The sequence below is a fragment of the Parasteatoda tepidariorum genome, chromosome 6, assembly GCF_043381705.1.
Source record: "Parasteatoda tepidariorum isolate YZ-2023 chromosome 6, CAS_Ptep_4.0, whole genome shotgun sequence".
Lineage (NCBI taxonomy): Eukaryota > Metazoa > Arthropoda > Arachnida > Araneae > Theridiidae > Parasteatoda > Parasteatoda tepidariorum.
Genome location: NC_092209.1, coordinates 33,328,050 through 33,400,138, shown reverse-complemented (window position 1 = coordinate 33,400,138; position 72,089 = coordinate 33,328,050). Strand labels below are relative to the sequence as shown.

Sequence of the window (72,089 nt, the reverse complement as noted above, 5' to 3'; positions counted from 1 at the left end):
GTTCATTGCTTTATTATTTAAGTAGTAAAAAATTACTACAACTAATTCGCTAATTTTTTTTTCATAAGAAAAATGCCACAAAATTTTGCACTATTCGTTATCATCTGAAATAGTTCTTTTTATCGAACTGTTTTAAGTTTAATGAGATACATGTTTAATGTGACAATAGTATATGTTATAGTGCGTGTAATACGCGTTGAAAACCTCTTGTTTAAATTGATTTATAATTTAAAATAACATTTAATAATAAACAATAAAAAAATAATGAAAATAATGCTTACAAACTCAATACCAGCCATGTCTCCATCGTACAAGTCAGGATTTTGAAGAGCCAATCTAGCTTCTAAAAATATAAGATTTGTAAAGCTTGCGTAAATTTCCTTCTAACGCTACGTTGAAATATACTTTAAGTTTTATTAAACTTTTTAATTAAATTATGCTAATTTTGTACGTTTACAACAGATTTTAGAATTAAAAACAATTTTATCGCTTTGATTTTATTATAATTGTTATACAAATCGTATAACATTTGTGTAATCTGAAAAAATAAAAGTTCGTTAATAACTTGAGCGCTGCAAATTAAATAATCGATTTGTTGGGAAATTTCGCAAATGCTTCTTACGTAAGAGAATTAATGGCATGTTAGAATAAAAAAATTATAACATAAAAATGTTTAAAACACGATTCCGCACAAATAATACATATAATGTGACTCGTATAGACCACCCTTAAAATGTACTTTTATAATCCAAACAATGCAAACAAAAATGCATACATGGGGCCGCAAATAAATTTTTTAGCGAGGAAAAATCGAAACCGCTCTCGAAATTTATCAAACTACAGTACAAGAAATGTAATATACAACATGATAGATTTGATTGAGAGAGGAAATTAAGCCAGTTATTCGTAACACCTTCAAGTTTTAACCTCCAATTAAATCTGCTTTGACATTTATTACTTACGCTTTGTTCCACTGTAATTTGCCAGATTTCTCAAACATTTTTGTTTTTTCTTCACTTAAACTAATTTGTGCCCCATCATATAAATTTTTTTTGTTCTCATTTTTATAAGGATTCTAAACATTCACATAAGAGTGGTTTTTACTAGTATATTTAACGAAAAAGGAGATTTTTTTTCTTTCTTTTACATAAATTTTGTATCAGTTTTAGTTTAAAACACTATAAAAATCAAATTTGTAAGAAAGCTAAATCGAAAATTGAAAAACAAAGCAAAGTTGCTAAACTATTCTCTCCTAAATTTTAATTAATATTATTAAAAAATGAAGTTCTTTACAAAAGCATCCGTTTTCACAACATTGTAAATATTTGAGATAAAATTGCTTCACAAGTCTTATTATCAATAAGAAGCAAATTTTTTTTAACAAACATCAGACGTTGCGGTTTTTGTGTATAAGTAAGTAAAGAACAGAAATTGGAGTAAAATATACATAAGTAAACTAGTAATAATAACTTAAAATTTAAATTATCTTGACTGCTATTAACAAAAAAAAAAAAAAAGTAAAATTAAAACCTTCTGCTTGCTCTGGACTTAGCTGTATTTCTTCCGCTAAAGCCACGGCCAGTAGGCCAACAAGTGACAGTGTGACATTCATGCTTGCAAGCATGAAAAGTGTGAATTATTAGCTAAATAGAGCTTTCTTAAATGTCGCCTTATCAATATTATTTTTTAATATCTTATGGGAAAAACCTGCTGTTATTGATTAGAATATAGCGTATGATAAACTTAAATCAAAGCTGTTAACTTCGTAGGTCTAGCATAGTAAGCAAATCAAGTTTTTTTATGTGCTTTATTTCATCATGTTTTATTTTAAAATTATCAAAAAACCTACTCCATCAAGTATAAAGCGTTATTATACTGGTAAATTTTTCACATGCAGCAATTTTATGATGAATTTCGATTCTGTCATATATTTTTTTCACGCACAAAAAACACTCCATTATGGTTCTTTTCTGCAAATTTTTGTTACTCTGTTTAAAACATAGCACAATTTAAGTTGGCTAGTCTATCTGACCAAAGGTCTACTAGAGCCTGACACCAGATCACCACGGTTCATAAGAAATCAAACCAATATTTTTATTGAAATTTAATCTGTTTTATTTTCTTTTACTATGGACATTTTAATAATTAGGGGAAGCTATGCCTGCTCATAAAATATGAAAAACAGAACAAGAAAAACAGCATTTCTTGTTCTGTTTTTCATTCTTTTTCTCTCCCGGCTTTAGTGGTTTTTCTAGTTTTTGTTTCTCACCTACATTTTTCAATTTTTTGTTGGCAACTTTACGTTTCATATTCCATATCACTTTTGTTGTTCTTCATTCACGTCTGGTAAGTCATGAAAACATGCGCCTGTTTTTGAGCGCTTGAAACCTGTGAACTGTTCTTTCCAATTTGTATATTTTTGACGCGAATGAAGTTTTTAATCAAGTAATATCTTACAGCTGCTTTAGTTTTTTTGGGATTACATATTTAATTAATTTTGTATAAATAATTAAATAAATAATATATAAATAATATATAAATAATTAATATAATAATAATTAAATAAATTTTATATAAATAATTAAATAAGGATTATTTATTTAATTAATTATCTAACTGATGTTAATTTATCAAACAAAATTTCAATTTTGTTTTTAAATAAACAAACAATCATCAAATAATTATAAACACAAGACAAATTTTAGCAAAATTGCTGCCAGTCCAAGGGGCCAGTCCAGCAATCCTCTATACCTGTATGGTATAGAGGATTGCTCTATACCTATTTGATAACTTTTAGAATTCACATTGGTTAAACATCCATTATAGTGGGTCAAATTATGTTAAAGTAGAGAGTTTTGATTCACTTTTTACCTTCTTGAAAAATCATCAATTAACAAATGATTTGTAATTAAGGTAAAAAATAATAATATTAACAGATAGCAAATAGTATAAGCTATCAAATAATGCTAACGTGAATTGCACTTTTATGCATGAACAAGTTTATATATTTTAGGTATATATTTTCTTTATTCCTTGTCACGGTGTCTTAGGCGAAAAACAAAAATTTTTGTTGCATGTCTTATGTTTAAAATATATACACAAGTATGAATAATGTTTAAAATTATATTTCGTGATTCCACCTTACTTTCTTGTGTGTTTTCGAATTATCTGCGTTGCCCTTGCCACCCACCTTATTACGTGGTTAATTGGGGTTAAACTGTATGCTTAATAATAATAGAAAGTATTTTTACGTAAAATTAATCAAACTTCACATGTTTCACCTTTGTTCTTAACTTCTCAGATAATTTATTGCTCTCGTTTAATAATCTTATACTGACTGACTGGTGCACGTTAAATCGGGTCACAAAGTCCTCCATGTTCCCATAACAAATTATACCTCTGGGGGTACTGAATTGGAGATTGATTGGTTCTGGTCAAAATTACGATCTGTGGATGAATGAATTGATGTATGAATGGGTGGGTGCGCCCTATAAACGGGTGTGATGTACACCCTTGTGCAAATTAATTGAAACAAACTTTTTTTTCCGTGTTTTTTAAAGAAGATGTTTTGGGGTTGTTTCGGTTACAATGGGGTTGGACTTTTGCAGTCTATTGACGGTAGGATGCGTTCTGAGCAGTACATTACTATTCTGGGTAAAAAAGTTGTTCCAGAGTTGAAGAAACGATACCCTGATGGAACAGGGATTTTTCAACAGGATTTAGCTCCTTGCCATACGTCCAAAATTGTCAAGAAATTCATGTCTGAGAATCAAATTGAGACACTGGAATGGCCAGGGAACTCTCCGGATATCAACCCAATTGAGAATCTCTGGACCATATGCAAGAATGGCCTATTAAATATGGACTGTACAACTATGGAGAAGCTAATCACGGCGTTAATTCATGTGTGGTACAAGGACACAAATATTATAAATGACTGTAAAAAATTAGTGGAATCCATGCCGAATCGTGTCCAAATGTTAATAAAGTGCTGTGGAGATCATATTATGTACTAAAAATTTTTGAGTTTGTATAAATTTAAATAAAATAGCATTTTCTCTTAGTTTTCTGAATTTATTGAGTTTGTTTCAATTAATTTGCACAAAGGTGTATGAGTGAGGCAGAAGCCAAATTCTTCGTCATAGATGACGCCACTAGAAAATAAAGAACAATCGCACTCCTTGCCTTAGTAGCCTACGACGACAACAACAACAGTTATCTTATATATATTTACGAACAATAAAAATTAAAATAACCGGAATTCCTTCATAAATACTTTTATAAAGCCATTTTTTAAGTAGAACGTGCGTTTGGATTCAGTTTTTATATTTTTGAAAAATCATTTATAAAAAATCATTAATAAAAAAGCAGTTTATAATTTATGCAAGAATTATTACTTAAACAAATGACAAATAATATAATATAAAAATGTTAACTCGTGTTAAATGTTATATTAATGCTATATAATGCTCTAAAAACGTTATATGAATGTTGTATAATGCTAATGAGAATATTTTATTCTGTTTAAAATTAGAGATAAGTATTTTTGCGTAGAACGGATCGATATTCACATGTTTCCCCTTTGAACTTCTCATACAACATATTCTTCTGGTCTAGTTATAATATGAATATTTTCTGACAATAATAAGATAGATAAAGATAACAATAACAGAAAATATACGGAATTCTTCATAAATACTTATATGAAACTGTTTTGTAACTCCAATAAAACAAACAAACCGGATGTAAAAGAACAGCGACCTATCCAATTCTTCTGAAATTTATGATATGGAAAAAGGTTTCATGCCCTAATATTCCCATTGTTCCGTTTGAGAAAAATTGGTTATGTATTCCCAGAACTCACGATTGTTTTGTAGTATGATTTGATGTATTTTACTAGAATGCCAGGAAATACTTGCCAAAATCTTGAGAATAATTTGCATCATTTGCAACAAAAACACACCAATAATTTATTGCATTTGTCTACAAAATAAAATTAAAAAAAATACAGAGTTTTTTCTACAATAAACATTTGAACACAAGTATAATATGTACAGAATAAATTATTTATGAACAATATGTTTTGTGTTTTGCAATATAGTTCTCAGAAAATGTTATTTGAAATCAGTTATATAATTTTAATCAATTTTGAGATCCAAATTATTTTATAAAAGATTCGTATCATTTATTAAAGATATTTTTCTTAAATTTTTATTTTTACTACGTAAATGTTTATTGAAAATATTGTTCAAAATATTTTTTCCACTAAAACAGCAGTGTTAAGAAAAAGCTTTAAAATTGTATTGGAAAATTGAACAAATAATTGTTGAAAACATGACAAAATTAAAATTAATTATGTTCTCGAAGTAAGAGATAATTATAAATAGTTTAACTCATTACTAGGTTTTAATTTAAACAAAATATAATTTTCGAATTTTCACTGTAAAAAATATTTTCCGATATTTTATTTTAAGTATACTTAGATGCTCAATAGGTTTCCAATGGATTAACCTTTAGGTCAATCCAATAAATGGACCTGTGTTTCCATTAGATTCTTAATAGATTTCGTTTGATTGGCAATATAGTTCCAATAGATAGTTTGGCGCTTAGATTACAGGATATATAACTGAAATGTACGTTTAACTCATTGGTAGATTTTAATAATAATTTTCAAATTTTCATTGTAAAAAACAGTTTTAGATATTTCATTTTCTTAGGTCAATCCGATGGATAGACCTTTATTTACAATAGATTTTTAATGTATTTAGATAGGTAGAGGGTTATAGATTTCCAATAGATTTGCTTGACCAATAGATAACAAGAGATGTAACTGAAATGCGTGTTTAACTCATTGGTAGGTTTAAATAATAATTTTAGAATTTTTATTGTTAAAAACAGTTTCAGATGTTCTATTTTTAGTATCCATAGATGCTCAATTCGTTTCCAATAGATTGACCTTTAGCATATTCCTTAGCTGGAATGTAAGCAGCATACTGGCTTACTGGATCCTTAGCTGCATCATAGCTTGGATCCTGGGATTGAATCTGAGAGTGGGCAGAATAGGCGTTGGTTTGAGGTCCATAGGCACCATAGGCAACTGAGGGAGCAGCTGGGTAGACAGATGGTGCACTGGCATATCCGTGTAAAGATCCATGATAGGATGGTTCAGCGCTGTAAGCTGGTGCTCTTATTGATGGTTCAGCTTTGTAGCTAGATCCATAGATGCTGGGTTTGGCAAAGTCACTTCCGTGAGCATAAGAACCTCGTCTGCTGTATGATGTTACTTGAGCGCCGCCATATTTGGGCGCTGGTGCAGCGTAAGCAATGGGTGATCCATAAGAAGCGCTGTAAGTAGGAACGTGACGTCCTTCAGATGCTTCCAAATCGTCAGATTTGGATTTGGCTGGTGCGGCTACAGCTAGAGCTGCAACAACAAGTAGGATGCACTGGAAAAGAATGAAAAATAATATCTTGTTATAATACATATGAGGTAAGTAATACAACATTTTCTTGATAAGTAAGAAGCATTTGAAATTTTTTCAATTTTAAGATTAGGGTGCATTAATAAGTTTTTAAGTTTACTGGGAAAAAAATGGCAATAGTTTATAAAGCTAAATATCGATTAGTAATAATTTTTAATTTCTTAAGAGAGCATTGGTTTGTTTAATGGAGGCTACATAAATTTATATAAATTATTATATATTTTTCTAAATTTACATTGAAATCAAACTGTATTGCATTGTACAGTTTATGTTACATTGTGCCAATGTACGGCGAGCAAGAAAAAGAACACCTCAAATGTTTTTGATTCAATGAACAGATTTTGATATATTAGAAATGAATCTTATTAATACAAGGGCCAACCCTTAAATATGCTTATTAACTAGTGCAAACCATGTTTAAGTTACAAAATCAGACACTAAAACGTACTTTCTCTGAATAAACATATAGTTTTTTTTGTTGTTAGATTTGACCGTCAATCTGGAAAAGATGGTTCCAATAGTTTGGTTAGGATAGCAGTCTGAAGTTTGGTTTCCTTAATGACAATTTTACATTCTGCGTACTTCACTATATCTCGAGAACTTTTTAAGCAAAACGAAATATTTTTGCATAGAATTATAAAGCTTGTTTATTCAATTCGTATATCTATTGTATAAATATTTTACAGAATTTCTGAGTTTTATAGTAGAACTAGTAACGCCTATCGAACTGTATAGCGGCCAGGGAGCTGACATCATCGCTGAAAGGTTCTGGGTTCAAATATCATACAAAGTATGGATGTTCTTTTTATCCATCTACTATATCTCCTCTTACTGTGAAGCAATATTGATCCACCTAATATGGTTCACCTGAAAGAGTGGCCAACAAATCTGCTTTACTGGATACCTGAATTACGAGTGTCAATCAAGTGGGCATTAGAAGTAAAAAAAAAGAGTAGAAGTAGTAGTACTTTATTCCCACCGCACTAGAGCAGCGAAATAGACAATTGGTGACGGTCTGAGTAACATCCCTGAAGGGGATCCGAAGACAAGTCATCTCAATTTTGATTCTCTGCAGGCCCCTGATTGGTAGCTTGATGACTTGCACGCGAAGGCGAACTCTTTACGGTAGAACAGTTTAACGAGAGACGATATCGCACATCCTCGGTCTCTTCACAGGCTGATCAAAATGGCCAAGCACACGCTCACTTACTGCTGTCAATGATGCTTGACTTCGGCGTTCTACTGGAAACCGTGTCTTTACTATCAGTCCACTGTTGGATTTCATAATTTGCTGGTAATATACTGCGTGCACAGTTTGGACCAGGAGATAAAATGAAAAGTCTTAGTCACCTGCTTAAATTTAACTTCGTCTGGTTGCGAAAATTGCTTTTCCGAATGTTAATATTTTTTTTATTCGGAAATTAGGAAAACAGTGGATCAATTTAAAACAAGTTTAGTGGATCAATTCAAAATTTCTTTTTGTTGCATTCGTACCTTTTCTCGTGGAAACGTTTAAGGAGAACCACAAAAATGTATTTCAGATTCAAAATTCTATGATACAAATTTGTTAGATCATACAAAATTAAGTCATGCAGATATCTTTTTTATTCGGAGATTCAGAAAACTATCACGAAGTGAATCGATAACCACGAAGTGAATCGATTCAAAACTTCTTTTTGTTGGTACTGTGCTATTTATTATGGAAATATTTAACGTGGACCATAACCACATAGTCCAGATTCAAAGTTCTATAATAAAAATTTTAGTGATAATTAAAAACTTTTAAGACCTTGAAATTTCCCTTTTTTTTCTTTCTTTAGTTTTGTACTTTTTATCTGAAAACGAATGAGCACTATAAAGCAGTATTTCAGATTCTAAATTGTACAAATATGAAAGATAATCCTTTAAAACATTCCGGACAATAAACGATTTAATTTTTATTTATATGAAGTTATTACGATGAAAATATTCATTTAATTTCTAATGCAATATTTTGATAATTATGAATAGGGAAAACGATTAAACTATGAATTTTAAGAATTCTAATTTTTTTATCTTCCATTTCAGTTGATTCAATTCTGCTTACCATCATTTAATAATAATTAATAAGATAGAATCTCAATATTTAATTTTTTTTAAATAATAAAAAGTAAAAAAAATTCTATAAAAAAAATCTCTTCTAAGGATGCCATACTATACCGAAGCAACTATTCCCCTTTTTAAAATTAATCATAAAATTTATACATAAAAGGACATTTTACTTTCGATTAAATAAAATTTCTCTTTTTATTTTCAAATGTAAATATAGTTGAAGATTTGAAATCGGTCAAAAGCTCCCTAACAACTCCTTTCCATAGAGGCAGCCAAAATCAAAACAATTATATACTTAAAATTATCACGATTTGAATTAGTCACGGAACTAATCCATAAAAGTAGATTTTCGTTTAATTATTAATTCTTTTTCATTTCAAGTGTAAAAGTGTTTGTATAAAGTAATTGAAATTTAAAAATAACTATTAATGCTATATAAAGTGCAATAGTTCATTCACACCCAGCATAAATTATGATTTAATTATTTCTCAGCACGTATTCGATGATTATCACAGCTGACAATTATTTTCAGTAAATGAATGAACTTTCAATATACAGAATTTTTTTTAAAGTGGCCGAGTCTTTGCTGTATTTAGTTTTATTATGGTTAAAGCATTGTTCGATTTTTCTTCAACATCGTGTTAATGGTCACAATTGCTGTTATTGTTTACTTCCTATCGTTATGTAACAATTTAGAACTAAAAATAAATTTGAGACAGTTTTTTCTCACCGTATTTCATTGTTTTATCACTTGTTATAGTTTTTTTTATATATATTTATATAGTATATATATTATTTCTCTTATGTGGCTCCATAATCTCGGGTATATCTATTGGCAACATTATCGTTGTGCTGTGCATTGAGCTTGGTTACCATTTAAACTTTTTTATTGTATAAGGTAATTTTGAAAAATGATTAAGCTGGTCGCCAAAAGCGGCTAGTCCATAATAAATCTTTTTACGCAGGCAGTTTATGAGTGTAGCAGAATTTTAAATCTAATAATAACAGTACCTAAAACACGAGATCAAGTTTGATCAATTGTGTATGTTAAATATTATTTTTCAGAAACTACTCAACCAATCAATTTCAAGTTTCGAATTTCAGTCGAAATATTACGTCATTTAACGTCATGTCAGAAATTTTATGTTTGAAAATTCAAAATGTTTGCATCGTTTGTAATATTAAATAATAGAATTAATCAAAATGTTATTATTTGTGTGAATTCTTGCGTAAACAAATATAATATGCTGCAAAACGTTTGGATATTCAACCCAAAGGTTATTTCAGACGTTTATATATATCGAACTTTATATAATATCGAAGTTTTCTCAAGACGTTAATACGTTTATATTAGACGTTATAATTTGTTTATATTTTTCTAACTGTACAAATATTTACAAAATATAGAAGAAAGCATTGAATCTGGACGAAAACTTTTGGCGAAATTTCTAATCAACTCAACTGATAAACTTAACTGCCTAATTCTATTTATTTGATATTAATATGTTAAATAGATAATTGTAGTATAAATTAAAAAAGAAATCGACGAAAGAACTCCGAAAATAGATCATGAATGACAATTAGAAACGTTTAGATAATCTGAATGTTAAAAACCTTCATCCATGTTTTGTTTACTTTTACCAACCCAAATGAAAAAATACAAAGAAAACAACCAAGTAAATAGACCAAGTATCCAAATGAAAATAAAATAATTTTTTTCTTTAAATTTCCGCTTAATTAATACAAATTTATTGCAATGAAAAATTCTAGTAAAATTTCCGTTCTACATAACATAAAACATTTTTGGCAAAAAAAAAAAAGCAAACAAACATAATTTTTGCAACGAAAAACTGAACTATATGGTAATTAAACCATTAATTTGGTAATTTTTTTTAAATTTAATTTGGTAAGTTCAGTGTTCAGTTTTAAAAATTATACTTCTTATAATTACCCATTTAATAATAATAAAAAATAAAAAAAAACCTGAAAAGTAAGCAAATTTAATTGAATAAACCATTTTTATGCCATGCTCTAAGGCAGAGGTTCCCAATTATTATCATAATTTATTTCTTTTTTGCGGGCTATGGAATCCTAAATAATCAATCTTCTTTCGGTTGAACCCCAATTTTCTAAGTAAACTATATTAAGGCAATTGTAAACAACCTATAAAAGACTACTTTATTTTTAAAATATTTAAATAGAGGAATGAAGATTTTTATCATTTTATCATAAATAATTTTATATTGGGTTTTATGTCCGACAACTAATTTTGTAATTTTTGTGCTACATCTAACCTAGCTGTGAATTTGTTTTTTGTCCGTATATACATGAAAACTGAATAAAAAAGCCAATAAGCCTGATGCTGAAAATGAATAAAATAAGCCGACTTATGCTTTACTTCGAACTGAAACCTAAAAAGAACTGCTGTAAACGCTGAAAATGGTTATAAGGGAAATATATTTCTTAGTTAAGGTTTGGTTATTTTATTTTTATATGAAAAACTCGCAACGAAATATCAATGCAATATTTTAGTAATGCATGTTCTTTTCATAATTTGTTCAATTTGTCATAAGAAATATATTTTCTTTTTCAAAAATGCTATTTCTATTCATGTGCATTTTACTTGCAATAATTTAAGTCAAAAAATTGTGAAAGTTTAAATAAATTAAGAATTATTCGTTGGATCTAAGTAAATCATCACTATTTGGGAACCGCTGTTCTAAGGTATCATGATAAAATTACTAAATTTTATCACACATTATAAAATTATATTTTAATATTAATTTTACTAAAATCATTACAGCCAGAAGCAAGCTAAATTTTATCATATTCTACTAGTTTTGATCACACTTGTTTTTGCTTAGTGCACTACAAGACTTGTTAGATGAATTTTTACGAGAAAAAAACTTTTTTATTATTTAAATTTAATGCGATAAGACATTTTTTATATCCCGAATACTTTATAAATAAACAAAAAAAAAAAAAAGATTTTCCTAATTACAAATTTTAAAATGTATAAATAAATAACAATAAATTGATCAATAATAAATAAATAATTAAGATGGAATCTCTATTATTTATAATATATTTTAAGTATGCGTTTCGAGGGAAAAAAAGCCACACTGGTGGATAATCGAATACGCTCACAGTATTGTTGTCACGACGCTAGTATTCAAATTATTTCTAAATTAACAAAAAATTAAAAAAGAATGCAAAATAATTTTTTCAGTGATACAATATACAACGATGAATTCGTTAACAGGAAAATATTTTCACACTGGTATTTTCAATTAACATATTAAAAAAATATTTTTTCCTTTATACTAAAAGCAAAAGTCTGTTAAAAAATAGTTACACGCTTATAATTGCAATTAAAAAATCTGTGATGTTAATAATGATTTTCTCAAAAGAGGAGAAATGGCTTCATAAGTATATTCATTATTTTTCTTATTTATTATCTGCAACACATGCAAAAAAAATTTGAAGCATAGTAAATTTTACAATATTTCAATCTGTAATACAAAGTAATCATTATCTATCATTAAATAAAATCTCTTTTATAATTGCACTGTTAAATTTCGTAAAATATTATTTTTTAATTTTTAATTAAAAACGTTTTGTAAATTTTCTTGTTTCCATCAGTTTTTAGTTTTTAAAGATATCGAAAATAAATCATGCTGCCTTCCAGAACTTTATTAATTGAATTACACTAATTAAAATATAAAACTTAGCTTTTAAACTATCAAAATTCTTGAAATCCAATGAATCGACTGAAAACAGGAGTTATCTTTGACAAAATATAAACTCTGCCTTTACGAAATAAAACTTCATTAAAAAAATGTAAACACTGCTTTTGCAAACCGAATCTTTCTTAAAAATATATAAACACTGCTTTTATGAAACAAATCTTTCTTTAAAATAAATGTAAACACTGCTTTTACGAAACAAATCCTTCTTTAAAAATTTAAACACTGCTTTTACAAAGCAAATCTTTCTTAAACAAACGTAAACACTGCTTTTACAGAACAAATCTTTCGAAAAAAAATATTGAATTTAAGTATCTTGTTAATGGGATATAAATCTCCATACATAAAACTATACAAATAGGAAAATGTACAGAATATCTTAGATATAAATTGTACACATGAACTACTTATATTTAAAGGATGAAGGTTATTTTTATATATAAAGTAATCCCTAAATAATTTACAATAAAATTATTATGAATGGAAGCATTTTTCCCAACCATCATAACTAATTAGTTTTTTCGAAATCAATAGAAAAAATACTTTCTTTTTTTTGTCAGGTAAGAGTGCAAAAAATACACTTTTAAAAATAACTTACTACAATAATAATTTCAAATTGTTGTGTGGAGTAAAAAGTCTTGGTGAAATTACAGCACGGTAAAAAAAACATTCCTGGTAAAAAAAACAGCAAAATTTTGGTAATGAAGCCAAAATATATAAGTTATTTAAAAATTTCTTTTGGTAATTTTTCTTTTCGTATGGTAGCGGTTCATCGGAAATCCTGGTTTTCAAAGTTATAGCTCTTATAACTACACGTTTGGTATATAAAAACTCAACCGAATATTTATTTGGCAATTTTTTTCCTTCACATGGTAACGGTTTACCAGAAATTCAGGTTTTAAAATTATAGTTCTTACTATCACACATTGAGTAAAAAATAAAACTGATCAGTAAATTTCACCGAGTAAATGGTTTTGTGTCATGCTTTAAGGCCAAATTATATCACATTTCATCAAACTATATTTTATCGTTAATTTTGCCAAAATTATCACCCAAAGTGCATCGTTAAAAATTGCCGAGCTTTTTAATGTTCCCATAGAACCAGAAATGCGGTAAATTTTACCAGATTCAGGTAGTTTTAGCCATATTTTTTTTCTCGGTGTAAAAACACTTATTCTGTTCATTTTCATTTATCAATTTATTCAGCAGTGGCTATTCACTAAGCCGAGGGTTACCAACCGTTTTTTAACCGAGAACCAAAATCAATGACTCTCAAATCAGCTCAGCAACCTAAACCATGGATTTGTTTTGAAATTTACATCTTTTTTTAAAATTTATTGATACGCAAAATAGAATAAAATTTCAGTATTCCAAAAGAGTAAAAGCAGTTTTTAAATTAAGAAAGATGAAGGTGCGCGAAGGTGGTCCATAATAACTTATAATATATGTTTTTATACATATAATAATATATGTATAAATAATATATCTGTAAATAATATATGTATAAATAATATATCTATAAATAATATATCTATAAATAATATATCTATAAATAATATATGTATAAATAATATATGTATAAATATGTAACTCTAAATATATATTTTGTGATTCTATATCAAAAATGAAGCTAAGAAAGTTTACACATTAGAGGTAGCAAATTAATATTTAGGAGCGAAAAAACCTTACCGAAACTTTTGGATCTTTCTTAAATTAAGATGTATGAAACCAGTTTGATTACCTGGTGAAATTTAGAGACATTTCTAATAACTCCCTTTCAACTGCTCTCTGTTTCCTTCAGAACTTATTATTCTTACTATTATTACTAGTTATTATTCCGTCTTCCTCTGTCATGATATGCTAGACATCAATAGGAGTTTTGTTTTCGCTTTCTTAAATATTAATTATCTTAATATCTTGATATATCTTAATCTTAAGATAATGCTTATCTTAAATATTATGTGCACTCTTTTTACCTTAATTTTTCAGAAGTTTATAATTCATTTGTATACACACTTCCTCATTCTCATATTAACTTAACACAAACAATAATTCCTATCTTAATTTTTTTTATCACGTCATTTTTTTTTCTTTTGAATTCATGCGTCTACATTGCATACTCTTTTGATTAAGTTTATAAATTTTATCGATATTAATTTTTTTTCGAGCATATTGATACATAATACTGATAAAATAATAATCTAATGTGAATAAATTCGTGTAATTCGCTTGAGCTATGTTATAAAGTTATTAATTTGAATACTAATATATAAAAAGTTATCTTATAAATTTTTATGTTATTCTTTTTTTGTTCATTTTAACGTATCTATGTATTATTGTGTTGGCTTTTTGTGTAAAGTGATTAATGGTATTAATGAATTAGTTATCTACAGTGCAAGGAGAAAAAAGAATTCTGCCAAAATGACCGTTTTGTATGGTAATGACATATCTGTTAAAAAAAACAACAACATAATTCTAGTTATTAAAACTAAAATATATGGTATTTAAACACTTCATTTGGTAATTTTTCCGTTCGTATCATAACGGTTTACCGGAAGTTTTGAATTTAAAAACTATAGTTCTTACTACCACACATTTGGCAAAAATTACAAAACTGAAAAGTAAATTTAACTGAATAAATGGTTTTTATGCCATGTTCTAAAGTATCATGATAAAAATCACCGAATTTTACAACATTTACAAAAATTTGTCATATTTCATAAAACGATATTTTACTATCAATTTTTCAAAAATCATTACCAAAGCGCATTGGTAAAATTACCGAGCTTTTTAGTGTTCCTACATAGCCAGAAACATGGTAAATTTAATCTTATTATGGTATTTTCGACCATATTTTTTTTTCGGTGTGAATAATACGTTTTCATATATTTCCTTAGACAAATATAAACAATGTTGTTGTTTTTCCACTTTTTTTTTAAATAGCAATGTTTATAGCTATATAATTTGTTTATATTAATTTAATAATATTTATGAGAATACTATAAATTGAAAATGATTTTCCACTACATTCTTGTACTATTTATTAAGACTTTCAAAGCTAGTGACTTACCGCTTTGAGCATCATGCTTCGTCTGCAAGTGTCCAAAGGCTTATAAAAAACTGGGTTACCGGTATCGCCTCTAGTTTATATATCATCCTCCTTTTCGAGGGCAAAGGTGTCGCAATCATCTAAGCCTACACCTTTGCCTACAGGCATTCGAAGTAGCCCTGTCTGACCCCCATTTTGAGAAACCCCAGTTTTGCCACCCGAGTTGGTTGGCTTCCCGCCCATCGACTCTTGATGAAAACTCGTGTTCAGAGCGACGTCTGAGCGATTGAATTGGTTGCCCCAGTTCTACTTCGATGGTTGGCTTTCGGACACATCTTAGGTAAATGAACTGATCTCTTAGAAAGTGGACTTTCACTTTCAAAGTCGATGGCTGGTCATTCATTATTCAGAAGGAAAATTAAATTGAAAGTTTGCGTGTGCTTTACTGACAGCAAGCATGAGACTTTGATTGCGAACGAGTTAAAATGCATCGTACCGTTTTCAGATCTACTGTCAGCTCTGATTAACTTGCTATCCCAATTTTCTTAAAATAATTTTTTTTTTCTAGTGTTTTCATATTGTTTTGCGAATGGCTCAATATTTTATTTCATATCCGTAGTTGAACACCTGACCAAATTTTAGGTTTACGACTACTAATGTTCAACTCCGTAGCCTTGTAGTTTTGAGCCCAATCCAGAAGACAAGGGAGATCCTGGATCTTTTTTTTTTATAACCGTCGTTGAACAGCCGACCCAATTTTATGGGTTTACGATTACTAATGTTCAATTCCATAACCTCGTAATTTTAAATCCAATCCTGAAGACAAGGGAACTCCTGGATCGAGTATTGGGAGAAATTTGCCTTCGTGGAGGACTTTTTGATGGAGCTAACATGCATTTGCGTTATATGGAGACGAGAACCTCCCACGGTTGGCCTGACGGCAAGGGAACTCTAATCCATGATCCGTCTACCACTGAGGATATTTCACGTCACCACTGTGGTCGGTGCAAGCCGGATGCGGAATTCGTATCGACTGGGATTTGAACCCGGTTTGCCGCATCGGAAGCGAACGCTTTATCCCCTGAGCCATCGCGGCTCTGAATCAAGTATTAGGAGAAATTTGCCTTCGTGGAGGACTTTTTGATGGAATTGTGGTCGGTGCAATCCGGATGCGGTATTCGTATCGACCAATAATTGCTGGGATTCGAACCCGGTTACACGATCTTTGACGCAGAGGAAACATCGCAGTTCCTTTTATATATATTTTTTTTCTGACGCTTTAATTGCAAGCAACAATACATTTGGGTATTTCTTAATTATAAAATATAGTTACTAATGATCATCTGTTAAAATTAAATTAGGGCTAAATACACTCTTAAAGAGACAAATATAGGATTTGAAGACCGCATGCCTCAGTCAAAATGCTTCTTTCAATGATATGGAAAGATGCACGGCCATCCAGCATGGAGACTGCTCAGAGCATGGAACCTCTGCTGCTATTATGGCCGATTTTTAGGATATTAGTGGTAATGTAGCGGGTCTCTGGTTCTTATTTTAATATGAATGATTGAAACTTACTTATCTACGGAGTTACAGTAGAATTTTGAGTTCTATCTGGTGCGGAAAAAAAAGTAACATTTTATTTTATTTTATAACCGTCCTTGAACAATAGACCCAATTTTGAGTTTACGGCTACCAATGTTCATTTCCGTAGGCTCGTAGTTTTGAACCTAATCTAGAAGATAAGGGAACATCTGGATGAAGTATTGAAAGAAATTTGCCTTCATGGAGAGCTTTGATGTAACTAAGCCGTATTTACGCTTCATGAAGTTAAAAATCCCACGAAAACCTCCCACGGCTACCCTGACCGTAAGAGAACTCTAACCAATGATCCGTTTACCAAAGAGGATATTTTAAGTTAGTGCTGTGGTCGGTGCGAGCCAGGTGCAAGATTCGTATTGACCAGCCATTGCTGGGATTCGAACCTGGGTCACATCATCGGGAGGTAAATGCTCTATTTCCTGAGCCACTGTGACTCTTGAAATTAAGATGGCAAGATTCTATCCACACAACCAATTAAGACATTCAAAACTGAAAACACAATACTAGAACACAGTTTTTTCGTCTAACATTTTTTTCGATTATGCAACATTTTTTCGATAAAGCTGGCATAATGCTGGAATCCTTATTAGTTGTTACGAAAAGAAAAAGTAAGAAATAAGATTAATCTTAGAACTGACCTTGTCATATATTTTGAACTCTTTCTCATTTACATGGAAAATTATCTTAAGACATGTAAAGTAGAACAATGTAAAATTGAACAATGAATCATTAAAAAAGTATACAGTTTACACAGTTTTGCAAAATAAAGAAAATAAGTTATTTTCTACCTGTCAAGATTTGAGAAATATTTCCATTTCATTTTAATTTTTTATCAAAAAAAAGGTCATTAAGTCAAAACTAATGAAATACATTTTATTCAAATGGTATTGTCTACAACCCTTTTTATTTTAAACTAATTCAGATAAAGCTGTCAGAATCAAGCTCAAGAAATAAAATTTTTTTGTCAATTTACATTTATATAACATAAGAATACATTTAACTTTCTAGATTGCTTCATTATTTAACGGTGAAAAAAGATTTTTGTTTGATGTTATAAACAATCAGTTTATGACACTAATTGATTTTGAAATCTTAATAGTGGGTTGATTTTTAAATATTAGTATAAAAAAGAAGAATAAATTATTTTGAAATGAATCTTATATATCTGATTAAATATATTCAATTTGTGACTCACATCCATAAAACTAAAACTATCCTCAGAATTATAAGATATATTTGATATATTTTGATAATTTTAAACATATTTGTTAAGATATACTATATTGTTAAGATACATTTGATTGAAATATCAATAGCTCTTAATCACAATTTTGTCGTCAACCATGGTTAATTTCAATGCACCTAAGTTAGCTCCAAGAGTTTAAAATAACATAATAATGATTAAAAAGAACAAACTAATTTATTATTTGATGCCAACTCGCCACGATATAAAAGTAATTAAATCAATCCATGCTAATGAGTTAATAATCTAATTGATTCACGGAATGCAATTAGTTGTATTTAATAAGATATTAGGAATAAGATATCAAGCAGAACCATTTGAAATCTAGATTAACTTTTTGTAAATGCAGAATTGATCGCGTGCATAGAGAATTCATGTCAAAATGTTAAATATATATTTTTTTTATATAAGCTAATTTTCTCAAGCGTTGGAAAATAAGTAATACATGAAAAATAATGAGAAGTATCAGGTTAATTAGATGAAAAAATGATGAAGAAAACTAATATTGGGTTGAAAGAAGAAAGTAAATAATATTTTTAAAAAATTCATTAATAAAGATAAATGACAGTAAATTAAGTACAACTGTTATGACTTTTAAAGTCAGTTTCCGTGGGATTTTATCTACTTTTTATGCTTTTCATTCATTCACTAATAATTTACTTTAATTTTGATTCCTTTGTAATGAATTAAAAACAGTAATATAAAATGTATTTTTAAAAAAACTAAAAAAAAAAAAATATGAAAACTATGAAAAAACTAAAAAAAAAAAAANAAAAAAAAAAAAAAAAAAAAAAAAAAAAAAAAAAAAAAAAAAAAAAAAAAAAAAAAACTATAAAAACTATGAAAAAACTAAAAAAAAAAGGAGAGAGTGATTTTTTGTCGCAGAGAAATAAATTTAAGTTTCTCTGTTAAGTCCTCTGCAACAAAATCTCTTTCACTTTCTCTCTTTTTATTTATTAATTTATTTATTTTTTGCTTTTGTATGCAAACTGGAATCATAATATAAAATTTTTATAAACATTCTTAATTAGGAAAGTTTCAAAAAAAGTTTCTCATGAAATAATGTTCCTTTTGAAGCATTCTTAATTAGGAATGTTTTAAAAACTTTTCGTCAAAAATTCTCTAGCTCTAGAACAGTTATCATGATTCCAGTTTACAAACTATAAGATTTAAAAGAATAAATAAAAGTGGGGCAAAAAGCAAAAAAGGGAAAATAAAGAGAAAAGAAGGAAAAGTACCCATTGAAAAAACATACGTATTTAAATATATAGTGAAAAAGAAAAAAACACAATCGAACAAATGAGAAAAGTAAAAAAGATACATAATACACTTTGCTACATTGATATTAAAATTTAAAATAAATATCGCATAAAATGTTTCAATCTTTTATAATATGCTTTTATCATATCTACAATCTTAAGTAATTGTCGAAACAAATAAAAGTAGCATATGGAATCAAAATAATTTTTGTTACGAAATGAACCTGTCATATTGTGATAAACTTATAGATACATTCTATATGGAGCAAAAAATTTTGGAAAAAAAATTAGCGTTGTATGGTAATGATATTTATGGTAAGGAAAACATAATCCCGGTAAATAAAAGAATATACAGTATTTAAACCATTTATTTGATAGTTTTATCATTCATATGGCAACAGTTTACCAGGAATTCTGGTTTTAAAAATTATAGTTTTCATTATCACGCATTGAGTTAAAAATAAAATTGAAAAGTAAATTTCACCGAGTAAATGGTTTTAATGCCATGTCCTAAGATATTCTTATAAAATTACCAAAATTTATCTACTAGATAACCATATTCCATTGTTAATTTTACCAAATTCATTACCAAAACTTTTCGGTAAAAAATACCCAACCTTTTTGTCGTTTCTATCGAGTCACAAACTCGTTAAATTTTACCATATTCTGATAGTTTTGACCATACTCTTTTCTCAATGCAATATCGCATACATATTAAGTAATAAAAACTTACTGTAATAATAAACTCAAAATTTATCTTACAATTTTTATCTCACAACTTAAAATATTGAGTAATGTTATCAAACAAAATTAGGAAATAAGCAAAGAAAATATATTTAAATAGCAAATATTCTTAGAAAAAAAATTGATCCCTGAATGAATTTCGTAACTTTTATTCTGCAAATGTTGCAACCCCTATCCCCTACCAATTTCGTTAGCGTTTTTTTTAATCTAATTGGAAGTCTTGAATTATTTATAAGGATTTCTTCACTCTAAGGTAAAATCGATGTGGTGGTCTAAATAATTGAACTCGTCGAGAAAAAACAACCAGTTTTTTACGTTAATTTAATCTGTAATTGAATAAAAACAGGATTGTTCTGTAGAGAAGCTTGGGATTTCATTACTCGCGTGTAGTTTTAATTACGAATTCAGTAATTTTGTTTTGATTCATATTTCAAATCGATTCCTTGCAGTGGAAATTTTTTCCTACTCATTCAAGCTAAGCATTTTAGCAACAATGCATTTGAGTTATGTCTTGGTATCCACTGGATTGGTGTAAACTCACGTAATGTAGCTATTAGATAATGATATACTGTTTTATTTGATTTTTTTTTTTACTTGTGAGCAAATGGCATGCTGCATTGTTCATTGTTATTTATCATGTTCTACATACACAATTCAAGTTCAAAAAACCGATAGCTTGGTGTCAGTGTTTGATGAAATACTATTTATAATAAAATATTTTTAATGAATACTAGGAGTTTTCTCTTGTTCGCTCCGCTCACCAACCCCCTTGTTGCTTCTTATTCATTATTGATTTTTTTTTTAAAAGTCGATAAAAAATATAATTTTGCTTATAAAATGTATTTGTTTATAAAATGTCTAATTATAATTTTATGTCATACGTAATGAAGCGAAAAGGTACCGAGATTAGAAATATTATTAACTGTCGAAAAAAAAGTAATAAATGAGAAATAATTTATAAAAAGTAATAAATGAGAAATAATTTATAAAAAATAATGAATGTGAGAAATAATTTATAAAAAGTAATAAATGAGAAATAATTTATAAGAAGTAATAAATGAGAAATAATGTAACAAAAGCTCAATATTATACAACAGTTCGAAAAGGAAACAGTTTTCATCGCTCTTAATATCTTTAAAAGTTTTGATATAAATGATAAGATAAATATTGGGCAATATCTTATCTCTCTCTTTCTTATTTTCTATTTATTCTTTTTTGTTGTTGTTATTTTTGTCATCGAATCAATAGTGAGGTTATACAATGAAAATTGCGAGATTGAAAATTTTTTTTTCTTGAACAATGGGAGAATAATTAATTATTAAAGAAAAAAATGTCGAAAATCACTTAAAATTGCAATAATTTTCCAACCAATTGAAATGCAAGAAAAAAAAAACTCTCGTGATGTGAATAATTGAAAATGTTCACTTTTGTGATAGGCTGATATAGTATATCAGCATGTCAAGTTCCAGCTCTGTAGGTGCATTTCAACGGACTGTAGATGGGTCAACATATACATATTTTTTTTTTTGCTACAATTTTAACAGCTAATAATTCCCGAATTAATCAATTCGTTAAGTTGCTTTTTATTCCATCATGCTTTTTGAAAAATTTTTTGCATACCTGCGTAATTTCAAGTTTATATGTATAATAGATTTTGCGCGGAGAAATAAAATGTAGCGTAATGTAAAAAAAGTTAGAAAAAATTCGCCAAACAAAAAGTACTTAAAATTGAAATAAATTTTAAACAAATTAGAATTTCGAAAAAAAAAAACTCTGAGTTATGTACATAAATAAATATGGCTAAATATGGCCTGTCAAATTTCGACTATTGCATTTCTGCAGCTGCAGATCGGCCCGAATAGTATTTTTTCCTCAAAATTTAACAGTTAATAATTCTCGAACTAATCATCAAATGCTAGTTTTTTCGATCGTAATTTTTGTACATTTTTCTACACCATTTCAAATTTCTAAGTTTTATTTATTTATTTATTTTGGCAGCAAACTGAAGCGTAACGTTAAGTTAAACACCTAAAACTGCGGCGGCATCAGCGGCTCTTAGGATTTTTTTATTAGAAAGCGAATTAAATTATTTATACTTAAATGAATGATTTTTGTGAACAGTAGACTTGTCAGAAATTTTCATTGTTTTGATTTTTAACGAAAGGATATAGCCTTCCATGAGATTTTAACTCTACTAGATTCAAAGATCTAGACTCTCTGAGATTTGAACGTTACTACCATTAAACAAAAAGAAACAGACGTATATAAATTGATTTTAAATTTTCAAAAGATTTTTTTACTGGAAAATGGCTGGCCTATATCTTTTTATATATTTATGTACGCTGCTAATGCACCAGGTCTCCTGCTACAGTGATTTTTCCCAGACATTTGACCCCACCCTTCCTAAGATGAACATAAATATCCTATAAAAGTATAAATATCCTAAGATGAACATAAATATCCTATAAAAGCATAAATATCCTAAGATGAACATAAATATCCTTATTGGATATGTTTCATATTCACCTTTACTACTTATGCTCATTTCAAAATTGGATCGTACTAATTTTTTAAGATACAATTTCGGCTAAATATATTTGATTGGGACGCCCTATATTATTCAATAAGTAATCTCTAGTTGTAAAATTATGGGAATAGTGCCTTTACAATTAGAAATTTCATATTTATTAAATGTCATATATAAATATATAAGTGTTTCATGCTGTTTTCTCTATTTTGAAGAATTTCAAAATTTCGGTAAACACATATTAAAATTATATTTCTTATAAAATATAATAATATCCGTAATTAATATTCTTTAGTTATAAACTGGTGATTCAAAATTATTTATTCTGCAACAAAAAAAAAGTGTAAATAAAATTTTTTTACATATTTTTCAGAGTGTTTTTTTAAAATTTTTTTTCAGAAAATAAGAGTTGTTAATAGGTGTTTCAGGGGGATAAAACATTAGCCTCCCAATCAGGTGAACCAAATATCTTATTCTGCCAACAAAAAAAAAGCTTGAATAAAAAAAATTTCTATATTTTTCAGTGTTCTTTTTTTAAAAAAAATTTCAGAAAATAAGAGCCGTAGTACGTGCTTCAGGGGATAGAACGTTAGCCTCCCAATCAGGTGAATCAGGTCCGAATCCCATCTGTGGCTGGTTGGAATGAATACTCTTCCTAGCCACAGTGCGGACGTAAAAATATTTTTAGTAGAAGACAGATCATGGGTTATAATCCCCTTGTCGTCGAACTAATCGTGGGTTTTCCTCTCTGTGTTAACACAAATGGGGGTAAGTTTCATCAAAAAGTTCTCCACGAATACTCATTTGTCCCAATGCTTGATGCAAGAATTTCTTTATCTTCTAGAATGGGTACTAAATTGCAAGGCTACAGAGTTGAACACTGATCGTCGTAAACTCAGAATTGGGACGACTGTTCAACGCCGGTATTAAAATAAAAGTTAAAAAAATAAAACATGACGCTTTTTTTTTAAGTTTATGCATATCTGTATCATTATATGCATAAACGTATTTGGAATAGAAGTTGGATAATTAATTTTTTTTCTAAAAATATAATGTACAAAACAACCCTTTCATGTGTAACAAAAATTGTTATTCATAAGCACAGATAAGGTTCATTCGATAAGAATAACTGATGGAACTTCTGATTTATCTACCTATATCACTTGAAGTTTGTTGACATTGATAATCTCGACTAATCTTTAAGTAGGCAATCTTTTACAGGATAAGTTTCTTGACACATATACATCCAGCATTATTTGCACAGTCATTGACAAAATATCGGCTTGATTATTAAAATTATTTACTTTGAATTACGAATAACGAGTTTTTCTGCTGATGATTGCAAATTGAATAATTTTCGTCATGTAGTCGGATATGTTCTAATTTATGATAAAAATGTTTAACGCGTTACTATTTCTAACGATATCCCTCACTGCATTCAGGGGGATATTATTATTTCAGGAATAAAAATTTATTTATTTATTTATTTATTATTTTTTTATTTTAAATTACGCCCGCCATCGTCTTTTCAGACGTAAGGCGTCTTGCAGTCCAATACAACACTGAAGTAGCTCCAGAAGGTGAGAGGGCACAAAAGTCATCACAGGAACGAATGTCAAGAAGAAAGGGGCAATCAAATAAATGCTCCCAAGTCATAGGCGAAGTGTTACAGAGCAATAATAAAAATTTATAGAATACAATATTGTTCTACTTTTATAGGCTCATTTTTAATTGAATTGTATAAACTAAATTAACGAATGTTTCGAAGTTAGTAAGTCAGTCAAAGTTACATCATTTTCAACCGCTGATTGCTTAAATACTCACCACAAAACGAATTGGCATCTGCACGGAATGAAAGAGTTGAATAATTAAAGTAACACATGATAGGCTTCTGAATTAAAATACGCATATGCTTGCAGCATATAACTATACATAATTTGAACTATTATTATACATAACCGATTAGTTATGAATAATAATGTACTATATTATAGATATATGTAAATATGTATTGTACATTTGATTTAAAAGTAATTTTTACACAATTATGCATAACTTAATTAAAAAAATATTCTAAAGAGAAGTGTACACTGCTCAAAGTAAAAAAAAAATTTTAAAAAATAAATGAATAAAAAGATTTAAAAAAAAAAACCAAAACCCCTTAATTAACCTAGGTTTTATTGATAGCATTTTCGCTTACTAAAATACAATCTTAATTCGGCATGGCAATTAATCAGTTAAAATTATCTTTGAAGTTACTATTATAAATGCGTACTTTCTTCGATTAATTATATTTCCTTATTTATTTTTCGACGGAATTGAATTTTTGACCACATGAAATGAGGTAAAAAGTCAAAAAAGAAATATGGCAAGACATTATAGTTCCAATTGTTAAGTCCATAGTTATATGGTTCCAAGATAATAGTCAAAAATCATTAATATTGCAAAAAATTCCAGATCAAATTACGGTACAAGATACTGGTACTTTGAGTGTATCATCTGTAAAACCGTAATTTTTACCGTCAAATATTAGACCCTAATTTTTACAGTGATATTAATTTAATTAGAGTGATTCAGTGATTTTGCAAAAATTATTACTGTAAAAATTGAGGTATATCAGATTCTTTTTGTTCCGTAACATGTTCCATTGAAAATGGATTTTGCAGTTAAAATCATCAGCCACCTGAGTGCCGATAATTTTCGCCGTATATTCGATCCGGAATTTTTTTACAGTGAAGCAGTATGGGTAGTGCATGCTTATTAGGCAAATAAGGCACATTATGGGATTTTTAATTAACAAGACAGATACGGAAATATTCGATTGTCATCAACATAAAACTAATCAAAGCTACAACAATCACCAGCAAATCATTTGTCTTTTATAAAACTAAATTTTTATATTGGAGATATTCAATATACATTTACTGAAGTGATTTTCAATTATTTTTAACTATTATACAATACATATACACTGAAGAGCCAAAAAAACTGGTATACCTGCCTAATATCGTGTAGGGCCCCCGCGAGCACGCAGAAGTGCCGCAACACGACGTGGCATGGATTCGATCAATGTGTGAAGTAGTGCTGGAGATAATTAACACCATGAATCCTGCAGGGCTGTCCATAAGCCAGTGGGAGTAAGAGGGGGTGGGGATATCTTCTGAACATCACGTTGCAAGGCATCCCAAATATGTTCATGTCTGGGTATTTTGGTGGATTTCCGATACTCACGGTATACTCGTGAAATGCTCGTACGCGAAAATCCAAATTTCATTGCTATCTCGGAGATGCTATGCCCCATCTCCCGTGCGCCGACTATAACACCACGTTCAAACTCACTTAAATCTGTAGACACTCGTTGTCTTATAAACGCGTTGCCGATCGCAGCGCTGTACTTTGATTGGCTCCTTACCCCTATTATTTGCATACTCATGCCTGTACCAGTTTTTTTGGCTCTTCAGTGTATAACTTTTTCCGTTACATTTTTATTAAAAGGTAAATTAACAATCTAAACAATCTTACTCAAAGTTACTAATTTAAAATTAAAGGCTCAGAAACTAAAAGTGGCATTTCTTTAGTGTATTATAATTTTATATATGATACTGCCTTATACACAATATGGAAGTTAACATATTGAAATACCGTTTACTAATCATTGACCGTTATGTGAGTTAAATTCTGTTGGAATTTAAGGCAGAAGGTGAGACCAAGGATCTATGGCCAGGAATACGAATTCAGTCACACACACGTCACAGCCTGTTTCACAGGGTGGACCCATTCATTTGTCCACAGATCGTAATTTTGACCCGAACCGAAGGACAATCAGTCTCCAATTCAATACCCCCAAAGATATTGATTTTATGGGAACTTGGAGGACTTTGTGATCCCGAGAGATTTAATATTCACCAGTCACCATTTAATGCACAGGGATTCTTCGACGGGTGGGATTCAAATTCACGTTCTCACGAACACGAGCCCAGCGTCTTACCAACCAGCCTATCCCGGTCACTTTATCAGCTTTATTTATTTTTATTATAAATTTTATGTAAAACTGAGAAATTAAAATAAGAGAGAGAATTGCCGAGAAATCTATGGAATTATCTTTTCGCACTATTGCTAAATAATCTCTTTGGCGAGAAATATTTCACGAGCATTTAAAAAAAAAAATAAGAAAAACAAATTTATGAAGTTGCCTTGATTATGTTTAAACTTTATCCCAAGAGTCGTGGGGTATTAGGGGACAGAGAGTTCTATTATGGGTTAGAGTCCCGTTGCCGTCAGGCTAACCGTGGGTGGTTTTCGTGGTTTTTATCTCCATGTAACGCAAATGTGGGTTAGTTCCATTAAAAAGTCCTCCACGAAGGCAAATTTTTTCTAATACTTGACCCAGGTGTTCCCTTGTCTTCTGGACTGGGTTCAAAATTACAAGGCTGAACATTAGTAGTCGTAAGCCTAAAATTGGGTCAGCAGTCAAAAAACTTTATCTCAGTAGAATCGGAAAATACATCAGTAAGACCAAATCTGTGTTAATAAAATAAAACAATTTGAGATGATTCAATTTAATTTTGAATTATAAATCTATAGTTAATCATCAAGATTAAAAAATGAATGTAATTTAACTATATGGGTTGACGGGTGACACCGAGTAGGGGACTGAATTCCCAATATTGATAATTATTTTTTTGAAATACTTCCCTAACTTTAAGTTGCATATTTTATGCAAACAGTAATTTTCGGAAATTGTAATTTAAGTTGATTACTTATGAAAATAAAATGTGTGTGTGTGTAGAAAACTAACATATGGTGTGAAGGTCTAAAAACCATAAGAGAAAGATTTCAAAAGGTACATTTTATTCATCACTTGTAAATGTAAGTAAATTAATTTTACTTTTACTTCCCAAATAAATCACCATTCATCGACGCAAAAGTAGATGTTTAGTAACACTTTCTCAACGTCATGTTACGTCCAAAGACGTATAATTAGTATTAAAAGTGTTAAAATACCATATCAATAAAGACATATTTTGAACGCTCTATTCTTTCCAATTTAGAACAAGGCTAAATCAAACGGCAATCGCAAAAGGTTTTCTTAGCAATTAAATTAAAAATAAATAAATAACAGTTTTCAATGTAAGCTTGAAGCAAGAAACAGCTGTGAACGTAAAAGCTAAAAATACTTCGCTGGTGCGATGAGACATCATAAAGATATTAATGTGTCATCAGATTAAGATCCACTTATAAATAAAACTACAACTCAACTCAAAGAAAACAGCACCCCTTAAAGTGGCCTCTCCCAAAGTGGGTATTAAAGGATATTAAATCAATAAAAAAAGTTTAATAAGGTCATAATGCATGACACAACAATCAAGGGCAGGCCAAGTTGGATTGGAAAAAAGTGCTTTTGAATGGAGTTTTATGCGTCCATTATCTGTCTCAGCAATATAGGGCAGTATACATTGGGAGGGGGATTAGAAGGAACCTTGAACTAAGAGAATGTTCTTTTATTATTATACTTTCCTTTATTTTTATGTTTAGGTCCTTATGCTTTTTTTTAATTCCTAGTCCTTTGTAATTACAGTTGTATAATAGATATAAATAACGTTGTTTTCATGTTGCACTAATTGCTTGTCGATATTTTAAAGCGTGTTTAAGGAAATAAAATCTGAATTTTTTGTTGGAACTAATATGTTTTCTAGATAAAAAAAAATGTTTTTTTTTCCGATTACCAAGAATAAGATATTTTATTTGAAAAAAGACTTGTCACTTACTCCATAGTTTAATTTAAAAATTAATAAAAATATGCTGCTCCGTACGCTTGGATATGTTGCCTTTTGTTAGAGAAGAAACACTTTTTGAAACATGCTTTTTCGAAAATATATGTATAAAAAAACTGAGAAAGAAAATTACGGTTGAAACTAAATATACTAAAATTTACCCAGTTTCTGACTCTATGGGAACAGCAAAAAGCTCGACAATTTTTACCAACACGCTTTGGTAATGATTTTAGTAAAATTAGGAATAAAGTGTGGTTTCATAGTATGTGATAAAATTTCGTAATTTTATCATAACTTAGGTTGGTAGGTACTTTATTTACGTCACACTAGATCTGCACAATGAACTATTGGCGACGGTCTGGGAAACATCCCTGAAGATAATCAGAAGACATGCCCTAGCAATTGTGATTCTCAACAGAAAGGATGGCTCCCACGCTTTGGTAGACCGACGAAAAAGTCGAGCACTTTACAGTAGAACAGTTTAGCGAGGACCAATACCGCGCACTCTCGGTCCCTTATCAGGCTAATCAAAGTGGTCACTCACCCGCTTACTGACCGCAGCCAGTGATGCTTGACTTCGGTGTTCTGGGAATCGTGTCTTTACGATCTCCACTGCTCGATTTATCATAACTTAGAGCATGGCTTAAAAATTATTTATTCAGGTAAATTTACTTTCCAGTTTTGTATTTTTTACTAAATGTGTGGTAATAAGAGCTATAATTTTGCAAAGCAGAATTTCCGATAAGCCATTAGCATGTGAAAGGAAAAATTACCTAAACAATGGTTTAAATACCGTATATTTTGATATTTATTACTTGAATAATGTTTTGTTAATTTATCAGGATTGTCAATACCATAGAGTATGGTAACTTTACCAGAGTTTATTCTCCGTGTACCTTAACAATATCATTTATATAACTTATAGGGCGCACGCAATATGAGTAAATAAAATTCTTTTTCATCAATAAAAATTAAGAAGCCTTGAGATACTTTCAATAATTACCATTGCCAATGCTATGTAAATAAAGAAAACTTCTTTGAATACCTTACAGTCATATAATACAGATAGTCCTCAGAACCAAAATGTCTCCATATTATACAGGGCAAAGAAAAGGAAATAAGATAATTTGTTGTCTAATGACAACCGTGCACATGGGCAATCCCGGGTGGGGGAATCAAGATCAGAATTTAAAATATTTCCTTAATATCTTTACTTTGTATTCAATATCTTTGCATCCTTATCTTTTATGCTAGTCGAAAATAGTTCGAACTGATATATATATATATATATATATATATATATATATATATATATATATATATATATATATATATATATATATATATATATATATATATATATATATATATATATATATATATATATATATATATATATATATATATATATATATATATATATATATATATATATATATATATATATATATATATATATATATATATATATATATATATATATATATATATATATATATATATATATATATATATATATATATATATATATATATATATATATATATATATATATATATATATATATATATATATATATATATATATATATATATATATATATATATATATATATATATATATATATATATATATATATATATATATATNTTTGATATATTAATGAGTTAGATCTTTCAAAATGCATAATTTGCTTATAAATATAATAACAGAAAATGGTGGAATGATAATAATTCAAACTGAATGAATGAAAAAAATATATAAATACACATTTTCTGATGGAAAAAGAATATATATATATATATATATATATATACATATTAATTATCACTTCTCTTGCAATATCTCTAAAATACATTTGTTTGTGGTAATAAGTTGAAATGTATTTCACAAAATTTGTTTTCGTTTTCTACTTTTAACGAATTAAACTTAATAAACTAGTTAATCGTTTTCGCATACTACTTTGCCAAGACGAAATGTATTATCTATTTACATAATAACCGCTTGATCTACAATTTAGATCTAAATTTTTTCTTTATAATTTCTATCGATTGCACAAGATGGGTATAAGAAGATAAATACCATGCACGAAATTCACTTTCAATCGACCTAATTGTTTTTATAACTTTTGAACTTTTTGCAATTTTATCGTATTTCTGGGTCGTTTAGGTAAAAAAAGCTAAGCAAGGGTTCTCAGATTACGTTCGAAAAGTTTATTAATGGTGTGGGATAACATCTCAACTCGATCCGCTTTTTTTTCCTTCCCTTCTCGAACTATTGTGCTCACCAGCAAAAACAACTCCAGGGGTTCAAAGGGCCTGACACGATCTCATCGATACGGTCAATGGTTATGTAAAACCTCAAGACTTGCGGAATAAGTTCTGGTATTGCAGTAATATCAGTTTCGAAGATGTTTTGAAGGATCTGATTGCATTTATAATCGTTCAAGTTTGCTTTCAGATTGAGTCATGGCATATAATCATAACCTTGAGTGATGTAATGGTGGGTAATGCATGCAAGTTCCTGTTTCTTTTACTTTTATTTCTATATATTCGGCTCAGTTATTTTATTGTCTTAATCTTGCCTAGTTATAATGATCATTGCCTAATATTAAGAATAAGTCGTGATTGCAATTTAACATGCGATGCGATTGCTAAATATATATCGGTAAATAGGACTATTCCTCTATGACTATATGGTTGGTTTCCGGCAATTTTTGGCTCATCGTTTGTTCACTTTGCAAAACAAAATTTCCTTCAAAATTTCTTTAACAAACGCTTATTTATCAATTTCTTTTTTAAAAAAACTTTTATTCTTTTATATTTTCGATATGGATATACTTATAAAAATACCATTAATATACTCAATATCCGCGATGTCTTAATGGTAAAGGCACTGAACTGTCATTGTGAAGAACTGGGTTCGAACTTCAGTGGTGGCTTGAAACACACCCAGCTTCAGATTGATGGGTGTTAGCTTGTCTGGGAAGTAAAGGCAGCATGTGCGCAGTGCTAACCCTCTAGCTACTATCATGCGGTTGGGGGAGAATTGTGGAGCTTTAACATTCAGGGACCCCCTGGCACACAATGGGAAGTAGCTGGGATGCTTTACTTTAATATAGTGAAAGTTTTTATTGTTGAGTGATTTTATTTGATATAAGGACAACCAAAAAAGTTTTCAGTGCCAGGCCAACAGGTACAAGAAAAAGAGGACAGCCAAACCTAAGATTTTTAGACTGCCTTGAAAAGGACCTACAAGTTTTAAAGATTATAAACTGGAGAACCTTGGCTAAGGGAAGAATGTCTTGGCATAGGCTTGTTAAGAAGACCAAGGCCCATCCTGGGCTGTCGTGCCAATGAGAAGAAGAAGAAGAAGAGAAGATTTTATATTTAGTGTATTTTATAAATTTTTTTACGAAAGTAAGGTCTCACATAAAAGTTATATAAGTTATAGCATGAAAATGAATTCAATGTATCAACTTAAGTTAAATAATCAATTCAGTATTATTAATATTAAAATTAAACTATATATTTCATATATAGGTATGGAAAAAAATGATGAACAAAATTTGCGTTAAACTGCAATATATCAATATTTACCGATACCAAAAATCTCGATGATTTTTACCGAATTGCTTTTTTAATGATTTTGATAAAACTAATAACAAAATATAGTTTCTTGATATGTGATAAAATTTGGTAATTGTACCTGTCAGGATTCTGATTCCACTCCCACGCATCTGAATGACCCCTGACCTGAGGGTCGTACCCCCATTCGTGGGAGAGGAAAGAGTGAGAAGAGAATGTCTCTCTCATGAGAAATGGGTTTCATTATGGAATCGCTCTTTAGTGAACGTGTCATTCTTATCTTTTTATCTTATGGGTCATTATTATTATCATTTTTTTAGTTTATGTATCATTATTATTATCATTTTTTCATTCGCGAGCAGGTCTTTGGACTACCGAAACGAGGGTGCTAAATCCTCTGCAGAGGATCGAAATTGTGATGACAAATCTTCGAATCATCGTCGGGAATGCTTCCCAGACGGTCGTCAATGGCCCATTGTGCAGCTCTAGTGCGACGTAAATAAATCACAACTACAATTATCATTTTTTTTTTTTTTGCAGTTTATGTGTCATTCATTATTATTCCTTAATGACATTTTAAATTTTTGAGCGTCTGTTAAGTTCAGATTAGAAAGAAGATATTATTCGAAGACTTATTCTAAGACTAAGTTCAGATTTAAGAAAAGAAAATGTACCAAATTATTAACTTTGTTTCACAAAATAATATTCCAATGAGTATTAACTATTATTTTTTATTAATTAAAATAATTGCAACTGGAAAAAATTCTGACCAGAAATATCATAAGTTTGTTACATCTTATTATAATATGTAATCTTAAATTTAAAAACCAAAAATTGAAAATTTTGAAGAAATCAGTAGAATAGTTTAGAAAACCAACTACTTTTAATGCTTAATATTTTTTTATTAACAAAATATGTTTAAGCTATTAGAAAAACCAAAAAAGAGAAATATTTTTACCATCTAAACCTGTTCTTTCTATTGTTCTCTTCTTGGAACATGTAATAAATGGATATTACTATTTCATTTAACCATCATACACGCATATCTTTAATCTGACATAAATTTATATAAATAAAAGGATTTTGCAACTTTAGTTTACGCAATAATCATCATATTTTTTGTCTGTGAGTTGGAATTAAAATGTAGTGAAAGGATTTTGGGCGAAGATGATTCTTATCAATTTCTTTTTGTAGAATCAGTAGAAAAATGTAGAATTACCTGAATTAGTCTAATAAAATAACTGAAGTTTTTTCGCAGAGGTTGGAAAAGGATAAATGTCCTCAAAATGAAACAACAAAATTGCGAAGGCATTAAGAAAAACCGGATTATTCAAAAGTAGTAAAAATACGAATTTCTTAAGAGAACTCATAAAATCTCTTTCACCTGTATGTAAGTAATTTAAAATTTAAGGAGTGGGAAAGGTAATTACAGGTAAACTTATAGTGTAAACCATGAAGTTTGAAAAGCTAAATTTTTTTTCCGAAATATCAAACTTGGAACAAATTAAGGTACGATAACACAGGATTAAGCAGCAAGGAAGCTTTCTTGCAATAATTTATTTGCATTTTGAAATAATGAGAGCATTTTGTCCTCATTTGAAACTTCATGGTTTATCCTATGGTTTACCTAAACTCATTTTTCTCTAAATGTTTAGCTTTAAAATACCAATGGAGGTGAAACAGAAATTTTAATGAAAATATTCACCGGTAGTCAAGAGTCCTCTTAAAAGATTAAAACACTTTCGTATAAACTTAATACTTTAGGCGTCTCGATATTACGTGATTTTCCAACTCTCCACTCTTTCCTCCTCTCCATTAACATAATTTCGTCAAATAATGCTTTTTTCCTTCACAAGTGTATTCTAACTTCTCCTTTTTTTTTTTTTTTTTTTTTTTTTTTTTTTTTTTTTTTTTTTTTNTTTTTTTTTTTTTTTTAATAACCGTCGTTGAACTGCTGATCCAATTTTTGGTTTTACGACTTCTAATGTTCAACTCCGTAGCCTTGTAATTTTGAACCCAATCCAGAAGTCAAGGGAACTCCTCGATTAAGTATTGGGAGAAATTTGCTTTCGTAGAGGACTTTTTGGTGGAACTAACCCTCATTTACGTTACATGGAGGGGAAAAACCATGAAACCCTTATGGTAAGCCTGACGGCAAGGAGACTCTAACACATAATCCGTTTACCACAGAGGATATTTTACATAAGCACTGTGGTCGGTGTGAGCCGGTTGCGGAATTCTTTTCGACCAGCCATCGCTGAAATTCGAACTCGTTGGAAGGCAAACGCTCTATCCCATGAGCCACCACGGCTTCCAACTTCTTATTAAAATGTACTGCCGTACCGTAAGGAGAAAAAAAAAGGAGCAAGATCCAACGAAACCATGGTAACGGAGTGGGGAAAAGTGTAGAGAATGGGGAAATCGCTTAACCTTTAGATACCTATTCCTTTTAGAAAGAGTATAACCGTCTTCATGCAAGCAGGCTGATAATTTTTGTGATCCTGCCTTCTCTTTTGCTTTTGCGTAAAACTTAGTTTATTTCACCATTTGGTTTCATCAACTTGAGAAGTAAAAGTTGTTTGGAGCGAAGCAGCTCATTACTGCTTTTGCGTCACTTAACTACGTCATTTTCATTAGAAAAGGAAATTGAAATGGTTAAACCTCACCACTCATGCACGCATGTAATTTCACAGAATTTATTTTTTGAATTATTTTTATTTCCGTAAGAGATTGAATAATTTAAGACATTAGAAATAGGTAAAGATGGACAGAGAGACCTCTTGAATTTTATCCTCTTTGTTGTGCTGTTACTACTCAGTTACCCGAGTGAAATAATTACCTAGCATGATATCAGTGTTATCTGCGCCGCTGTGAAATATTACTTGTTACTTCATACTATGATAGCGTAGTATGTCTAGTTGAGATAATTTTTCTAAAATTATTAACTGAAGTTTGAAAACAATGCATTTGTATTGACACGCAAGTAGAAAATCAGATTTATTTCCATATTATTCCATCCACCCATATTTTTTTTTTTAATTAATAATATCATAACACTGATTTTATTTCGCGAATTTGTGGAGCATATATATATACAAATCTTATCCGCCGCACGAACTAAATTAATAATATTAATTTTTTTTATTTTTTATCTTAAGGCAAAAATAAATAAATAAATTGAAAAATATATTAAACTTATCATCAGAAAATGTTTAATCAGAGCTAATTTTTAACTGTAATCGACCATATATACAAGCCTCTAGTTACTAACAAATTTTTTATTAACGATTTTAAATATTGTTCAAAACATATGTAGAAATATATAAAAACAAAAATTTGTAACCTATAAATTTAGAGGAAAAAAAATCATTTTCATGCTCCCTTTTAAAACAAAATGTAAGTTTTTCTCCTTAAAATGACTTAAATTGTAAATGCATACAGGGTGTTCTGTAATGTCTGCCCTTCCTACACATTTTTAGAAACCTTGTCAAAAATGAAGTCAAACATGTCTGACACTAGGAGTCGAAAGTATTTAATCAAAAAGGGAACAAACAAAATTTCTAATGAAATTTATTGAATTTCTACTGAAGATGAAGACAGCATAAAAACATCAAAATCTGTTTGAAAAAAAGACTTGAGACATTTCTAATAGCCGATTTTCAAATCCTTGTTCTCACCGTTTCCTCCAGCAATGAAATAGGTTAGATGATTTTAGTCCCGTCTTTCCATAGTAGTTATTTGTTAGGTTTTGGTAATGTTTTCATTTTTCCTCATTTAAATATTACTTTCCACATCCTAATGTGCTCTTTATTCTACCTTATTTCTCAGAAGGATTCTAAAAACATACATTAAAGATATTGGACTTAATCTAACTCTCTTTTTGATCATAGAAGTCTTTGAACATAGGCTAATAAACGAATTCTTAAACGATTCTCCTTAGATAACATTTTTTTTGTTGTTGTTAAAAGTATACTTAAACATTAGGGTTCGTGATTAAAAAAAATTACGAGAAATACATTTAAAATCTATTAATCACGTGATTTTATGTAATGTTTTCTTTTTTCTATTGACAAAATAATTACTGAAAAAAATCATTAAATGTTCATTATTTTCAATTTCATCCAGACGAAAATTATGCCAAGGTAAGTTTGAAATTATCATTTTATAGCATACGACCTCAATGATGTTAACACTGACCATCTTGCATTGTTCTAGAAAACAATAACATTCAAAATATCATTTCTATAATAACGTTCTAGTTTATTATTATGATTATTTTTTGAGAAATTTATGAGCTTATTTCCGTTTTATAATTCTAATAAATAAAACGTTCTTTTTTTCTTTTAGAAAATTAAGCAGAACATAATGTAAAAGCAGGAAAAATGTAGTTATATTTCACAGATGATCGTTTTAATAATATTTGAAAATATACGCTTAAAGTGTTATAAATGTTCTTTTTTATTTCACACGCAATCTAAAAATGTACAAAAATCTCAGAGCTATAAACGGATAGTGCTTCTTTTAAACAAACTAATTAAATTACTGTGCTTTTGTATGTGTGTTTTGATTAATTGTTAGATTCACTCCTTTCTAACTTTTTAAAAAAGTTTTTATTTTAATGGCAGAGAAAATCTCTTTAAATGTTTTGTGGTCCAAAAATATTTCAAGTTCTATTCTCAAAATTATATTTCAATTGTTAACCTATTATTATTAAATATTCTAAAATGTGTAGTTTCAAATACCTAAGATCTCATGTTTCGAAGACTTTACTCCTCAAAATTTCTCAAAATAATGATTTTTGTAAAGCTTAATATATTTTTTGAAATAAGAAAATTAGCAATTTCTATATTCTGTTTTATAGAATGTTACATTATAGTTTTATTAAAGCTACGTTGCCATGAAAAAATACGCAAAGAATTTAAAAACGTCAAATGTCGTTTAAACTTTAAACATTGTTTCAATAAATAAATCATGAGATTTATTATGCGATGTTTATGCATAAATTATTATTTTATGACATATTTTTGAATCTATAACTTAACAGCTTCGTGGAAGAATATTCAATTTAAGCATATTAACTCTAAACATGAATAGAAAACATGGAGAAATAAAATATGTGGTCTTATTTGCGCTTGTCTAAAGTAGGAAAGAAATTTTTATTCAATGCTGCCTATTTTTATAACTATTTTTAAGCGATAATTTTTTCTGTCAATTAACGAAAATTAAGAAAAATTCTAAAATAAAACATACAAAATATTTTTAAATATACGATATGTATAATACAATAAATAAGAACCATGATGGCTCACGGGACAGAGCGATCGCCTTTCAATGAGGTGAACCGGGTTCGAGTCCCAGTCAAGGCTGGTCGACACGAATTCCGCATCCGGCTTGAACAGATCACAGTGCTGACGTAAAATATCCTCAGTGATAAACGGATTATTGGTTAGAGTCCCCTTGCCGTCAGGCAAACCGTGGGAGGTTTTCATGATTTTCCTCTCCATGTAACGCAAGTGCGGGTTAGTTCCATCAGAAAGTTCTCCACGAAGGCAAATTTCTCCCACTACTTGATCTAGGATTTCCCTTGCCTTCTGGCTCAGGTTCAAAATTACAAGGCTACGGAGTTGAACATTAGAAGTCGTAAACACAAAAAATTCGATGAACTGTTCAACGACGGTTATGAAAAAATACAATAAATACATGTTATTTATACAATGCATATAATATTATTAGGCATTTTCTAAACAATTCATGAAATAATGAGCTGCTTCTTTCTTGCACAAAGAAAAATAAATAAAACATTTGTATTTGCGAATAATATTGCTGACGTTTTGTGAAGAATTTCTCACAAATTTCAACAAAATGATTATTTTGTTGACAAAAATTAAAGTAGATTATGTTGTGATAATCTTCGCTTATGTAATACTTCTTATTAGGGGCTGTAAGAAACGAAATCTGGTTTTAAAATATCTTCAATTTAGAATGTATTTCATTATAATTTTATCAATACCTATAAATAATATGTTTGTTTAAATGTTTGGATCCTTACCAAGTTGGATTGTTGCATTTATTCATTCATCCGATCATTTTTTTAAAAATATAATTTAGTTAAGCGAATAAAAACGAAAGCTGTTACAACAACTGAAAATACTGAAGAACGCTAATAAAAATTTATAATAAATTATTTTTAAAAACCAGAAATGCATACTTGAGGATTTAAATTTAAGTCAAATTATATAGTGCACGGGTTTCCTTATTTTTTTTTATTATTATTATTTTTAATTTGTTTATCGTTACAAATTGTCTTTCGATTGCTGTAGAATTTTCGCACTTACGCAAATTTTTATTTTTTTAACTTATATTTAGAATCGATCACATTGCGATATATTCGAACATTGGCGATGTTTGTTGGCGCTAAATTTCAACTTTTAACTCCTGCCTGTAGACGTTCGTTAAAAATAAAGCACGTGATATAAACAAACAGAACTTTGTTTTGTTTCTGTCGGCTTTTGATCCTGTTGTCAAGTTAATCCCGATAAGTGATTTTTAACTGATTGGTTATCTGAAACAGAAAAATAAGAGTGATTTGATCGAACCTACTTGATCAGTGTTGCTCTGATCAAAAGTTTTTTCAAAGCGCGTATATGAACTAACAATTTTAAATAAATTATGAAGTGGCTCGTTTTTTTATCCGTCACAATTGCTTTTGGTGTTGCTAAAGGTATTCCTGTTAAAGAAAACCTTAAATACGACTATCAGGTATGTTCAAATTATGGTTTTTGTATGTTTAGAAATGGAAATTTGTTTTATCAAGCTATTCTGTTGCTGAGGAACTTTTATTCTACGTAAATAACAACGGGGCATTTAGTCCATTGGTAAACCTACTGTTCTAACAATGTAGAATTTACTTATGTGTGATACCAATATGTAAAATGCAGAATTGTTTATCTGTGGCTTTTGATAATCTTGTCATTTTTTGTGATACCAATATGTAAAATGCTAAATTGTTTGTTTGTGGCTTTTGATAATCTTGTCATTTTTTAGGATACCAATATGTAAATTGCTAAATTGTTTGTTTGTGGCTTTTGATAATCTTGTCATTTTTTGCGATACCAATATGTAAAATGCTAAATTGTTTATTTGTGGCTTTTGATAATCTTGTCATTTTTTTCTTTATAGAACTGCCCTCAAGGGGAAGATGATAAGCTTAATGTGCATTTAGTATGCCACACACATAATGATGTTGGATGGTTAAAAACTGTTGATCAATATTTTTATGGAGGTAAAGTAGATAATTTCTATTGTTTATTAATTAACTTTATATTTAAGAAAGTTGATCTACTTTTTGTAACAGCTGCTTTCAGTTAATCACAACATTAAATTCTTTTCGACTGGTTTCTGGATATTTTTTTGTCCCCGTTTCTCCCTCTTATAAATTAGAGAAAAAAGAATAAGGACATTTCTGTATCGTGATCTGTTGTGTCACCTACAATTGCCAAGGCGCCAAATAAATTTTACTCTTGCACAAAAAAAAAAAAAAAACGGAAGAAAAGAAAACTTAGAGTTTTGCATGAAGTAGGCTACAAAGTCATACCTTTCAAGTTAGTCCTCTTCTGTGATGTTTCTTTTTAGTTTCTTGCAGGCTGTTGCCAGGAAGTTGCCGTGACTTGATGTTGATTCAACTCATGGCATCAAAAATCCTCTCAAGTCATGGCTTGGAAAGATTTTCGCAGATTTTCGCTTCCCAAGCAAACCCAGCTTGTGTTAGTTCGTAATGTAAACAGTTTGTTATAACAGATCTCAGTATCAGCAAATCTGTTGCAACAGATTTTCAAGCAATGATCAATAATTTTTTCCCCACAAAACTTATCTTCTCTTTTTTTAAAAAATTAGTCGATTAATATATTTATTTAAATGATCAATACATTGCTAGTTATGTACTTTTTTTTCACAATTATGCACCTCATTTATTTGTCGAATGATAAGTTTGGCAACAACTTATTTCATTTTTTTATGACTTTGTAAGTTAATTGTGGTGACTTATAGATAGCAAATAGTAATTTTATTAAAATATGATCGCAATTTAAAAGTAAGCCAAAACTTTATTTAAATAATATGACATGCTATTTAGCCCTTAGTCATTTTACTATAAATTTTTATGTACTTTTCTAAAATAAAGTGTTTCTAATTTTTTAAGGTCTCATTTATACTCTTTATAATGTTTATTATTTTAGCTAATCAATCCATTCAGCGTGCTGGTGTTCAGTACATACTTGATTCAGTGGTTCAGTCTTTATTACATGATCCAGCAAAAAAGTTCATTTATGTTGAGACTGCTTTCTTTGCTCGTTGGTGGAGGGAGCAGCACGATTCTGTACGCCATTCCATAAAGAAATTGGTATGCAATGGTAAGACTTTTTTTTTCATTATATAATTTGTTATAATTAATATACTGTAAATTTAAAATTGATCTTTTTTAAGAAAATACATAATATTAAAGTTTTTTTCTTCATCCCAGAATTTAAAAATGTGTCCCTATTTGATATAAAAATTTACTATTATAAACATTTTTTAATGGATAATCACAACTAGTAACATAGTATGCAATGCAATAGACCATTTAAAAACTTGTCTGTTTTGTTATATTTTTTACTGCTTTAAAATATATATGTATATTTACAAAGTTGTAAACTCGAACATACATTTTTGATTCCAGTGTTTGCTTTGATTTTAAGTGCACTACATTTGTCGCTCTTGTATGTCACCTTTAAAATGTGGTCATTTAAAAATTTTCTTAATATTAAAAATACATTTATTCCAAAGTTGTGATTTTTAAGTTAAATTTCAAGGATTTATGCTTTAAATTTCATAGATTATTTTAATATTTTTGTTTTAAAAATTTATTTACTATTGAAAAGTTATAAATATATTCAGTTATTCATAATTTTGCTACAATTAACCATAATTTCTACATTTAAAATTCTTTAAAAGTTCAAATCAAATTCTCGATAACGAATTTGATTCTGACATTGTACCATACCATATTGTTCCATACCCATGATTACCATATATATAACATTAATTTGTTGAAAATGTCTGCTCTTTTTTGAATTTATAAATATATTTATAAATTTTTGAATAATTTTCAATATCTCAACTATAATGTTTTTTATTTTTTTTCTTTAATTTTTATAATGAAATTCTTTTGTTTTCCATTAAAAAAGAAAAAAATAACTATTAGGTTGAAAATTTGTGTAACAATATATACTAACAAATTTGCAATACAATGTTATTCCAGTATTATTTAATTTGTCTCTTGCATCAATAACTTTAATGTAACTATCTAATCAGTACTTTTTGCTCTAATTGAGTATGTACTAAAATTTCAGGACAATTAGAATTTATTGGGGGTGGATGGAGTATGAATGATGAAGCGGCTGCACATTACAACTCAATTGTTGATCAGATGACGTACGGACTTAGAATTTTAAATGATACATTTGGAAAATGTGGTGTTCCAAAAGTAGCATGGCAGATTGATCCATTTGGTCATTCCAAGGAACAGGCATCATTATTTGCTCAGGTAAAAGTTTATGACAAGTTATACTTTGTAATTATTTTACTATCAGAAGGAATCTAAGAACATGTGTTAAATCATTTTTTAAAAGAAAATTGAATGTACAATTTACATTCGGACCAGTTTGAAATTGTGTAACCATGTACTATTTCTATGTATAATATTCAACACTTAATGAGTAACTCAACTCTTCCTAGTATTCTTCTCTTATGTCACTACCAAGTTTTACTGAGCATTTGTAACATCTGTACCAAGTTTTACTGAGCATTTGTAACATCTGTATAAATTTTTACTGAGCATTTGTAACATCTGTACCAATATTTACTGAGCATTTGTAACATCTGTACCAAGTTTTACTGAGCACTACCAAGTTTTACTGAGCATATGTAACATTTGAGCATTTGCAACATCTGAAAACGTCCTTTCTCCTGTTTTTTTCTTTTTGCTAAACACCAGTTCTATCTCCTGTTATTAATGAGAAAGTAATATATTCAGGAGAAATTTCTATATAAAATTGTCCAAATGCAAAATGGTTCTTAATCTACCTAACTTGATGTAAGTTTGTTTGTTTTATGCTTAATTTGGATCTAAATGAAGAAAATAATTCAGAATTTCAAAAATAACTTTTCTGCAGGAAAGTTTTTGCATACTGCAGCTATTTTTTGTAACTTGACTTATAGAATATGCAATAAAAAGGCTATTAGTTTTATTATCTCTCAAAATCTGTAACTACCAATGATATAAAATGTCATATTTTCCCTGGAATGAATATAGCTGTTAAAACTTAATTCAACAATTGTGTTTAAAATTTAAAAAAAAATAAGTATTGAAAAATTTATAAATTTTAAAATCAAACATATTATAAAATTGTATTTATGTATGTACTTGCCATAAAAATGATTAGACTGTAAAAAGATTATTGTGCTAAAAATTGTCCCATACCATTCAATTAATTTCAATTTCTTTTCTATTGACATTTCTGTTTTTTAAAAGTAAATTGTATTTCAGTTTCACACAAGCAAACAATTTATGAATGTATATACACAAAAAGTTATGCCAAATACTTTTTCATGTTCATTAACAATTTTAGTACAATGTTAATTAAAATAGGTGAAAACATGCAAAGAGTTACTAAAATTTTCAACTTTTAAATATGTTTTAATCTAATGACTACTGGTATATATATATATATACCTCTCAAGTCATNTACTGTATATATATATATATATATTTATTTATTTTTTTTTCATTTGCTACCTGATGATTTGTTGTTTTTTGTTCTAAGGCCATATATTTTCATTTCATTGACTTTTTGTCATATGTCTTAACATCATTGCACATAATTATAAAAATTATTAATTTTATTTTAATTATAGATGTACTTTGATGGTTTGTTTTTCGGTCGTTTAGACTATCAAGATAAAGATAAAAGGTTGCAAACTAAAACAATGGAACATATTTGGAAACCTAGCATAAATTTAGGTTTGAATTGCTTTTTTGAACTCTGAAAGAAATTTGATATAAAGTGTAATTATTTTATGCATTATTTTTATGTTGCTGATTTATCTTACTAATTATTAATTTAGTTAAAATCCATTGATCTCTTACTATATTATTATTTCTTTTTCTTAATCTAATTATTAGTTTTGAACTATATTTTATTAAAATCTTGATTTATAAATTGTATCAAAACTTTATGAATTGTGTAGATATTCTGATAAATGATGATTTGAACCAAAAATTAACTAGGCATTTATACTTCATAGTGTAAATTTAATCGCAGTGAATGAAATATAATAAAGGATAACTAATAAGTACTAAATAAACTTGATGTTTAGCAACATAAGCAAATAAAATATATTTAGCATAGACCTTTTCCTATGAAACATAATGATGTTATGTTTATTTTTTTTTCTCCATTTTTAGAAAAAGGGAGAAAAGATTACTTTCCTTTGTGATCTAACACTTTTAAATATGATATAGGAGATCAGTTATTAAATTGAACTCTCTTAAGACAGATGGATCAAAATTGTTTAATTAAAATGTAAAAGGATTTCATTTCATAATGTACATTTTAAAATACATAAAATTCATTTTTGTTCTATTTCCATGATACACAAGATAAAACTATCTTTCGTCTGCACAAATAGAAAAAGTTTTTTTTAAAAGAAATTTTGCTTAAAAGTAATAATTTTTGTTGTAGTTTAAATTTTTTTTTTTTATATAAAATTGCAATTGTTTAAATTGAATGTAATAATTACTTACCTTTTATAACTTTTAGGTAATATGTTTTTTTTATTGTAGGTGTGAGAGCTGATTTATTTACTGGAGCATTACCAAATTCATACAGCCCTCCAAATGGCTTTTGTTTTGATATACTTTGCGATGACCCACCAATAATGGTATTTCTTTTATGTAATTTTGATTTTTTTTAAAAAAGCAAATGATTGAATTCAATATTTTACAGATAATTGATGTTTTTAAACACATTTAATTGTTCCTTACAATGCTTTCTTACACATTTAATTGTTCTGTCACATTCTGATCTCACCCCTGTATATTGACCTCTTATTGATCTTAAGAATTGCTTTAAGCAAATTGGATTAGAAAAGAAAACAATTAGATTGGATTAAACTATTTGATTGGAAAATATGGAGTTATATATGTTAATTGTATCTATGTTAACATATTAATGTTAATTTTATATATATGTTAATGTATGTTAGTTATATATAATTATATATGTTATTTTATGCTTAATGTTAATTTATATTTTATTTTTGAGATGTCACAAAATAATAATATGCAATTCAGAAACAAATTTTTAGATTAAAAATGAGCAATTAATTTTCTGTTGACTACTTTTATATTTTATGTTTATTTTTATAAACATTTTCCCCTCCTTTTATTCTAGGATGATCCAACATTGAAGAATTTTAACGCTGATCAAAGAGTAGCTGAATTTATAAACATTGCTGAAAATCAGGTTTGTTCTTTTTTAAATATGCGCTATTTCTTTTGCTTTTCTTACATTTGCAATGGATATAAATGCTTTTATATATGATAATGAAAGTACAAATTTCAATTTCATTTTTGCTTTCTGAAAAATATATAATTTTTCTGTAAACTAATATTTTATTTACATTTTGGAAATTTTTTTATATTTCAATCTAGCATGACTATTTCTTGTTCTTACACTCAATTTTAAGTTGATAGTTAACTTAACTTGTAAACCTATAAATAATATATCATATAGTTTCCATACTACTCATGTGCATGGCTGTCATTTACTTCTTCCAATTAATCTCAACTTCATAGCTAACTTTTCTTGCAGGCTAAATACTATGCCACTAATCATATAGTCATGACTATGGGGAATGATTTCAATTATCAGAACGCTGCTGTTTGGTTTAAAAATTTGGACAAACTTATATTGCATGTTAATGAGAAGGTATGTGTAATTTTTTAAATGTTATAATTTGTGTATTTTTCTTCACATATTTCAATAGGCTAAATCTTATGCTACAAATCATATTGTGATGACTATGGGAGAAGATTTTCAATATCAAAATGCAGCTGTTTGGTTTAAAAACTTGGATAAATTAATAAAATATGTCAATGAAAAAGTAAGTATGTATCGTTGAAATATGGATTTGTGTATTCTGTATTAAAATGTATTTGTTTTTTCGTATTTAAATATTTAAAAAAATATATTTTAGTATTTAAGAGATTTCTTTTAAATAATATTTGTTCATAGAAACTCAAATTTTTCATTTGTGACATTAATTTCTTTATTCTTATTATTTATGGATAAGATTTAGTATTGTGCATCAAATTGTTATACATCGAAGTGAATGTTTTTGTAAATGAATTTTTACCTTTTAAATATTAAAATAATATTTTTTCGTGTAAAACTTCTCAGATTGACAAAGGATGACAACGTTTAAATCTTTCTGATTCAGATTTTCAACTCAGAGTAATTTTTATCTTTGTGTGTTATCCTTAATGTTTTATTTTCACTGAATATTTACCACAAGTTTTATGTTTTTTTAAATAAATGAGGTGATAAACAAAGTAAAACTTAATATTTCCACTTCTCTTAATTTGGACATTTTTTCGGTTACTTATTAAGTAATATTTACTTCCAATTTACTACAGGTTTTAGATTTTTACAATAAAACTAGATTTAAAAAATCCTTAATATTTTTTTTACTTTTAATTCAGAGTAATTTTAATGTTTGTTTATTACTTAATAATATATTCCATTATTTTTTAATAACATTTTTATTCCTTAGCAATCCAATGGTAGCCGTGTGAATGTATTTTATTCTACGCCTTCCTGTTATTTGAATGCTTTGAATAAAGCTAATCATTCTTGGACAGTTAAGACTGATGACTTTTTACCTTATGCAAGTGATCCTCATGCTTATTGGACTGGTTATTTTACAAGCAGACCTGCTTTGAAACGTTATGAAAGAATCGGAAATAACAAACTTCAGGTGTGCTCTATTTTATTAACTTTATCAATCTTTCTTAATAACTTCAATAGTTGCAATTTTAATTATAAAATTATAATTCTTAGCTGTCTGATTATCAAGAATCACATGACAAGACATAGATAATTATATTATTATTACATAAGATTTTTAATATATATTAGATGCTAGTTTTGTTCATAGTTTAGGTTATACGATCATGAAATTTGAAAACATGAATCAAAATTTTTTGAATTGAGTGACACAAGTGCATGATATTTTGTTGTAATACTCGACTTTATGAAATGTATAATATTTTATTCTTAAATTCTCTTAGTTTTTAAAAGCATTTTTGTAATATCTGTATAGTAATTAAACTCAATAGCCGAAAAAAAATATATTTGTTTAATAAAGACGTTCAATATATATATAGCATGTGCCATTTAGTTGAATTAAAATGGTAAAACTCATGATACATCTCTTTCTGTCTGTAGAATAGTTTTGTTGCAAACTGAGCACACTGTGTTGCATGGTGTTTTTCTCTATGAAAAACCGATAAAAATTTCTGTGGTATACATCACGTGCAGCTTCATTTATTATATATTTTAGCTAATTTATGAGCTCCGAATAGGAAATATATTTAGACTAATGGAATGTTATTGAGTTATATGATTATAATTTTTAAGTAAATCAAATATATCAGCTGTTATGAATATATTAAACAGATATGCAAAAGTTAAATAGGTTATAAAATTGCTGCTTTAGGCTTACCCTTTTCAAAAGAAATAAATGAAATATTAGAAAGGAAATATAATGAATAATATATGAGATATATAATTTCTGTGCTAATTTAAATGCAACTATTTTGCATCAACCAAATCACCATTTAATAATGATTTCAATTTAATATATTTAATTGTCAGTTTCCTTTATCCTCTAGGTTTGTAAGCAGTTGGCAGCCAGGACAGATATTGAAGAAGTTACCTTACATTTTATGAGTAATAATATACTATTTATTTACCCTTGATCAAATTTTTCTTGGGATTTTTAGTATGTAAAATGTTTATCATTTTTATTTATTCAATGTTACATTTCTATTTGATGAATAATAAGTTTATTATAAATATTACAATTTTCTCCCCTACTGGTTTTAGGACTTGCATTTATTTTGTTGGTTCTCAATACTTTCATTACTTTAAGAACTTTGATTTCTGTTAAAGAGATTTTTAGACAAATATAACATTCTGCTTTTAATCGCATAAAATGCTGATTTTTGAATATAAAACTTCAAACTTTGCTTTGTTTCTATTTCAAGATGAAATAGCTAAATCAAATACTAAAATGTATAATTAGCGATTATTCAATTTTATCTCTTAATGTTTTTTTAAATTATTTCTTTTAAATTGAAGAAGAAATCAGGTTAGCAATTTATAGTTTAATTAAAGCCTTAATATAGTTTTTATTAAAAAATTAAGTTAGCAATTAATTATATTGTTAGATGATTTTTTGGTAACAGTTTAGCTGAGTAATTTTAGTTCAATTTTGTCTAAGGCATCAATACTCAGAGTGTTCAAAGCAGAGGAGAAAAACTTGTGAGGGAAATAATTTAAATTAAGGGATTTAGATTTTTTTTTAATGGAATAATTGTTATCAGTGTTAAAAATTAAAATGTACTTCTATGCTTTCAAAGAAACCTTATGTTACTAAAATGGAACCTGACTATTTTGGAAATCAGTTGCCTATAGAGATTTGTAGCATTTTATTGATATTTTAGAAGATTAGAATATTTAGTTTTCAAAGTTTATATTAATTCAGTAGCTCTCAACATTTTTACTTCCCCATTTCTCCTACAAGATATGGAAAATTTTAAAAACCAATTAAGTTAAAATTTTTAAAATGATTTTATAGAAATTAATTAAAAAATAAAGGAGTAAATAATTTATTAAATAAATAATTTATTTGCTTATTTTTTATATTATATGTAGAATTTTTGAAAATATTAATGGAATATTTATTTCTTTTCAAATAAAGAATTGTTACTCAAATGATTAAAAAAAATGGTTAAAACGAAAAGTTAAATGAAAAGAAATAAAACCTGAAATAACCATAAAATAAGAAAAACTTTGAGAGAAATATTTTTATAACTTTTAATTCCAATCAAAACAGCTTTTGACATTTAGAGATGGTTTAGGGAATTGTTTATTTTTTCCAAATTAGTGTTATTCATGGAAGTTTATTTTCTCAATTCACATTAAAAATATTTATATGAAATTTTTAATGTTATAAAATATTAGGTGTTATTTTCATTTTGAAATAATTTATTTTCTCTGATATATTTTTCTTTATAATCTTTTAGGAGAAGCTATGGGAATCATGCAGCATCATGATGCTATAACGTAAGCAATTTTAAAATAAATAATTGTTAACCATCCTAAAGCTACACTTTAATATTTACTATTGTTAGATGTTCTTATAATTTCTGATGGGAATGTTTATCCTTTATATTTTATTTTTCTCAAAGCATTATGTAAAGGATAAACATTCTCATCAGAATAATTATAAACATTCAGGGGTGACTGTATTCCAAGTGTACCCCGGAATTCCGGGTTCGCGAACTTCCGCAAATCAAGAACTTATATTCTGACTGAATTTTCACGGAGTCCCACAATCCAAAATTTAAATTTTTTATCTTTAGCGAAATTCCGTTGCTACATTTGCATACATATTCTTCTTCAACCAATTGTCGGAAATCCACTTATTTGATTCCTTTCGTTTGATGGATTTCGCTAATCTGCTAATATCAATATCGATTTATTCAATATCGCGATTTTTCTTTACGTGTTTTTGAAATTTAATATCGTGATTTGTATTCGCATGTTTTTAAAATCCAATTACTCGATTTGTATTCACGCAAGCTTAAAATTTAATGTTGTGATTCGTTTTGATGCGTTTTTAAAATCTAATATCGCGATTCGTATTCACACGATCTAAAAGTTTCCTATCATGATTTGTATTTTCGCATTTTTAAAATTCAGTATCGTGATTTATATTTACACGATTTTAAAATCCAATATCGCAATTCAAATTCACGTGATATTAAAACTTAATATTGTTATTCCAGCAGCTAAGTTCTTTTTTTAAAATAGTTACTATAAAGGTGTGATATACTTCATTGGTAGTAGCTTTAATTGTAAATCGTAGTTTAAAAAATTTATGTTAAATATGAAACATGTATGGTATATAGATTTATTTCTTGATATTGTGTTTTTGCACATAACATTTTCATGGTTTTCACTTTGTGTTACAAATACCCCTGAATATTAAAGATGGAAAAAAAATTTAAATAAATCCTAGATTAGACCAACATTTCTTTACACTTGTAAGCAGTTTTCTTTTGTTTCTCTTAAATATTAGTCTTTATTATATGAGTGAATATAAAACTTATTTGGTAGGAGCTTGAAAATGTAAATTAGTAATAAATGTTTCAATTTGTGTCTGATTTTTCTTTTATTATTTCCCACCTCTTTTTTTTTTATGTCTTTGCGCATGTTTAAGTCTAAACTTTTTTTTAAAAAATATATCTAGTCCTTGATTTTTATCAAATAACACTGTGTTAAGAAACTGCTTAATGATTTATATATATATATATTTTGTTCTAATGTTATGTATGTTTTATAAATGTATGTTTTCTTAGTCTTGTGAAATAATGATTTCTGTTGGTACAGTTTCTTTCAAAGCTATTGTTCGTTTGAATTGTTTTTGTTTTTTTTGTTGATATTTCAAGATAATCAATTTTAAACTTTTCTAGGGGTACAGCAAAACAACATGTTACCAATGACTATGAAGAAACTTTAGCCAGTGCTATTGAAAGTTGTCATGTAAGTAATTTAAAATGTTTTATTATTATTATTATGAGTTAAAATGTGTCTTGTTATTATATATAAAAATATTATTCATAAATATTAGTCATCATTGCATATAGTTTCCAAACTATATAAAATGTATTAATAAGATAGTTTTTTTCAATATATAAATTAAATAATGTGGATAATGCTTTTTTAATATAAATAATACTTTTTTAAAATGACATTTTGTGTATCTAAAGAGGTTAGTTACTTTGTCTACCTATAAGGGGAAAACATTGCTTGTTTATTTAAAAATAATTGCCATTCTTTACCTTCTTAATTTATTCTGAAATTTTCGAAATTGTACACCAATCAGGTTTTTTTAGTTAGAACTATAAATTGAATCATGGAATTTGGATAAATAGATAAGAATCTAAAATTTCTCCAAATTCAATTTTTAGGAGCTATTTTGTTTTTGCCTTGATAGATTGAATTCTGTGTTTTTTGTATAATCCTTCTGGATCTAAAGAATTGAAGTAGGGCGAGTGATTTTTTGTGAAATTTCGTGTACATCAAGACCTTTGTTTTAAGAAATTCTGTGAATCGAAAACTTATATTCCAACAAAATTTTCATGGAGTTCTGCCAACTGAAGTTTAGATTTTTGAAACTTTTGCTAAATCTCATTATCGAGATGTTTACATACATACACGTGATTCTTACACCATTTGACGGATTTTGAATTTTGACTCCAGAATCTGCTAATATAGCAATTCATCAATATGTAATTTTAATATTAAACATTGATTTTCGTATTTACCTGATTTAAAAGTTACACATTGAGGTTTGTACTCATGCAATTTAAAAATTCAGTATCGCAATTTGTGTTTACTCTTCTTTAAAAATATTGATTTAGTTATTTCGTCATCAAAACTCGTTATATAAAACATCGATTTTTGTATTTATTTGTGTTTTAAAGACTACTCATTACAGTTCATATTTACAGAATCTAAAAATGGATCGAATTACCTATTCACATAAATTAAAGATTCAATATTACGATTTGTATTTTCCCGTTTTTAAAATCAAATATTGCAGTTCATATTCTTGTGATTTTACAATCCTATACCGCGATTCTTGTAAGAAGTAAGTTTTTCTTACATTAATTATTATAAACGTGTGATATTCTTCACTGGTAGGTAAGTATAAATCTGAGTTCAAAAATTTTTGTTTAGCATTAAACATATAAGGTATATATTGATATCAAGTGTCTGCACATAAAATTTTCAGTTAGCAAAGTCAACTCATAATTTATCATAATTATCAATTTTCCATGACGTTTTTTTTAGAACTATGTCCAATGTAATTTTCAGTTCCATATAGTTTCCTAACATAAAAGTTTTTAATCTATATGAAAATCAAAATAAAATCTAACGTACTTCCTTTTCCTATGACTCTCCACTGGCTAATGAGGAAAGCATGCAAAGTGTTGCCATGTAGCTGGTAAAGCATCTAAAGGTAGCATAGAGCAGCTACACCAATTGTAGCTGCTGTACGTCACCTGTACCTCATTTCGATCGCCAGCTGGCACTTGCGCCAATAACTAAAATTTTCAGTGTTTTTACTTTGTCTAACAACCACCCCTGTTATACTTTTTCTTCAAAATTCAAGCAAAAGTCCTTAATAGCAGAAATATTTATCTGATGTATGTCATGTAATTTTTTGTTTGATAAAATTCTATTTTTATATGTTTTTAATTTTTGTTTCATTATAGGATGTAATAAATGAAGCTTATGAAAAAGTGATGCCTCAAAACGAGTCTGAACCTGCACTCAAGCAACAATTCTGCAATCTCTTAAATATCAGCCAGTGTGAAATAACTGAAAATTCTTCTGCTGTGCGTAAAATATTTCTCAAAATTTTCGAGTTTAAATTATTGTACTAAGTTATGAAATTTAAATGTCTGAGAGTGGTAAATTTGTATTTTTGTTCGGAAAGTAATTTCGCTTTTTCCTGTAGAGGACTTCATTTTACATTTTTTTCACAGTCAACTTCACACTTGAGTCCTATAATCATTATAAATTTTGAAAGCAGATGTAGGAAAGCTTACTTGTGAAAAAGTTTGAATGATTTTGCGCAGTAAGTTTTTGGTTTTTGTCCTTTCAAATATAAAAAGTGAAAAGCAGCATTTTTGGCATATTTTACTTTTTTATTATTGAAAATGTAAAAATTTTGTCTGAAAAAAATTGTCTGATGTGTATAGAGAAGATGTATTGGCGCAATATGATAGTGCAAAAACTTGTTTCCAAAATATCGATTAAAATTCATTGTGACAGTTGAAGTGGATGAAGCTACAATGAAGGCATTAATTGATGCAAACTGACAAATAACAACTTGTGTGATCATTGAGAGATTAAATTTGTCGAACTTAACCATCCATGCTCATTTGTAATGCCTAGATTTATTCTCAAAGCTGAATATATGGGTTCTTCGCTTTCTTACAGAAAGAAATTTGTGTTGTCGCATTAGACGTCTATAATTTGTTTCGCAAATATTAAGAAAATTATTAACTATTTAAGTGTGTCATCACTGGGAACAAGAAATGGTTTGTTTACAATATTTGTTTGGGTCTTTAAAAATTTTTTAAATGGTAGCACCCTTACTTCAAATGAGAAATTCATGGATAAGAGCCCCTAGCCGCTAGGCTAGCCATGGGAGGTTTTAAGGTTCTCCTCTCTATGTAATATAAATGCAGGTTAGTCCCATCGAAAAGTCCTCCATGAAAGCAAATTTCTCCCAATACTTGATCCAGGATTTCCCTTGTCTTCTAAATAGGGTTTAAAATTACAAGGCTGTGGAGTTGAACATTAGTAGTCGTAAACTTAAAATAGGGTCAGCTGTTCAACGATGGTTAGAAAAAAAAAAAGAAATGAGGTCAAAAGTTACCTAGATCAGTTTTTTGCCTGGAAAGAACAAAAATTTTGTGAGTTATGAATCATACTACTGCCAGAAAGAAGGCAAAAAGTATTGGACCAGAATGGGCAATATATAAATCAATAAAATATTTATTCATTGTAAGAAAATAGTATTGTATTTTCGTAAGGAAAAAATAAAATCACTTTCTTAACAACCCAAATATTGTTTATATAGAGACTATTATTATATAGAGACTATTATTATATAGAAACTAGTAGAAAGTTTTAAATATCACTAAGATTTATATTTCTTATTTTATGACTGAATATTATTTTTTCCAAAAATTATTTTCTATTTAAAAATAATTCTTTTGATATGATTTGAAGAAATTTTTTATGTTCCTGTTTAATAAATTTTTGTGATGATTTTCGTTTTGTTTCCTTAACTTTGTGTAGTATACGTAATTTATTAAAAAACGTTACAAATTTTTAGGTAGCCATTACGATTTATAATCCACTTGCATGGAATGTATCAAAGTATGTGCACATACCAGTTAAAGGATCTGCTTACAAAATTGTTGATTATAATGGAAAACCTGTAGAAGCTCAGGTAAATATTGCTATTATTACATGTAATAAATGGCTTTTTTAAATTTAAATACTTATTTTAAGATTTACATAGTTATAGTTTTTAATGTTATAACCTACCCTGGAAAAATCAAAGTTTCTTATGTCTTTGGTAAAGATTGTGCTTTACGCATGCTATTACACAATGTAATAAATTGAACGACTTAAGGCCATTTTATGACAAACCAGATAGCTAAAGCTGACATTTTGACTCCTAACTGTTTCTTAGTATTGTTTCTAGATTGTTATTTTACCTGTTTCTAGAATTGCAATTGGATAACAGCACAATACACAGAAGCATCTTATTCTTTATATGAAAATTCATGTTTTTTTTTTTTTTGTTCAAAAATGATCTTAATATACATTCCTCTTAACAGTTTGAAAACGTGGCTTATCATTTTATAAAGACTACAATTTATATGAAATATTTACCAGTGTTAATTAAGTTTTTTTGCATCCTCAATAAAGGAAGCTAAAGAATATTGCTCTTCTAGCCCAGGTTAGATTCCTTCTTCAATATAGTTATTGTTAAGAAATAGTTGCCTTAAACTCTATTGGATTCTCTTTGATTATAGGGTTTTTAATTTTAAACACTATTTGTGTTTAATATTTAATACTTTACTATTTACCAGCGTTGGTTAAGGTTTTTTTCCATCCTCAAATATGGAAGCTAAAGAAAATTGCTGTTTTACTCAAAACTAGATTCATTTGCTGCTATAATTATTACGAAGTAGTTGCCTTAAATTCTATAGGATTCTCTTTGGCTGTAGACTCTTAAATCTTACAACATTACTGTTGGTCAGTGTTTGCAAAAACTGTTTCAATGTATAAAATTTTGTTAATTAAATTTTTAATAAGTGATATTAGAAAATTTATATTTTAATGTTTTCTTTTTAAAGCTTATTCCTATTGCCCCATCTGTTCAAAAAGTGCCTGGTCGAAAATCAAGCGCTGTTGCAGAAATTGTTTTTGAAGCTCAATTACCAGCACTTGGATATGCTACATATCTTATGCGAGCAACAACTGGTAAGATATTTCTTTATATAATTTTAAAATTAAAACTAATATATATATTCTTTATTTATTTTTTTAAAAAGTATATCAGGAATATAACTATGTAGATTTTGTTAAAGATTTATTTGATATTTTATGCAATATCGGAAACTTTTTTTAATCTTAAATAAGGATTTTTGTTAAAATGTATTGAAGTAGGAGAAGATTATCTATCTCAAAACTCTTGAGAGCAACAGAAAAGTCTAGTTATATAATTTTAATGTTTTTTTTTTTTTTTTGTAATACTTTTTTTTCAAGTTTAAATAATTAACTTTTTTTTTTAATTTGATGGCAACCATTAATTTTCATATGTTCATTATTTCACAATACAATTTTGAATGCTTTTATAAATTTCTGATTGTTCCTGATTATTTTTCTCCTTTTAGCCAAGTCTATGGCAGTTCGACAGAGATCTACCCTCCGATATAAAGCAGATGGTGATTGGATTATAAAAAATAAGGTACTATCATTCTTAAGATTTATCAATTTTGCAAAATATGTAATCACAATTCTAAATATACTTATTATTTCTATATGCTATATAATTTTTAAAAAAAAAAGACTGTCAAGTGTGTTAAAGTTTTTATTTCTCTCTCATGAGAAGAACGTTTTTGTCTTTCCATTTAATCCATTCTTGTTGATCAAAAAAAATTGAATAGTACATACAAAGATCCAGATGTCTTTGGCTGTCATCATCATGGAATTAATAAAAATTATAATGATATTTACCTGCAAATTATTTATTTTTTATTTAGCAGTAATTACCAACAATTATTTATTATTCCTTCTTAATATTATTATTTTTTATTGGAACGTTATTCAGAATTGAAGACTTAGAATTAAAAGTGGTGTACGTTTATTATATTATACAGCAATCACCTGATACAGTTTGTTAGAAATAAAATGCAACCTCCAAAAAACAAAGAAATAGCTCCAATGCAGAAGGAGTAGTTGTTTAATTTCTGTGCTCAGATGTTTATTTTATTTTATAATAGGCGTTGAAAAGCCACCCCTATTCTGAGTTTACAACTATTGGTGTTTAACTCCATTGCCTTGTCATTTCGAATCGAACCCAGAAGTTAAAAAAACTCTTGGATCAAACATTGGTACAAACTAGCCTTCATGGAGGATTTTTTTGATGAAACTAACCTGCATTTGCATTACATGAAGCCATGATAACCTAACATGGTTAGTGTGGTAGCAAGGGGATTCTTACCCACGATCCCTTTACCACTAAGGATATTTTATGTGAACACTGTGGTCAGTGTGAGCTGATAGCAGAATCTGTATCAAAAAGACACTGCTGGGGTTAGAAGCCGGGTAACTTCACTGGGAGGCAAAGACTCTCCTAATCTCTATATCTCCTGAGTGAGCTACAATGGCTCAGGGTATAGAGCTTTCGCTTTCCAATGAGGTGAACCAGGATTTAATCCTGGCAATGGCTGGTTGATATGAATTCCGCATCCGGCTTGCACCGACCTCAGTGCTGATGTGAAATATCATCGGTGCTACCACCGGATCATGGGTTAGAGTCCCCTTGCCGTCGGGCTAACCATGGGAGGTTCTCGTGGTCTTCCTCTCCATGTAACACAAATGCGGGTTAGTTCCATCAAAAAGTCCTCCACAAAGCCAAATTTCTCCCAGTACTTGATCCTGGAGCTCCCTTGTCTTCTGTATTGGGTTCAAAATTACAAGGCTATGGAGTTGAACATTAGTAGTCGTAAACCCGAAAATTGGATTGGCTGTTCAACGACGGTTATAAAATATCTTCTGAGCCATCATGGTTCTATCTGTGCACAGATAGATGCCGTTGGTTTCAACAAAATGAAATAAACATTCCATAATTCTGAGTGAACCATATCTTTCCTTAATGAGTGTTTTTGAGAACAACCTGATTTTCAGTGGACTGCAATCTCCCCAAAGTCCAGACTCGTCACTTGCAGACTATTTTCAATGGATATATTTAAAAAGTGTTGGGTGAGCATTTTGCTTGATATCTGACACTGAGCTAAAGACAAAAATTGAACAAGAAATCAAAAATATTTTCCCGTAAATGTTGATTTCCTTTTTTAATGACACAGTTTTTTGTTTTTTTAAATACTGTTTTTTGTTAATATACAACAAAATTAACTTTTTCTTTATTTATGAACACACTTATGAAAGGATTTTTCTGTTTTTAGTACCTTTCTGTTTTTGTTGATGGAAAATCTGGTCTTCTGAAGAAAATCCAGCTGGCTGATAATTCTAATTTGACAGTCAACCAATCATTTTATTGGTATCGTGGCATGAATGGCAACAACAGCCAATTTGAATATCGGGCATCCGGAGCTTATATCTTCAGACCTAATGGCACTTCTCCCATATCACTTGGTGATAATGTCACACTCACTCTTGTTAATGTAAGAATGTTTTTCTTATACAGTAGAGAACCGATTATCCAGAACGATCGGGACCATCGTGATTCCGGATAACTGATTTTTCCGGTTTTCTGAATCCAAAATGCCGTTTTTTTAATGTTTATGAAACGAAACTAAAAAATTATTTTGAAATAGTTTTAAAAATAATAAAAAATGATAAATAATACACTTAAGTTTAAATAAGGAAAGAAATTATGAAATGAAAATTATATACAGGCTTATTAATGTTATTATTAACATTAATAACATATATAAGCTATTTGTGCTTATGTGAGATTCGTCTACAAACGGCTTTTGATCCGTCCTCTAAATCAGTTCTTTCGTCAACTCGATACGCCATACGCTCTAAATAACAAAATTGGCTCAAAATCTTGCAGGAAAAAATTTTTTTAATTGAAGAAAATTAATTTCCGGTTCCGAATTTTATTCCGGTTATCTGGTTTTCCGGTTTTCTGATTTCCGGATAAGAGGTTCTGCACTGTACTTTATTTTTTTAAAATTTGTTTTGATAAATAAGAAACAAAGAATTTGGTTCAATTAATATTTTGTGCTGTATAAATATTTGTAGAAAATGGTCACTAAGAGGAGGCTTTGCATAATAATTTGCAATATACGTAATTACAATAGCTACATTTTTTACTTGCATACTACTTTTTTTTGTTTTTACTCTCAGCAATCAAAGATAAATATAAATACATCTTGTGTAGTTAATTTCTTCTAGTCTAACATTATTTTTTAATGAAGTTTTCTCTAAATTTCTTTAATATTATAACCAATTTAAGAAAAGTTTCAAAATAAGGTTTTTATTCAATGACTAGACTAATATTAGTTAACTCACTCTTTTTTGTTATACTGTAACTGTTTGTGCAAAAGTTAAGATTTGTTATACTTTAACTGTTTGTGCAAAAGTTAACATTTGTTATACTGTTACTGTTTGTGCAAAAGTTAAGATTCTTACTAGTTTTTTGTTAATTTATTAAACACATATAAAATTATAGAGCTCATAGAACAGTCACAAAATAAACAAAGCTTTATAACAGTTGGAAAAAGGTTGATACTTAAAATTTAAATAAAACTTTAAACTGCCTTTAGGGACCGGGTGGAACTTTCAATTTAGAGGCTGGAGATGGATTGAGTATAATGGTCCCAGTTAGTGTTCTGCAAATAGTTTGGTTGGAAATGATTGCCATGACATTCTGTAAAAAAAAGGCTTTATAATATTAAATTTATTATTTTTTTAAATAATTACGGAGAAATTTTGAGTTCATTTTATTTCATTAGTTCAATTACGTGATATGTATTTATTTAACATATCACATGTATAAATGAATAACAAAAGCGAAATTGTTTTTAAAAAATGATTTAATATTTGTTACTGGAAATTTAAAAAAAAATTCGCGACAATTATTGGGATATTTCTTATAACAATTTATATGATATTTATTAATTTTTTACTTTTTTAGTTCAGTTAACAGACACGTATTCCTTTAGCATAATACCTGTAAGTTTATTTTGGTGGTATTTATCAGCAACGAAAACTGTTTTGTTTCATTTTGTTATAATTTTGAAATTAATTTTAAAATGAGAATTTATAATGTAATTGTTGTTCATAATTTTACTATGTTCCATAGCACTAAATAAACAATATTATTAATAATTGCATTAAATAAAGAGTTTAAGATATCATATCTCTTTTTAAATCATCTAAATAATATAAAGTTTTATTTCCTATGATATTTAATACATTTTGACACATCAAAATGTATTAAATATTTTGTTATAAAAGGAGTTAAATGTTGATATACGCATTTCTATGCAATTGTTTCATAAATTATGTAACTGTTTATGCATTAAACCTTATTTTAGTGTAAATTTACTGTTTATTTACTTGAATGACTCAAAATAATTGCGTTTTGATTAAAAAATTTTTATTAATAAACTTTAATTATATAAATTTATTTTTCTGTATAGGGTTCTGTAGTTCAAGAAATTCATCAGGTATTTACACCTTGGTTAAGCCAGATCATTCGCTTATACAAAAACAGTGAACATGTTGAATTTAAATGGCTTGTTGGTGCAATACCAGTTCAGTAAGTAATTGAATTTGCTAATACCTAACTTTTTATAGTCATTTAGTAGTTTATTTGATTAATATATGTGAAAAAATTTATTTAGTTTAATTTTCTTTTAGTTAAACACAGTGTTTTTATATTAATAGTTTTTTATCTTAGTATTTGTGGTTACTTTTTTTTTAATCATAGATAAATTATTATTTTTTTAGTATTTATATGAAAAATTTATATGCTCTACAAAAATTTAGAAGACATTTAAATTTTTTTCTTTTTAATTTTGTTTTAGAATAAATAGAAAGTAATTATTCATGGGTTCATATTTTGTCTATCTTTTTGTATATGGCATTTTCTCTTATATACTGAATGTTTCTAATTCTTCCAATTTATATATTAGTTTGTGCATGTAATTATAAAGAACAAATAAGTTTTACAAAAAATAATTATATTCATACATTTGACAGGCTTCTTCGTGATTATTTAAGAAAACTAAATTACATTGAATGTGTGTGTCCTAAGAAAAGCATAGCAATATAAATAAATAATTAAAATAAAATAAAAAGGGGAAAGTTTTACTAGTATCATAGTTTTTAAAGCACTGAGCTGTTATTGTGAAAGACCAAAAATCAATCCTACAATTGTGACTTGAAGATCATCCAGCTTCAGGTTGATGGGTAGGAGCATGCTGGGAAATGTAAGAAGTTCAGCATACTGTGCTAACTCCATTGGTATCATGCAATTATTTGTGAAATTTTGAATCCTTGGGCTTGTTTCAAGGAACTTTTCTCTTGCATCAATTAAGAGTGAAATTAGGTTTGGTTTTTAAGTACAAATCAATTGTGATTGTCTCTCTTTTACATGATGGAAGCTAGAAGAGTGACGGGACCACCCAATAGATCAAAGACTAGAATTGGGAGATTTATGATAAATTAGAGTGTAGAAATCCTTGTCTTTTAATTTGTTTTCGTGGTGATATTATATTACATTACACAAGTCAATTGGACTTAAAAGTTCCTTGGGAGAGGCCTTAGCCTCCTAGGCTTTCTTGACTAAGAACTTTAATCAACTTATCATAGTTATTAATACTATATTTATTGCAAAAACTAAATGCAGAATTTTTATGGCTTACGATTCTCTTAACTCTTGTTTTTTTTTTGTTTTTTTTTAAATTTAGAGATGCAGTTGGGAAGGAGATAATTACTAGATTTGACACTGATCTGCAGAGTGGTGATCTCTTTTATACAGACTCTAATGGGAGAGAAATGGTTGAGCGGAAGTAAGTATTATCTTTATAATAATGAAAAAAAAACTTCTATTAAAATCTGTTATCTGTTTTCTGGTTTATTTATTTAGGCTAATATTTTATATTGCTTTCGTTCTGTTAATATTTTATATTGTATTTTATATTGTTTATTGTTATTATAGACTAACTTCCATGCAATATTTCGAAAGATTAATGTAAATTTTTTTTTTATAATTACACTTTTGTTATTAAATATTTCTTCTTTTTTTAAATTTCAGGAGGAATTTCCGTCCTACATGGGTACTTAATGTCTCTGAGCCTGTTGCTGGAAACTATTATCCTGTTAACAGCCGCATTTACATCAGGGTAAGGATTTGAATATTAGAGGAATTTTTTTTATTATGGTTTTGGTACTGTAAGAATTTTTTTTTTTTTTTTTTTTTTAGGATTATAATGAATACTTTTGTTTTCTAGATTTTACAGTTTCATTTGATTTTTTTAAACATAAGCCAAGAATAATTGAATATTTAAAAAAATAATCTCATATCTTGACTACTTTTAAAAATGTCTTCATAGTGCAGCACTACTCTCCTAGGATTTTTGACTTACCATAAATTTGTTGATAGATGGGTTTTTTTCCCGCAATTATCTTCTAAAATAATAAAAAAAATAATTAATTAATTAAATTGTGTTAAAAAAACGTGCTCATCATTTTTTATGAGTTTAAGTATTTTTATAGGGCTATTTGGAAAATAATTTGCATAAATAATGGTAAAATAAAATTAATTTATTTTCCATTTAAGTTATTTAAGGAATTACTATAGTTGCAAAATGTTTTACGTCATTAATTTTTAATTTTCGCAGAAAATATATACATTTTTAAAATGTGCTTGTTGTTTATCCAGCACATTCCTATAGTAAGTGAAGTTACAGCACATTGTAAGTGAAGTTACAGTTACTAGTTTGTTATACAGCTTTTGAAGCATTTGCAATGTCTCACCTTATTAGGAGTTTTTTTTTAACCTTCTTAAATCTTAAGTATCAATTTCAGCTCCAATTACTTTTTTTTTTTTTTTAGCCAAAAGCAGCCTAGCATAGTTTCCTGTGTTTAGGTTAAAAGCTGAAGTTTTGAAAATACATGGTTTCTACTTTTGTTATATTTGTTATTTTAAAAAATAATTTCATGCTCAAAAGCTCAAAAAGTGAATGAGCCGTTGTATTTTATTGTAATTTTGCATTCTTTAGCATTCTTTTAATAGTTTTTATAGTTGTAAGTATTATTACTGTTAATATTGATATTTCTGGTAATCAACTTTGTGTTTGCTTTATTATCATTTGCAGTAAGTATAATTAATGCGCATAATAGTTTTACTAAATAAATTATTATAAATTCTAAAAAATTCTACTAAATTCCTATAAATGCTTATTAAAATATTATAAATTTAAATAATTCATATTAAAATATGAATCATGAAAGACTTTGACTTTAAAAGATTTGTAAGCTATACTGTATGTAGGTTATTAACTGTATGAGGCTGCTGTATTATTTCTGCAGTTGAAATGCTGATCTTATGAAAAAATGATTTTTTCTCACATATTTCTTGTGCAAAGTTTGTCATAAGTGTTTTTCTTCGTGCTTCCTGCCAGCTATAATTTGTGCAAAATTTCATCACAATCATAATAAAGCTGAATTTGTATTAAAAAAAGTATGGAAATTGTTATACTCACTTTTATATATTTGACTTTAAATATATGACCTTAACACATTATAACATATGCATTTTATCTTCAGGATAAAAAAGCGAATAAGCAACTGACTGTATTGAATGACAGGTCTCAAGGTGGATCCAGCTTAATGAATGGTTCTGTAGAACTAATGGTTTGTGTATATTTTTTTAATGTTAATCTTTTAATGATAATGCTTCAAATTTTTTAAATCAAGCATTTTTATTGATGTATTCTTTTTAAATTCGTATTTAAAATTTACTATTAATTTAAAATAATCATCCTGCATTTTGGTGCAATATAGAATATTTTTTTTCTTCTTTTGGTTAATGGCGGGCACCTGTGTCTGTTTCCCATTGGCCTCAGAAATGCCAGAATTGCTACTATCTTATCGTTACCCAGAGCACCTATGGCTAAGCCACGGCGGTGGAGTAGCATAGCCCACGTCATACAACCACAAACCCATTTATAGGGAGGGTTACATTCACACAATCAAACGGAGGAAAGAACATAGAACAGGAAAGAAACATCCAAACGGCGCTTGCTAGACTTAGAAGCGTACACACTCGATCCCAACCTCACATCGCGGGCCTTAAAGTCTATCCACCCTGCCCTAAGTGCAATGTGAGCAAGTCTGCTCCTGCCCACATCCTATCGTGTATTGGCTGCCAGAAGAGCCACCTGGTCTCCAACCCTGCGGCAATAGTACATGACTTTGGGAGCTTTTTGGAAGAGTTCATGGACTTGATTTAATGCTTCTGTTGGTCAAGTGGGCATAAGCAACAACTGCAACAGAAACATCCATGCCCTGAGCGGGATTCGAACCTGCAACCATCGGCTCTGCAGTCAGGCATGCTAACCACTCGGCCACCTGGTCGGCTCAATAAAGAATATAAAAGTTATGAAATTTACTTTAAAACCATCTTTGCAATTGTGCTTGTTGTAATAAATTTAAAATTCAAAAATCATGGATAATCTTTTGAAAATTAAATGTTTGATTATATGTTTTCTATTGGACATTGACAGATTGAAAATATAACAGAACGGAAAGGTAATTGACTTTTATTCCAGTTAAGTTTTTGAGTCTTTTTGGTCATACCTTCCTTAATGTGGGGAAGAATGACTGGTCCTGAATGCAAGAAATAGTAATATATATATATATATATATAAATATATATAAATGCAAACATTATAAATAGTGATAGTGATTATAAGTACCATTGTTATGATTATTATGACTTAAGTTATTATTGTTATTTTAATTATGAATTATACTTAAAATTATTTTTATTAATTTATAAATAATTATGAATGGCAATAATTCAATAACAATATATTGCTGTTCAATTATTTATGTTTTGATTTCTTAGATTTAATACCAATTTCTATTCAAAGATTTTAAATGGCAATACATTTTACTGCATTTGTTTGTATTTTATTAGTAAAATTCTCATTTCTAATGATAGCATAGAGAGCTAGGCAATTTATTTCTTAAATCAGGATGTTTATTATATTGCCATTTGTTGCCTCCAGACAGATGAGTAAGTTCACACTTTAGCTCTTCATTACTAATATAATTGGATTTTTTTTTTTTACAATTTGAGCTAAAAGTGATTTTTAACGTTTACGTGCTTACTAGTTAACCTGTTAGTTATATCAGAAGAAAATTAAAAACGAGGTAATAATTTTTCTGTAAAGATATTGAAAAAAATTCCATTGAGCGTATTTCGAATTCTATTAGAAAATCTTTATTTGATTTTTTCTGACAGATTTGAATTATAAGGGTGAGTTTTCAATACCATTTTAGAAGCTTTACTTCCAATTTTTTCTGGATTTTGGTAATCCTAGTTTTTAAAGCCTATCTCTGGTAAGCTTAGTAACAATTTCAAAATGAATAGAATTTTAGCGAACAATTTTTATTTATCTGACAACTTTCATGAAATAATTTTCCAGAATTTTATGAAAAATTCTCGTTATGCTCATAATAGTAGATTTATATATAGGTTTTTTAATGTGCAATCAAAAATTTGTGAAATATTTTTTTTGCAATTCTGGATCTCATTGAATTGAATCCTAGATCTCATTTAATCAGGGCTCTTAATAAATAAATTTGACTGCGTTTCAGCTTTACATTTTATCTTATAACCGTTGTTGAACAGCTGACCCAATTTTTTGGGTTTACGACTATTAATGTGCAACTCTGCAGCCTCTTAATTTTGAACCAAATCCAGAAGACTAGGGAACTCCTGGTTCCGTACCCCCAGAGGTATTTTATTTTATATTATAACCGTCATTAAACAACCGACCCAATTTTCGGGTTTATGATTACTAATGTTCAACTCCATAGTCCTGTAATTTTAAACCCAATCCAGAAAACAAGGGAACTCCTGAATCAAGTATTGGAAAAAATTTGCCTTCGTGAAGGACTTTTTGATGGAATTAGCCTGCATTTGCGTTACATGGAGAGGAAGACCACGAGAACCACCCGCAGTTAGCCTGACGGCAAAGGGACTTTAACCCATGATCCGTCTACCACTGAGGATATTTCACATCAGCACTCCGGTCGGTGCAAGCCAGGGTCGGAATTCACATCGATCAGCCATCCCTGGGATTCGAACCCAGCTCACCTCATTGGAAAACGAATGCTCTATCTCATGAGCCATTGCGGCTTCCATAGAGGTATTGGTTTATTATGGGACCTTGGAGGACTTTGTAAACCCGACATGCATAACGTGCACCAGTCACAATTTAATGCACTGGAATTCTTCCACCGGCTGGATTCAAGCTCCTGTTCTCACTAACACAAGACACTGCCCTACGACCAGGCTGTCAGGTGGAATAAATTGGATCAGCTGGTAGATCAGCAATTCTTTATATTTAAATTGATTTGATTTTTTTTTATGTCTAGATTCATCGTCGCCTATTACATGATGATGCTTTTGGAGTTGGTGAGGCTCTTAATGAACCTGGTGTTGATGGTAAAGGTTTGGTCATTAGAGGCTCTCACTATTTGATCTTCAGCAACATCAGTGCATCTGCTTCTAAACACAGACCCTTGGCACAATCATTCTTTATGCAACCTCAACTGAGTTTTGCTGAATATAACATGTCTGATGCTTCATACATGAAATCTTTTAAAATGTTTGTAAGTATATTTCACAGCTTTTTCTTGTGATTTAATTTAAAATAATTTTTTTGCAATCATATTCTTAAATTTTTGGATTAATTTTTAAAAAAAAGGAATTAAAAGACAAGAAAAAAAAAAGTTGGATTACATTTTTAAAAAAAAATTATTAAAATACTATGGAAAAATTGATGAAAACTACAATAAAATTTGAATAATAAATTGGATAAAATAGAAAACTTGAAACTTAAGAGAATGTGATATATGAAATGATTTAGTTCAGTATGAGTAATGTTTTTAAATAGTGCTTAAAAGTGCTTATTTTTGATTTACGTTTTTTAGAAGCCCATAAAGGTGCTTTTTTCTATTCGAGGTTTGTAAAAAGTGCTTAATTTTTTATCTTTTAAAAAGAGATTTTTTCTTTGCCGTGTCGATTGTCGATCTAAATTACAAAAAATGCCTGATTTTCAAAATTTTCTCTGCAATATTTATCAGAAACTAGTTATTTTATCATGATTCTTTAAAGTTTCTGAAAATGTTTTTAAACTTTATTGATTTTATGTTTATATATTAAGAACTTTAAACAATAGAAATTTTTTTATTTTTTATAAATGCACGGATCCTAATTATGATATTGTAAATTTTCATTATTTTTGCACAGATCCTAATTATGATTTTGTAAATTTTCATTATTTTTGAACAGATCCTAATTATGATATTGTAAATTTCATTATTTTTATTTAGTCGTCAGGTTTGAAGACACAGTTGCCACCAAATGTACATCTGTTAACTTTGGAACCATGGAAAGCTGGGACAGTTTTAATGCGCTTTGAGCACATGTATGAATTTGATGAAGATCCCATTCTAAGTAAACGTGCAGTTTTGTCTTTACAGGTGAGTTTGCTTTTTCTTGTTACAATTATTTAATTTCAATAATTTCTTTAAAATTATGCAATGACAGGGAGTGTAGCGTTTTTAAAAAATGCTTAAAGGTATTATTTTTGATTTACATATTTTAAAAGCCCTTAAAGGTACTTTTCTTATTCGGGTTTTGTAAAATGTGCTTAATTTTCTGTCTTTTTTTTAAAAAAAAAATTTTCTTTGGCGTGTCAATTGTCATCATCAATTACAAACAAAAGCATGATTTTCACAATTTTCTCTGCAATATTTATCTGAAAGTAGTTCTTTTATCACGTTTATGTAAAGTTTTTGAAAATGTTTTTGTTGATTTTATGTTTATAAATTAAAAACTTTAAACAATAGAAATTTTTTTTTATTACTGATGATTTTCTTTTTGGAAAGTGATTAAAATATTTTTTGAGTGCTTGAAAAGTACTTAGAAGATGCTTATTTTTTATTGAAAAATCTGGCTATGCCGTCTGAATAAAAATGTCCTATTTAGAAGTTTTTTTAAAAAATTAATTATATTTACAAACATTTTTGATGATTTCTTGATATTTAATAAAATATTTTAATTGCTATAACTATTGTTGGTTTTATTTTACTAGGTTATACGATTAAATGTAATATTTTGTTTTTATAAATCAAGCGTGATTATTTTATAAACTATATTCTGTTTTTCAGCTATGTATAGACAAAGCTCATTAATATGACTATTTTATTACAAGAACCCTTCCATTATATATTAGCTTTTGTTGCTGTTATTTTTAACAACTTCAAAGATATGAAAGTTAAAATTAATTTATAATTGTGATAGTTATAAAAATAAATTTCTTAAACGCAAAGAAGATAAGATGTATAGATGTAGTTCATCATTTTTATTTAACTCAACTTGCCTTTGATGCTGTTATTTTCAACTACTGTAAAGATAAAGTAAAAGTTAGTGTATATTGTAAAGTAAAAATTAGTTTATAATTAACATATGTATAAAAATAATTTTTCTTAATGATTACACGATTTATAGTCGCAGTACATCAGTTTTAATCAACTAGCTTTTGATACTGTTACTTTCAACTTCTTAAAAGGCATGAAAATTAAAATTTATTTGTAATTACCATATTTTTAGAAAAATTCTTTAATGCAAATATTACGATACATCACTTTACATCAAATAAATAAATTATGCTTATATTAGGTAGCACTATATATTGTTTGGATTATTGCTTTTCCATTACCAGTGTCAAAAGGGCAGTATTCTAGAAAATAACAAACTGTCCAAAATTCTACAGTTTATTGATATTTCTTAGATGCTGTAAAATAAATACTGATTTATTATTTTCCTTTAAAGGCATGTGAACATTTTAATATAAATTTAAGTTTTGATTAACCAACTAACTTGAATTTATGTACTATTTTTTCTATAAGAAATGTAATGAATCATAAAAATGATGAATAATCACAAATAAATGCTATTTACTGTTATGTGTTTTTTTAAAATATGTTTTAGAATCTTTTTAATGGATTTGATGTTGTAAGTACTGAAGAAACGACTCTTAGTGCTAATCAGTTTTTATCTGACGCTAAAAGATTGTGTTGGAACGAAGTAGGAAAGAAAAACGTCTGTGAAGATTTCCTGCCAAAAGGTAAATTATTTTTGTATTGTTTTCCTACATTGTTCTAAAGAGTTTAGTGCAATATTGTGCTATATTGTTCTAAGGAGATTTCATATTGCTTTTTCTGTTAGAAGAATATGCAAGTTAAAGTATATTTTTAATATAAGTTATTTTAGCTAAATGTAGTTTCACATATTATATGAACTCTATGATAAAAAGGGGAATTGTAAAATTATTATAGTGGAATTGTAAAATTACCATATCTTTAACTTATAATGAGCGAATAATAATTTAATAATAAGCAAAAATCAAACATATTTCTTTATTTAATAGTGGAAGAGTTCCCCGTAATGCCGCATTAAAAAGTGCTCTTCATTTATAGCTGGAGAAAACTTTAGCATTAAATTTTTTTAGGCATTTATTTTTATAAAAATTTTGTGGAACTTTTAACAGTCGGACTGAGGGGCCATCGGACATCCAAAACCCACAGTCCTAAACCCAAAAAGTTCAAGTTACTTATGAATGCATAGTTGCTAACGGACGCTTAGGAGCATGGGATGAGTTCCAAAATTTAATCATTATGGATAGATAATGTAGTTGAAAATAAAGCCAACCCTGTGTTATTAATATAAAATTTTTAATAATCTGGATGCAACTTAGTCACCAAAAAGACTGTTAGAATTCGATATAAACATGTAACCGAAAAATTTTTGTGGTTAGAGAAATAAAGTAGCTTAAGGAATGAAGTTCAAAATAGAATTTGACTTTCGATTTGTGGCAACACTCAATTATTGAGTTTTACATGAATTAAAAAGTTAGCTGTTGCATTGATTATTAAGAAAAGAATAAAAGTATTGATTTTCGTTATTTTTTCATAAAATGTGATAAAAATTGAATAATTGATTTAATTTAATTAAGCAGGATTGAGAATGATTTAAAAATTACATTTATAAAATTAAAAAAATTTTTAAGATTTATGAAAATATGTAATGCTTACAATGGCATCACAAGTATGTTAAGCATATTATATAAATTGCCTACTTTCATGCATATTATATAAATTGCCTATTTAAAATACTTTCTGTTGCACATTTATTGATATCAACAATTTTCAATAGATCTAACCATTATTTCATATGATTTAATTGAATGTAGTGTTACTTAATTACATTTAGTTTATTTTACTTAACTTTCACTTTGTGATGAAATGCGCCATTTTATAATTTTTTTTTGCTTCATTCCAGGATCTCAGAAAATTCGAAAAAGTTTACTGAAATTTGATTTGACTCCGATGCAAATTCGTACTTTTAAAGCTAAAGTTACTTATTGATATTCATCCTGTTAATGTTTGAGATACAGTTATATAAACTGCTCTTTTTTCACACGTATATTTCTTCAAAGTGTCATGTTAATCTGTGATAAACTAGCGATTTAATTTTTCTGTATTGTTGATCAAATTTTTGTTGTGATTAATGTTTTGTTTTATCTGTTGTGCAATATAATGTTCAGTTTACAAATTTTTAAATTTTTTCTGAATAAATACTTGAAAAGTTTTGTTTTTTAATGTCATCGATTATTAGTTTGACTCAAGATTTTAATCTCATTTATATAGTTTCATAACTGACTGATCATTTCTCGTTTTGGTAAGTTCATATAAGATTCTCCTCCATATAACAACATTGTGATTTGATAACGAACGGAAAGTTAGTTTTTTCAGCAGGAAAGCAACACGTGAAATTAAATCGATCAAATAGTTAATAAGCGAATTTAATGAATGTTTGAAATTTTATAACTTAGAAATTGTTCAAAATGCATTTTGTTATTTAAAAGTTCAAAATGATTTAAAAATTTGCATACTTTACTATAAAAAAATTTTTTTGTCCGTTGTGAAATAAAATATTAAATAATAGTCTGGAATTATCTTTGAAATCAAGTTTTATAATTGTGTGTAACAATATCCCATTTGTTCACATAGTTCGCAATATATGGTAAAATATTCACAAAATTGAATTAGTATTAAAGGGTCCAAACTTTTGATGCTCTTCTGACTTGTTGATTGGGACCATATTTTCCAGATTGTGCCCATCTCCCATATTTTATGGTCAAAAATTTAAATCTGTTGAGAATTCAATGAAAGTATGCTATTGTGTCTGATTTCGTTACTTAATTCATAGCCAACACTAATTAATTAGCATATCTAAAGTTAAACCTTTAGTGCAATATCTTTTTTTTTTCTGTACTTTTAGCATTAGTATTATTTTAAAATATTTAAATGCTTAAGCATAAGCTAAATTGCAAGGAATGAAAAGTTCAAAAATATCTCTGGCAGAAAGTTTTTTAAAAAAAGAATGAATTTACCAAACTACAAGCTATTATTTGCTGATATATTGGTTAAAGTTGATTCCTATGTTAACCAACTACAACGCCTGTTCTGAAAATCTTTCTTAAGAATAATTTTTTAGTTATGTATAATTTCTTAATTTTCATTTCTTTTAAATTTTGACATTGACATTACATGTGAAGTGTTTAATTTATTATGTAGCTTTTTATATTTACCACTCTGACGCATAACCAATTTTTCGCAATGTCATGTAAATAATTTGATAGTTTATTAATTATTTTACTTGCCGTCTTTGAACAATGTAGTAAATACAATCATAAGAGGAATTTTAATCTTAGATCTTCACAATTTTAGATTTGTTTAGGCAAACAGTCTGAAATTTGCCTGAACTTTTTAAGTTAAATAATTAGTATATATTATAATTTTTTTTTGCATCCTGTGAACATTTTAATTAATACAAACATAAAAGTAATTCTATTCTTGAAATTTCCTGTTATTTTGGATGTTTTTAGGCCTTTTTTCTAAATATTTTATGATTTTTTTTTAGATTGAGTAATTAGGTACTAATTATTTATTTTCTGTAAATAATTTAGTAAACAATTGTGTCTAATGATTTTATAGGCTGTGAAACAAAAAATCTTTTAATGGGAATTTTTTGAATAATTTTTAAGTTGATTTCCTAATATTTAATATTAATATAAAAAATATGATTGAAAAATAGCAGCTCGGACAGTATTTGCTGAAATGAGAGTTTGACTGATGTGTTTTGCAAAAGATTTATCATACTTCTATTAATTCTCAACATCCCATTTTCTTATTATTTCATGATTGATGGTTTTTGTATTAACGTTCTTTATTATTTAAAGTCATTATTTTTTAGCGTTACTTATAGTATTTTGAAATAATTAAAAATTTTATTGTGAAACTGGAATTTTTTTTTTAAAGTAAAGATAAATTATTGAGGTTGTGTAAACTATTGTCTTACAAATTATTTAGTTCCTTACTTTATTTTTTGTCATTCTGTTGTAGAAAGTTCTGTAAGAATTCTGAATTTTTCTGTGTTACTGTAAGAAATTTTCTGAAATAATTTTGAAACCAATTTTTTTTTTAAATTAAGAATTGTAAAAAAATTCGAAATATTCCAATCATTTTCTTTTAATAACACTTTCAACTTATGTAAAACGTTGAAAAACTTTAATAATTTTGATACTTTGGTGTGGTATAACTGGGTATTTAAAAGAAGAGTAAATTAAAGTTACGAAATAGTGAGTTCAAAATGAATAAATAGCATTTACTTTAATTATTGAAAATACAAATTTAATTTTAAATTTTTATACTTATGAAATTGTTTTTGAAACCAATTTTTTTTTAAAATTTAGAATTGTAGAAAAAATTCAAAATATTCCAATCATTTTCATTTAATAACACTTTCAATTTATGTAAAATGTTAAAAAACTTTAATAATTTTGATACTTTGGTGTGGTATAACTGGGTATTTAAAAGAAGAGTAAATTAAAGTTACGAAATAGTGAGTTGAAAATGAATAAATAGCATTTACTTTAATTATTGAAAATACAAATTTAATTTTATGTTTTTATACTTATTAAATTTTTTTGAAACCAATTTTTAAAAAAAATTTAGAATTGTAAAATTTTTTTTAATGAATTCTTGTTAATTGGGTACTTGCACTTCCAAGAAGACCACAATACCCTATGACGTATTACATCAGCACCATCTAATCTTTATCAGCAAAATGGCGTATTAAAGTTGAGCTAAGTTTCTCTACATAAGTTTGAATGTTAATTGAAGTTAAATTAATCAAGTATTGTCAGCGCCATCTAATCTTTATCAGCAAAATGGCATATTAAAGTTGAGCTAAGTTTCTCTACATAAGTTTGAATGCTAATTAAAGTTAAATTAATCAAGTATTGTCAGCGCCATCTAATCTTTATCAGCAAAATGGCGTATTAAAGTTGAGCTAAGTTTCTCTACATAAGTTAAGAATGTTAATTAAAGTTAAGTTAATTAAACACAGAGCCGTATCTCACATCAAGTTTGTTGAA

General features: G+C 28.1%; 3 protein-coding genes across 4 annotated transcripts in view; 1 reads left to right on the top strand and 2 right to left on the bottom strand.

Annotated features, from left to right (window-relative positions):
* Window positions 1-1,644, bottom strand: part of LOC107456437 (astacin-like metalloprotease toxin 5) — an 8,316-nt gene extending 6,672 nt beyond the window's left edge. The window contains exons 1-2 of the mRNA XM_016074299.3: window positions 1,531-1,644; window positions 282-343 (exon numbers count right to left, since the gene is read on the bottom strand). Coding sequence (XP_015929785.1) covers window positions 282-343; window positions 1,531-1,624 — 156 coding nt within the window. The 5' untranslated portion in view covers window positions 1,625-1,644. The remainder of the gene's footprint in view (window positions 1-281; window positions 344-1,530) is intronic.
* A 3,301-nt stretch (window positions 1,645-4,945) lies between these two features.
* On the bottom strand, window positions 4,946-15,667 carry LOC107456438 (cuticle protein 16.5). Its single transcript, XM_016074300.4, has 2 exons — window positions 15,390-15,667; window positions 4,946-6,446 (listed from the first exon to the last, which is right to left on the bottom strand). The coding sequence occupies exons 1-2, from the start codon at window positions 15,402-15,404 to the stop codon at window positions 5,916-5,918; spliced, it is 546 nt and encodes a 181-aa protein (XP_015929786.1). The 5' UTR covers window positions 15,405-15,667; the 3' UTR covers window positions 4,946-5,915.
* A 22,825-nt stretch (window positions 15,668-38,492) lies between these two features.
* On the top strand, window positions 38,493-69,249 carry LOC107456447 (Lysosomal alpha-mannosidase II). 2 transcript variants are annotated; one of them, XM_016074312.3, is made up of 25 exons: window positions 38,493-38,863; window positions 39,284-39,386; window positions 40,339-40,512; window positions 41,494-41,687; window positions 43,058-43,163; window positions 43,986-44,083; window positions 44,596-44,667; window positions 45,016-45,132; window positions 45,977-46,180; window positions 47,097-47,154; window positions 48,513-48,552; window positions 49,965-50,034; window positions 51,774-51,896; window positions 53,408-53,524; window positions 54,441-54,567; window positions 54,981-55,054; window positions 56,775-56,993; window positions 58,983-59,101; window positions 60,255-60,356; window positions 60,602-60,689; window positions 62,116-62,202; window positions 64,957-65,193; window positions 65,917-66,066; window positions 67,580-67,715; window positions 68,930-69,249. In XM_016074312.3, exons 1-25 carry the CDS (start codon window positions 38,774-38,776, stop codon window positions 69,013-69,015), a joined length of 2,991 nt encoding a protein of 996 aa, XP_015929798.1. In that variant the 5' UTR covers window positions 38,493-38,773; the 3' UTR covers window positions 69,016-69,249. The 2 variants fall into 2 exon arrangements, with proteins under 2 accessions (XP_015929798.1, XP_042902961.1); XM_043047027.2 differs by lacking the exon at window positions 45,016-45,132 and adding an exon at window positions 45,191-45,307 and having other exon boundaries at window positions 38,542-38,863.
* Window positions 69,250-72,089: the final 2,840 nt, after the last annotated feature.

Excerpts from the sequence above, each read along its gene's own strand:
- LOC107456447 (XM_016074312.3), top strand. The coding sequence starts at position 38,774 with ATGAAGTGGCTCGTTTTTTTATCCGTCACAATTGCTTTTGGTGTTGCT. Across the intron at positions 56,994-58,982 it reads TCACACTCACTCTTGTTAAT|GGTTCTGTAGTTCAAGAAAT; the intron begins GTAAGAATGTTT and ends TTTTCTGTATAG. Across the intron at positions 67,716-68,929 it reads TGAAGATTTCCTGCCAAAAG|GATCTCAGAAAATTCGAAAA; the intron begins GTAAATTATTTT and ends GCTTCATTCCAG.